The sequence below is a fragment of the Mytilus trossulus genome, chromosome 5 (genome assembly GCF_036588685.1).
Source record: "Mytilus trossulus isolate FHL-02 chromosome 5, PNRI_Mtr1.1.1.hap1, whole genome shotgun sequence".
Lineage (NCBI taxonomy): Eukaryota > Metazoa > Mollusca > Bivalvia > Mytilida > Mytilidae > Mytilus > Mytilus trossulus.
The window spans coordinates 75,169,219-75,241,307 of record NC_086377.1 but is presented as its reverse complement, the minus strand read 5'-3'; the positions used below and the strand labels follow the sequence as shown (position 1 = coordinate 75,241,307).

Sequence of the window (72,089 nt, the reverse complement as noted above, 5' to 3'; positions counted from 1 at the left end):
AGTTAAACATGTATTGAGAGGCTGACCAATGTCTTCATCTGTACACACCTTTAATCTCTAGCATCCATATCTCTAAAGTTAAACATGTATCGAGAGGCTGACAAATGTCTTCATCTGTATACACCTTATATCTCTAGCATCCATATCTCTAAAGTTAAACATGTATCGAGAGGCTGACAAATGTCTTCATCTGTATACACCTTATATCTCTAGCATCCATATCTCTAAAGTTAAACATGTATCGAGAGGCTGACAAATGTCTTCATCTGTACACACCTTTTAATCTCTAGCATCCATATCTCTAAAGTTAAACATGTATCGAGAGGCTGACACATGTCTTCATCTGTACACACCTTTTAATCTCTAGCATCCATATCTCGAAAGTTAAACATGTATCGAGAGGCTGACAAATGTCTTCATCTGTACACACCTTTTAATCTCTAGCATCCATATCTCTAAAGTTAAACATGTATCAAGAGGATGACAAATGTCTTCATCTGTATACACCTTATATCTCTAGCATCCATATCTCTAAAGTTAAACATGTATCGAGAGGCTGACAAATGTCTTCATCTGTATACACCTTACATCTCTAGCATCCCTATCTCTAAAGTTAAACATGTATCGAGAGGCTGACAAATGTCTTCATCTGTACACACCTTTTAATCTCTAGCATCAATATCTCTAAAGTTAAACATGTACCAAGAGGATGACAAATGTCTTCATCTGTATACACCTTATATCTCTAGCATCCATATCTCTAAAGTTAAACATGTATCGAGAGGCTGACAAATGTCTTCATCTGTACGTCCCCCTAAATCTCTAGCAGTCATATCTCTAAAGTTAAACAAATATCGAGAGGCTGACAAATGTCTTCATCTGCACACACCTTTTTATCTCTAGCATCCATAACTCTAAAGTTAAACATGTATCGAGAGGCTGACCAATGTCTTCATCTGTATACACCTTATATCTCTAGCATCCATATCTCGAAAGTTAAACATGTATCGAGAGGCTGACCAATGTCTTCATCTGTATACACCTTTAATCTCTAGCATCCATATCTCTAAAGTTAAACATGTATCAAAAGGCTGACAAATGTCTTCATCTGTATACACCTTATATCTCTAGCATCCATATCTCTAAAGTTAAACATGTATCGAGAGGCTGACACATGTCTTCATCTGCACACACCTTTTAATCTCTAGTATCTATATATCTAAAGTTAAACATGTATCGAGAGGCTGACACATGTCTTCATCTGTATACACCTTATATCTCTAGCATCCATATCTCTAAAGTTAAACATGTATCGAGAGGCTCACAAATGTCTTCATCTGTAAACACCTTTTAATCTTTAGCATCAATATCTTTAAAGTTAAACATGTATCGAGAGGCTGACACATGTCTTCATCTGCGCATACCTTTTAATCTCTAGCATCAATATCTCTAAAGTTAAACATGTACCAAGAGGATGGCAAATGTCTTCATCTGTACACACCTTTTAATCTCTAGCATTCATATCTCTAAAGTTAAACATGTATCAAGAGGCTGACAAATGTCTTCATCTGTACGTCCCACTAAATCTCTAGCAGTCATATCTCTAAAGTTAAACATATATCGAGAGGCTGTCAAATGTCTTCATCTGCACACACCTTTTGATCTCTAGCATCCATAACTCTAAAGTTTAACATGTATCGAGAGGCTGACAAATGTCTTCATCTGTATACACCTTATATCTCTAGCATCCATATCTCTAAAGTTAAACATGTATCAAAAGGCTGACAAATGTCTTCATCTGTATACACCTTATATCTCTAGCATCCATATCTCTAAAGTTAAACATGTATCAAAAGGCTGACAAATGTCTTCATCTGTATACACCTTATATCTCTAGCATCCATATCTCTAAAGTTAAACATGTATCGAGAGGCTGACCAATGTCTTCATCTGTACACCTTTTGATCTCTAGCATCCATATCTCTAAAGGTAAACATGTATCGAGAGGCTGACACATGTCTCCATCTGCACACACCTTTTAATCTCTAGTATCTATCTGAAGTTAAACATGCTTAGAGAGGCTGTCAAATATCTTCATCTGTACACACCTTTTAATCTCTAGCATACATATCTCTAAAAGTAAACATGTATCGAGAGGCTGAGACAAATGTCTTCATGTGAAAAAACGAGAAAGAAAATGTCATGTGGTCACAGTGTGCACCAACCTTTCACCAATCTTTTCCAACTACTAGTCCGAAGACCAATACCGTATTGATTATGAGTAAACAATTTTTTTGCAAATACGTACTAAGGGACTGGTCATTTGTAACCTGAAAAGGGAGGAGCAAAATAAGGGGGGACTTGACAATTTTTAGGCATGGAAAAAGGGAGGGTTCAAATACGGGGTAAATGTACAGGTTTTGTGCGTGAACCTCCTGAGGGGTTCACGGTTATATATTGGCGAGTTTTGGATGTGTCTATGGGCCGCTCGATATCTTTCGGCCGGAAGTCGGAATAAAATTCTCGGAACGTCTCGAAAGTTTTAAATCATTTATACAGGTAGTTATCTACGTCTTTGAAGGGTCCCTCTGTGGCTAGGCTGCCACGTGACATTACACAATCAAAGTAAATTGGAAAGTAAACCATAAGGCTAGGTTGCAGCGAATAAATCGTATACATATAAGAACCTTTTTTATTTTTCACAAAACATATGTGTTGATAATAATGTGTATGTTGATAAGCGCTTTGATGTGAAAGTTTCTAAACAAGTATTATGACAACACAATTATATTTGTTTTAAAACGAGCCCTGTACACTGTGTGTATCTAGGTCAATTATAACGTGTCAGTATTATGCATTGTCATGATAACATGTAAACTAACTATATCTGAAGATTTAACCACGTGTGTATTTTCATTATAGACTAAGGAGAAAACATTCGGCTGGTTTAAATGTGTATTATATTAGATCGGAAAACAGAAGGATAACATTATTATCAAAAGTATTCAATTTAATTAATTCATTAGAAATCAAAGAAATATTTACAAAATATATACTCTACATGTACCTATGTTTCTGTAGAAACTAAATATTAAATTGAAGTCAGAATATTTGTTGCAATTAAGAAATAATTATGTATATCACAAGATACTCTGCTTTAGTATCTTTAAATATTCATGTGTAATGTAACATGCATAATAATTAAATCTAAATAAAACCTAGCATCATACCAAACAAATGTTGATAAACAATAATATTTATGTTTCTATGTTTCTATTTTCTATCGTTTTAGTAAGGTTTGATAAGTAATTGTTATTTTTTTTTTGTATTGTAATATAGCCATAAAATGGAAAGTAAGATAAATTAATTCAATATTTAAATTTTAAACGGTCGTGAATAAAAATACTTATGTGTTTTCAATTCACAAAGATTTTAAAACAATAGTATAATAGTCCCAGTAATAATTTACAATAATCATAACAAAATTTTAAAAAAGTACTAACCCGAAAAATGTCAGTCGTTATATTCCGTCGATCTCCGTCTGATCTCTGATTGCTAATATTTTGTACTGTTTAAGTATGGATTTATAAGTCTTTGCTGATATTTTGTATAGTAATCTGTTCTTATAGGGGAATGGTAGAATTTAAAAATAGATTCATTTGAATAACAACATGTCCGTCCTTAAATACTTGACGCTTGTGTTTATTGATACTACATGTATATCTATTCAAAATTTTCGGAAAAAAATGACTGACAAGAATGTATGTTTATTATAAAATTTCAACCGTATTTTTGTTTGTTTGTTTTAAGTGCCAGTCTGCCTAAGAATCAGGCAGTGGTGAAAACATGACAAAAAAAAAAACCCCACCCAATTTGGCATTGATTTAAGTTCATAAAATGTAGTTATGCACAAAAATAACATTCATTTCCTTTTTCTGTTCTGGTAATAGAAGATACAATTTGGTTGAAATGCACTAGAAATTAACGAATAAGGGGAGATAACTCTGTGATTTGCTATCATTCTAACCAATTTTCAAACCAAGTTATTTGATATTACCAGACACACACAAACAAAAGACCAATTATTTTTAACTTAGGATGATGGTTAGTATTAAATAGCATGATTAGCTCGGTGGGTTTTTTCTGACCATGTTTTGATTTTAACCTAAATTGCCTGATTCTTACAAAGACTGACACTTAATAGTATTACCTTATAACATCTACATATATATGTGTACTATGGTACAGTTTTGAAAATTGTATTCACTGTGTTGCCCACCTATCCTTCACGTCTTGATTCATTCACGTTATAGTGCGCATTTCAAACGCACACTATCGGTTTGCGTTCTCAAAAAAACAATTATACTAATTTCACTCGTGAATGCGCATTTTCGTTTTTCTTATCTAAATTTAGGACACGGCTGTAAGAGATTGACATGTGACCTGCATGCACGGTCATAATTACTTACTTAATTTATTAGACCAAAAAAAGTCTCTTTATAAGATGTCCCAATTAATTCCATGCCGCATGTTTCACCGCACATGGAAATTGGACTTTAAATTTATCTATACCACATCTACCATGAGTACAGACAGCTTCAATAACGCGGAGTTGAGAATATGAAGGCATCAATACAGGAAACAAAATAAAAGATATGATAGATAAAATAAATGTATCCAGAATTCCAGATTATAAAGCAAACTTAGTGCATAAATTTAAATTGCGATTGGTTTGTGCAATTTGCATAAGTCAACCGGTTTGTATCATCGAAAACATTATGTACATTCCCAAGTATTGAATAAAACAGTCGAACTTTAAAATGTATATTCAAATAGTAGATGTAAATATACACTTTCAACTGGCTTCTTCTATTCAAAGTCAATTATTTCACGTTTAAGCAAACACAAATTCAGCAACAATCTGTTGGTGACCAGTCAGCGGTCTTAGGTGCATGCATTGCTTTTCTTTTTTTTTTTTAAAGAAAGCAACTTGTTATATAAAGATATAAGATTGTGTTCAGATTAGTACTGATTTGTTTAAACCACACATACGGGCCTCTGTATCCCCGGACACAATGTTGTTCCCCCAATTATTCTATATTCTATATACCCCATCCATACTGTGACCCTCCGCAGTTAAATATACTGTCTAAGGGTTGGGTGCACGCGAGGTTGGACGATCAAGTAACAAGAAAATAACTGAAAATTATCGAAGGCTTCAAGCCTTTACCGGAAGATAATTTATAAGAAACAGATGATTTGACGTATCAGAAAGTGTTAAGACTTTTGAATGCAGAAGTGAAAATTTCTGCGGCATTTCCCAAGGGAGCAGGTTAGTTATTTTTTCTTGAAATAAAGCCAACAAGAAAGTGCACATGCCTGTGTTCGCATACAAGTTGAACTTGTACAAACCAAATGAACTATTCTACAAAAAAAAAACATTGCCAATTGACTTTCTGAAATTACATGTGTCACAAAGTTGACGAAGGGAAATGTGACTCCTTTTACTGAATTACATGCATGTGTCACTGAGGTAAATCAGTTTAAAATTTGTAGATACGACACCCCTCCTCCCAATTCCAGACCCTCACTGAGGAGATAAAGGAAAAGATCCTTCTATTGGGGAAATGGTAGCATTCAGTCAATTTCATTGGCAAATTTATGTGAATCAATGGCTCCATTTGACTTATTTTTTATAGACATTCACATGATTCATGGAACACGTTCTTATCTAAAATTAGAAATTCTCATATGACACTTCACTCATTTTTGAGCGAAAAAGCTACATCTTCTGGGATGATTGATATATTTCGCGTTAAAAAGTCACTTTATAGCATTATTATTATTTGTGTGTCATTTTTTGGCAAGATTTGTGGTCTTTTTTTTGTAAATGCGAATCCAAAACTACATCATTTTATCATAAACCTTTTTCATAGGATGCTAGAATAAACTATTTCAACACCAAGGAAATAGTTGAAGCAAATAAACCTTAAAAAAAATACTCATTCTGCATTTTTGTTATACTGTCATGCCATTTTTGAAGTATGTACATAACATAGCATTCACCCATCTTTATTTCAGATGTTTCAATGAAAAGAATGCTAAATTCAGTGTCTGACTTGGATTTGTCAGGTCTGTATGCCTTCATACCAACCTGGTTTATGCTAAACTCTCATTCTGTGTATTCTAGAATTTGTCAGGTCGGTATGCTAGTATACCTGGTGTATGCTAAACTCTCACTCTATGCATATACTAGTATTTGTCAGGTCTGTATGCCATCATACCGACCAGGTGTATGCTAAACTCTCACTCTATTAATATACTAGTATTTTTCAGGTGTGTATGCCTGCATACAAACCTGGTGTATGCTAAACCCTCACTCTATGCATATACTAGTATTTGTCAGGTCTGTATGCCAGCATACCGACCTGGTGTATGCTAAACTCTCACTCTATTAAAATACTAGTATTTTTCAGGTGTGTTTGCCTGCATACCGACCTGATGTATGCTAAACTCTTAATCTATGTATACTATAAGTTGTCAGATCAGTATGTCAGCATACTGACTTGGTGTGTGCTAAACTCTCACTGTATGCGTATACTAGTACTTCATTTGAATTTGAAAGAAAGCTCTCAATTCTTAACTACAACACTCAGGGGTTTATTCCTGTATATCAATAAAATTGAGAATGGAAGTGGGGAATGTGTCAAAGAGACAACAACTCGACCATAGAGAAGACAACAGCAGAAGGTCACCAACAGGTCTTCAATGCAGCGAGAAATTCCCGCTTTTCAATAAACTCTTGTAAAAAATGGAATTCATAGGTTTGAATGTCGGCATACCGACCTATGGTCCTATTCACATTGAAACCAGGGGCGGATCCAACCATTTTAAAAAGGGTGGTTCCTAACCCAGGACATACAACACTGGTTTACAGTGAACACTTTTTGTTTTTGAACTTGGATATATACAAGATTTGATTGCCTGTATATCCACCTATGTTCTATTGAATTATAGTCTTACATACATGTTAGTATTGTCAAACCAAGCTGGTGTTCAATGAGCTAGTGTGATTGTGTTAGGTTTTTCCTCCAGTCTAAAATTTCTGCATATTTGGTGGCATTTATTGGCTATTTTGCAAGCTGAACGATTTGCATTCTAACCAGCCGTATGTTGTAATCATATTTTAAATTGTAAAACTATTATTTTTCATCATGCTCTAAGTTAGTAACTTCTAGAGGGGCGAAAGATACCAGAGGAACAGTCAAACTCATAATCGAAAATAAACTGACAGCAACCATGACATGAAAAACACGAACCCCGCCAAAAACTGGAGTGATCGCAGGTGCTCCGGAAGGGTCAGCGGATCATGCTCCTCATGTGGCACCCGTCGTGTTGCTTATGTTATTACAAATCCAGTAAATAGTCTAATTCAGTAAGTCACATTTATGAAAAGGGAAGGGGATTGTAGTTACGACGTAAGAAACATATCTGATATCATCTGTGAAGCGGTTATTCCATACAGTGGAATTTCCAATGACACAAGAACAATAGAAAAGTCACTCTTCTTATGAAAGAGATAGAAAAGGTAAAAAAAAAAGAGAGACAATTTACGCATAAAAACCGATATGCATAGGGATGAATATCTCTTAAAACACAAAACCATTATATAACTTTTGTACAACCACTATAAGTAAAGTATATGTTTAAGCTAAATTTGTTAATACATGATTTTTTAATTGCCAAACACGCTGTTAATTGAACAATCTATTGTTCAACATAGGGGTGTGTAAAAAAACTGCCAGATTTGACTGCATATTTATCTTTTTTTTTGAAAAAAAAAATATCAAACCTTAATAATGTAGCTTTCTGAGTATCCAATTTTTACCGTGTTCCGAAATGTAGTTTCGTCACAAGAAGTTTTTCAAAGTTGGGTGATTTTGTCTATATGAATGTCGGTAAATACGTTTGATCGAGCACACCGACAAGTGTATCGTTGGGACAACTCGATATAATGTAATCAATATACGTGACAAATTACCCAATGTGAAGTTTATTAAAATCATCTTAACATAATTGATCAACACATTATGTTTGAAAAACATGAGTCCTATTATAAAAGATTTTAAAGATTCATATCATTTACATTCAACGTTTTAATTGGATTTTGTTTTACTACAATGTAACCTCGAGGTTCAACGTTGATAGTAAAAAAAATCCCAGAAAAATGTTGAATGATATTGTAAATGATATGAACCTTCGAATTCTTATAATATCGGAATAGAAAAAATGTGATCCGAATTAACCATGCACGTGTGTTAAAGAAGACTTTGTACTTTTATAATGTACAGGATGTAAGATTTTTATCTAAAACTATATTATGATCCCAAATTTGATGAATTTTGTTGGCATACTTTAATAAAAACACTACATATAGGAAAGTATATGTTAAATCTCAATGTATTATTATTATGAAAAATGTTTGGCTCGGTAAAAAAAAAAAACCTTCTTCCTCCCCCCGTTTTGCATGTAATGAGGGGGCAAGAGGGGTTCCAAAAACAGCAAAACGGTAAATTGATTTAGCTTAAAACAGATAACAAGGAATTGAATAGGGACAATAACAGTTAACAGTAAATAAAATCTTAAAATCAGTCCGATACAGGACCAATACAGTAAATTTTATTATATAACTGGTTGTATGGACCTATTTATGCATTAACAGAGTAGACATATATATTCATTTTAATTATTATCCTCATCAGGTATCCTTGGTCATATGTTTTCCTTTTAGTTATTTTAATAATTGCTTTGAATTAAATATACATGTACGCATGGGGGTACAAGGAACATTATCCATAATTATATGTTAAATTCAGATTTGAACAATTCTCAAAATCACAAAAAAGAAAAACCTATGGCTAGGATGAGGATAGGCCTAGGTCCATACGTCTTTACGACCTTAACAGGAACACCTTTTATATATTTTGTGGACAAGTTTTGATTTTGTACAAATAATGATGATTTGTACCAAAAAAAATGTACAAATTATAGCTCATCATACTGCCTTCAACTATGAGCAAACCCATACAGCATAGTCAGATATAAAAGGCCTTGATATGACAAACGGAAAACAATTCAAACGAGAAACTAACGGCCTAATTTATCTACAAATTACTGAACGAAAAACTTAGCAACAAATAACAACCACTGAATTACAGGCTCCTGACTTGGGACAGGCACATACAGAGTGTGGTGGCGTTAAACATGTTAGTTGGCGCCCAACCCTCCCCTCACCTTGGACAGTGGTGTAACAGTATAACATAAGGTATATTATGTGCTCATTGAATTATAATTTAATGCGGTGTACCAATGCTTTTTTATAACAAAATCCATACGATAAGTTATTGTAAAAGTTATAAGTGAATTATAATTTGTACAAAAACTGTGTAAAAAGTCAAAATACAATAAATAGTTCGTAAGCAAAATGTGTACAAAGTCAAAATACAAACTTCAATTTGAACACATTTTTTGTACATATTATAATTTGTACAAAATTAGACATCTAAAAACATGTTCACAGACAATGGAATTTATTACAAAGAATAATAATAATGTAGACTGAAATGGTCCTAGACCCGACTGTTTTTAATATGTTTATGTGATGTAGGTTACTGGAATCCTTCTGCAAATACATGACCCCCATATCACCAGTGGAAAGACCCCAATAGATGTAAGATGTGATATGAGAGCCAAAGAGACAACTCTCCATCCAAGTCACAATGTTCAATTTTCGTCAATTTCTACTTAAAATTGGCTGTCAAAATGCTAACATTCCAATTTTCAATAACAGTTTACAGCAAATACAATCTCACAATAACAGATAACAATAAAAATAATAGTCCTATAACAGCTAACAAGGAATAAGACAATAACAGTTTACAGCAAATATATTTTCAGAATAACAGATACTAGTAACAAAGAATTTAATTACCCCATAACAGCATAACAGAACTTATTAACCCCTTGCCCCCCCTCTGTAATGGATGAAACCTAAGGGGATTCGCGCTACCTGCCTAAAAGGGGGCCCGCTCCAGTCTTGCGATAGTGATTTCGTATATAATAAACAAAATATTGTCTCACACTAAAAGGGGCAGCCGGGCAACCTGCACGGCCCAGCTTGTCTTGCAAAACAGCCAAGATTTACAAAACATTACCAACAAAAACCTTCAGTTGGGCAATCTTACTGGAATCTAATTATCTCTACTGATAAATAATGTAACACTAATAACACATTTAAGTTTTGGAATGATTTTATTCACAAAGAATGTTTCTCATTGATGTACATTTCTATGCTCTTGTCTTTTCGGAGTTTATATTGGAAATTAAAAATTGTTGCATGAAAGAGACTAGCTCCACATTCCTATGCATATGATTGTCATATGTACTTGAAAATCATTCCATAAAACATCCATTTGGTACCCTTTCAATGTCAGACACTGTCTAGTCGTTTTTCTGCCACAAATACAAGGAAAACCTGGCTAAACTTGTGCTGGATCAGACACTTGAATCTTACATCGTTATTGATGTTAAGCAATTAGTTGAAAGGACCATCCGGAACTGGTGGATTTTATGACAGTCTTCCTTCCATACAGAACATCGCTGCAAAATAATTTGAACATTCAATTAGGTGATTATAATATTATTTGGCAATCCAAAGAGAACCTGAAAATATTAGACCAACGTTTGAACAGAGATGCAAAAAAAAACCACCAAAAAAACAGCCATTTTACTTTACAATGAAATTGAAAAAGTAGTTAGTTGCATGTCTCATCATCTTTTGGTTGTCGACCCCAGATAAATATATCTAAATTTTCGTAGCAGTTTTCCTCCCCCCCCCCCTTCTCCTTTAACTGAATTTGTTCAAACTATGGTGGTTTTACCCCTTTTCAGATTTCAGAATGTCATGTCATGATATCTTTTATAAATTAGATGAATTTCTAGTAAGTTTCTACGATATTCTTTATCATTTGAGAAAATACTATGCATCTGAATTAAATTGTTGACTATTTGAAAAAGTGCGCCTTCTTTTACTTTAATTTACCTCCCTTTATTTCAGTTTCTAAAGCACTGTAAGAATCGGAACACATTTATTTGGTGTACAGGATATTTGTAGAGATCTGTATGGCATGTTATTCTGACCTTGAACTCTTTTTATGAACCATTGACAATCTTAAGCGCATTTGACACTTCTATTAAAACCCTTGATATTATAGACGTTCAACAAATATACTATCATTAGTAAAGCAGACGAGACATTAACGCATTTGCGCTCTGATATTCTATAGTCTGTAGTATATAGTTAAATTGATCCACATCTGCGTTGTATACAAAGAACTTAAGAAAGTACTGTTGCACAAAATGTTGGTTATCGTTCAATCTCAAATTACTCATGAAAGATGCTGTTTTGCTGTAATTTTTTGTTTGATGGATATCATTTTGGTTTAAACGTTGCATATCCATATTATTGGCTAAATAGTGTCGGTCTGCCTGAATTGCACTTGATCGATTCTCAGAGCTGAATCTTTCACACTTCTTTAGACACGTTTTTAGGTGTTGTTTTTTTTAACTTTCGGGGTAAAGTGTTGAATAGAAAAAAAAAAAGTTTTAATGTTCATCCTTTTCAAAATAGTTACAGGCTTCAACCAGTTGCAGGTTTATCAAATGGTAAAAGAAATACAACTTTCTGATTACTAGTATTAAGTCTGGTCACGCATTATCTTTCACGATCAAAATAATGCGTTGCCTGATCTTTCACGATCAAGTTTGATGGAAATTCAACAAATTCAAGATTTTCATATACAAATTAATGCTTTTAAGGGAAGAACATACTTTAATGTTACTGTACAATTAGATACACCAAAGATTAAATTTCAAATATATCATAATAAACTGAAATATGACATAGGTACATAAAGCGTGTTATTTGTAATTAATTTCATAGACATGCATTGCGCCTTTTGTGTTTTTTCATAAAGTACTTCATATTTTCTTTATCTTATTTCACAGTTATGATGAGAAAGTTAAACCATTTTGACAGACATAATTTTTTGTTCGGATTTGAAAATTAAGCGATTTTTTCTAAGATTCTGACCTAGAATTTACATGAAATGTCTTTCACGATCCGTTACCAGAGTTTTCACGATCGTCTCTCAATACTTGACCGCCGTTAGATATTCTTTCACGATTATTTCTCTCGTTAAACCGAATGATACCCGTGAGTTCGCCCACTGCATAACGGTCAACCTACTCGTGATGGCATTGCTGTCCGTAAAATTTACAATTGGATGATTTTACCTTCACCTTTTTGAACTCTTGGTTAGAAATTGATGGAGAAAAAAGGAAACTGTCTTAAAATCTGATATAATTCAATGGCAATATGCATACTAAATAGATAGTGATACAGCAAAGTTTTGAAGTCATTGTGTTTGCATCTCTGCCTGTCAACATGGTATATGCCAAAGTTCTTGTTTTCTTTAAATTCTTTTAGGGGGACAATTTGCTTTACAAAGATGCATGCCAAACATGCGTACAGTACTGTACATGCATCTTAATTATCGGTAATTTAAACAATTTGCAATGATCTGTCTTCACCCCGCCACATTATCATATATATATGCATGCAGGTGCCTGTCCCAAGTCAGTGGCCTGGAATTCAGTGGTTGTCGTTTGTTTATGTGTTACATATTTGTTTTTCGTTCATTCTTTATATAAATAAGGCAGTTAGTTTTCTCGTTTGATTTTTTTTTCATTGTCATTTCGGGTCCTTTTATAGCTGACTATGCGGTATGGGCTTTGTTCATTGTTGAAGGTTGTACGGTTACCTATAATTGTTAATAACTGTGTCATTTTGGTCTCTTGTGGAAAGTTGTCTCATTGGAAATCAAACCACATCTTCTTTTTTATCATATCATAAGTCGGTTTCTAACTGGACTAGCTTAGACATGAAAATTTGTGAATTTATAGCATTATACTATGGTAAAAATTGTGTATAATGACATATACACTCAATAATTGATGCTTTTTCTAGGTGTCATCCTTTTCTAGTGAAGCCATTTTTACTTTATTAGCAGGAACAGCAAAAGGTCAGGTGTTGTTCATTGGTGTCGTCTAATTTTAGATGAGAACGTGTTATGAATAAAACAACGAAATTTTGTCAAAATAATTTTAAGACAACTTGGAACAGTTTTTAAGACAATTAAATAAAAAACTGTTTGGACGTTTTCATACTAAAAATCTATATATATACCGTGAAAAATTATTAACTTATTTATTTGGCGATCAAACGGGAGGCCGCGTCTTACGTCCTCTACGCCCCCTTTTTTTCCTTAGAATCAACCACTGAGAAGCGTTCTTAAATAGGCCAAATCAGTGTTTCACATTGTTCAAAGGTGTCTTTGAAATTGTATCGTCCTTAAATGGGCCCAATCAGTATTTCAAACTGGTCAGATCTTTCAATCTAATCCGAGTTTCTTAAAAACCGGTCTGAGTTTTCCTGGTACGACTTGTCCCAATCCCGTCATTCAGTGTCTCGTTTTGACAAAGCTTCCTGTTCCTGTTATCGACAAACTACAAACAATTCTTTTTGACCAAGAAGACGTTAATTCAATGACTTTAAAGGGTAAGTTTTAAATATTTCTGTTATATCTGACTCACGTGAAGAAATGACATAGGCCCTACTCAATTTATCTCGTTTTAGAAATATTATTTACATTTTGAACACAGTAACCTGGTAGCAGGTCGATGGACACATTTCCGGGTTTCCATATCTCTTCTTCTTTGCATTTGGACGAAACTTTCTAAATGATGACTGAGAAGAAATTTTCAATTGTACATTTAAATGAGTATTTTTATTTTTTCAAGGTTAAAGTATTTATGAAACCAAATTTGAAAGTTGAAAGACAGTAAAACTTGGTGCGTTGCATTTGAACTGTTGAAGAGTTTTTAGCCACCAGGCGGCGCTGATGTTTGTCACTTTTTTTGTGACAAGTATTTTTTTTATAAAAAGCTTGTCGTGAACCTGTCATTTAGACTTTTATAAATGCATTTAAAATCAAAATTGTGCATCAATATAAACAGGTCAGGATTACCATTAATTGGTGGATTATAACTCAATTCAGGTATACATAATCTACCATTTGACATTATAATCATGATAGTGACCACATTATAGTGATGACATGTAATTGATTCTGACACTTCGTGCTGCAATTTGTTAGAGAAACCTAAAAACTAATGCAACCCTCCTTTTCCTACTGATAAATTCTGAGTTTTCATCTATTAAATCTCATTTTTGTTCTGTAGTCTCTTCCTGTCCATTTCGACTAACAAATTTTAAAGTTAGAACTGATGCAGACTTAAGGAAACCAATTGTGAATATCCGTCAATTGGTGGATTATAATCCACATTTTTTAAAACATAGCAGAGGAAGTCAGAAGCAATTACATGTCACTAATGCAGCCTTCACGATTAACTTTTAGAGTTCACAAGCCCCAAGCTCAATTTAATTTTTTTTTAGTTGGATTCTGTTGGCTTGTAGAGAAGAATTTTACAAGTCTGAAAGCAATTTCAATTACCAGCCAATGCCGTAGGACTTGTGGTTAAGCGTGAAGACTGCTAATGAGTACTCATCAAAGCTTAAGATGGTATATAATATATATACTATATATGGACCATAATTTGGTATTTGGACCGTTTCGGATAACGATAGGAAAAGTGATAAAATATTGTATTTTGGTGAGAGAAGTTGTTGCTCCACCATCAAATGCTATTATTTCTATTAAATTAAAGGTGCTTTCTACTCTCCCCCAGAGAGAATTTGAAATAAACAAATGTTTCAGATTATCCGGCCGCTTTTCTGTGTCCTTTATTAGCGTTCTTTTCGCTTCCGAAGTGCGTAACTCTGGCCATTTAAAGATAGTCGTCGCCTGCAAAATCGTAACTTTTGCTTTCAAATAATAAAGAACATCGACCAATAAGAATAGTCAGAAGAAAATGCAGAGAACTATAAGTATTTCTGTAGCAGGTGTAAAAACACTAGCGTTACTTTGGTTTCCAATTTCGTAACGCAAATTTTAGATGGTGTAATCTGCTTTGTTGTAATAGAACTATTTATAACAATATGCAAATACAAACTCTCGCGAGATGTTCAAACAAGTAAATCAGAGATGATTTACATTCTAGTTTTGTTCTTCGTAATAATTAAGTTAGAAAATGACGTTATCGTTATGCGTTACATTTCACACGAAACAGAAGTCCAGTTAATTCCTTTTTATGCCCCACCTACGATAGTAGAGGGGCATTATGTTTTCTAGTCTGTGCGTCTGTTCGTCTGTCTGTCTGTCCGTTCGTTCGTCCGTCTGTCTGTCCGTTCTTCGTCCGTCTGTTCGTCCGTCTGTCCCGCTTCAGGTTAAAGTTTTTGGTCAAGGTAGTTTTTGATGAAGTTGAAGTCCAATCAACTTGAAACTTAGTACACATGTTCCTTATGATATTATCTTTCTAATTTTAATGCCTAATTATATTTTTTATCCAATTTCACTGTCCATTGAACATGGAAAATGATAGTGCGAGTGGGGCATTCGTGTACTTTGGACACATTCTTGTTTTTTATTTAAATAGTTTTTTTCGTTCTAATCATTTCCGGTCATACGTGAAACATGTGACTAACATGTGATCACGCGCTTACGGCCGGATATATAAAATACTAGGTCTAAACATTGTTTTTGTTTCCAACAGGATGTCAGCAAGCATATTCTGTAGACTTGTTTCATATTGTTTAAAAAAGGAAAATACAATTTTCAAAGAGATCGCGCAATGGGGTCTATTATTTTTCCTATGTGCATAATATTACATACGATCTTGAGTGAAAATAAATGCCCAATGACTTGAAAAAATCGATTTCAGATTTGACGGACGTGATAACGTAACACACTTTGTTTCCGGATAACATGTAAAGGGTCCTTGGAAAATTCAATCGACATTACGTCTCTTATCATTGTGCCAATGCTAAATGAATTGATTTTGCTTCAGCAGTAAATATTACTGGATATTTTAGGTGAATACAGATAATTTAATAAAGATTACATGTTAATATATCGTTACACTTGGAATGTCATGAATGTACAAAGTTGGTATCTTTGTCACAATTTTTTTTTTTTTAATCCTGTGCTGAAAATACTTTTCAGAAATGCAATAAACTTGTCAAAGGAGAAGTAAACTTTTACCATGCATGACTTGGAAGGAAGTACTTTATTATTTTAGCCCACTCAATTAGGTTAAAATGTGGAAACCATGTAGATGGTGTACAGGTGTCTGGTCACAAATATCACATGATGCCTATTTTAAGATTTTAATTCCAAGTTAAAAGTTTTTTACTTTACTGGATTTATAGGATTTTGACATTGCCAATGATTTGGAATAAATTGTATAAAACTGGAATTTCCAAACCAATATGAATACATTTTTTTGGCTAAAACATCAAGATACAACGATTATGGTATCCTGTATCAATGAAGAAAATATTTCTGAATAAATTGTACTAATTGTTTTCAAAACAATAGTGTTGGATAATCGGTTGAAATTACCAACCGATTATCTATTACAATCGGTTGACAGCAACCAACCGACTATCGGTTATAATCGGATCATAATACCTTGCATTTTTTTTTTTAAAGAAATCATGTATTTAGTCTCATTGTACATGTCTTATGTGTACATTCAATATCATTGCAGAGTTTATATATTCATATTTGATCTTTTGTTTCCTTTTCATATTCTTGTGTACTAAATTATAATCCTGGTACCTTTGATAATTATCTAATCAGCAGTTAAAACAATGAATTGTCTTGATAAGAATCAAGATTCATATTGAACATATTTTATCTCATAATTACAACATTTATTACCAACAGTGACACCAACATTTCTAAATTTCAATGGTGTAACTCACAAAACAATTTCAATAACATAGCTGTATGAACATTTGAATGCTTCTAATTAGGAAAAGGTATATAAAGTTTTTAATTTTTAGAAATTTAAAATTAACACAAAAAAATAAAATAATGCATTTGCATTATAAGATATACAGTATACAAAGGGTATTAAGCCATTGTCTGTTAATTCGTGAAGAACGCTTTTTTTCACTCTTGTGATCATTAATTTCTGTCAATTGTGTCATTCGTACTTCTGAACTTATAATTGTAAGAATGCGGAATTATTACATAGTTGAACCGTATCCGATTCGTGATTCTTATATTTTTATAAATGGCCGACAAATTTCGGAAAATTTACAACAATAAACGATGTTTGGCAAACAATTTGGAAAGGAATATGACGTTTTTGATGCAACACATGGATAAACATTTCTAAAAGACAATTTGCAACACGTTCTAATGAAGCAACGAAATTAGTTTGTCTAAAATCAGAATGATTTGTACCGCTCTCAAGTAACAAGTACCGGTAATGAAAGAAAGTATTTCATACAAAGTTATTATTGTTAAATTATAATAAATAACCTTCCATCAATCTGCAAATGCTTTTGTCACGTTTATAAAGAAGGAAATTGGTTTATTCTTTAATTATTGGATGTTTGACATTGTTACTGTCATCGACTGGTCAACATTGTTTGACTGCGCATATAAAATGCAAACCGTAAAACAGACCGGAAGTTGACAAGCTAAAGGTCCGGAAACTTAAAACGACAATCGATTGAACAAAATCCCAATCGATTATCGACATCGCAAGGCCCAACCAACTGATTTCCGACTTATTCCGATCATCGGAACAACACTACAAAACAAGCACATACATGCAGTCAGGGGTACTATTTGTACAAGTAATTTTTATTTACTTGAAAAAGTATAAAAAAATATACATATAAGTAAATTATAATGTTTGAATAATCTCCCCTTAATTTTCTCAAAAATTTACTTATACAAGTAAAAAAAAATTACAAACCCACCAAAATTCTCAAGTTTTGAGATGAAAAATCATGCCTTTAATGATTTTTCCCAGGTTAGCTCATAATTTTTGATTAGAGTTCAATGTTTCATCTCATTAATTCAACAAAGAACCTGATTGCGCAAAGATCTTTAGTATTATAGCAAAGCCTTCAAAAATTGCTCCTTTGGGGCTTGTAAATGAGCAGTGTTCTGAAGATAACAGACAAATGGGATTTTCATTGTCCATGAAATTACACTTAAATGATTAGTAAAGACATCTGCAATGGGCAGACAAATTAAAATTCTATTAGAGCAAAGAAATCCTGAGAATTTAAGAAATGAAGATAAGATGACTTTTTTACTTCTACAAGTAAAAAAATCTGAATGTCTAAGGGACATAACTAAGTCATTTTTTTTTTTTACCTATACAACAGTCAGAGCTCAGACATAAACAAGTCAAGTTTTGTTTTTGACTTGAAGAAGTCAAAACATGTATTTATTATAAAAATTTGTTTTCAATTTTAGACTTATCTAAGTCAGAAAATGACAGACTTGTTTAGGTCTATTTATGTTGATGAAAATACTTAATTTTACTTGGTGGCCAAAGTACACCATCTATGACAGCAAAAACCTGTCTGAGAGTTCACAAGGACTTGATGAGCTATCTATATTTAATTATCTAATTGAACATCCTTACTAAACACAGATTTTTTACCTCATTAAGTGTGGTTCCAGGTGGTTGCATTGCAAGGTTAACTAACATTATCTCCGATTTTTTAGACTCACATTCATATTTTTCTTTAGAAGACAAAGCATTGTCTTTCAATGTTGTCATTATTTGATTTAGACGCATGAACTTTTTATAAATATGCGTGGGTCTTGAAGTTAACCAATTTTGATAACTTATCGACTTGTAGGAGTCGATATTTGCAACTTTTTGATTCTGGTCAATTATTTCTTGCTTAACAATATTTTACTTATTAAAGTCGTATTTTGTCTTGCATTAAAGGGAGATAAATCCTAAACTTACAAATTTAGACCTCTATGAGTCAAAAGCAGATTCAGACTTATTTATGTCTGAGCTCTGACTGTACAAGTAAATAAAATTCACTTGTATAAGTATCCTACAAATTTACTTATATAAGTTTATTTTTTTTACTTCTTCAAGTAAATAAAAAGTACTTGTACAAGTAGTACCCCTGACTGACATGACATATTTAGAAGTTTTATAATACTGTTACATTTAAGATGGATTTTAAGAAAAAGTATACTGTTCAGATTATTTTAAGCAGATTTTGCAATAAAATAAAACTAAAATAATGCTTTCGGTTTCTTATGGTTTCCTGTCGCGTTTAAAAAAAACTTTAATTTAACATTGAAAATAGATTTTAAATATAAACATGAAGTAAGTAACACCAGTAATGGTGTTCATGTATGTCTTTTGAAAGATATTGTGCAAAATAAAGAAAATAAAGTTTGGTTTCCTGATTGGTTTCCTGTCAGGTAAACGGTGAATCAAAATGTATTAATTTTTTCTCGAAAAAACCCAATTGTTCCATTATCACTATTCTAACCATTTGCTAACACCAACACAACCCACAGAATAAAAGTTAAAGTTTTAGAACTTACAAAAAAGGATACAAAAAGAACATGAAGAAACCAAAGGCCGAATACCAAATTATGGTCCATATCTGAAAAAAGATGCTTGAATATCTCTGTAAATTTTTTTTATGATAAAAACTGCATTATATCTGTATACATGTACCTCAATTGGTCTATCGCACTATATGTCAAATTGAGGTATAATCCATCAATTAATGGTTTTTCCAGACCTTATAAACATTGATAAAATCCATGGAAAATTTAAAAACAGTTACAATGTATTCACTGATTATTTATATTTATTCAAGATAAAAGACATGAATTTCATGAATTTGCCAGACACAATAAATTAAAATGACATATAGACATATATAGCACTAGACTTAAGTTTGGTTCCTTTTCCGCAGGTACAAGACAATATTAAAAAATATAAATGTATGTACATGATCAGAAGTCCTTCCTCTCATAAATTTGTAATCATATATCCAAAGAAGGTTGCAATACAATATTACATGTAACATGATTAAAGTATTTGATTAAGTATACGAAAACCAAGAATACTTACGGAAGAATGGACGGACAGACAGACGGATCTATAGAGAGATACATAACTATTTACCACTACTTCGTAGATCATGTAGATTGGAGCTATAAAACAAGGTAGTATTCTTATCACATGCTTATATTATTTTGAGTTCATATGTTCAAAAAAGACAAAGAGTAAGTTTGCATATTATATACATGATACAATTACAGCTTTGCATCAAGGGGTTTGATCATACAAATTGAGTCAATGCATAATTTGCATGCGATGTAGTACAGGTGCATATTCCGTTCACATGCAAGTTGTTCACCTATAATATATGGCCCGAGAACACAGTTATTTCGTATTGCATTTCTTTTAGACAATAAATTCAAATTAAAAAAATTGCACCTTTTTACAGTGTAGTGTACTACTATTGGGACAAATAATATGAACATTATAGAAACTTCTACCAGCTCTAACTCAAAATATTGACAATTTTGTAGAAAGGGCATCCGATACAGTTTCAAGGGAGTTTACTCTTGGCGCGACGTTACGCGTTTGAATTCCCGAAAAACATCACTTTTTGCGGGACGTAATGCGTGTAATTTTCCGTAATAAGAAAAGGTTTGTGGATTTTTCGATGCTCAAATTTCTGTTTCTCCCGCATACTAACTTCTACACCATTAATATTAGTGCATTTTATTCTACTAGAATAACAGTCTAATAAAATCATAAGAAATAAAACACATTTACTGTTTCTGTGAGATCTTCAACAAAATATCGTATAATTAGTAATCTCAAGATGACTGACCCTTTTGGTGTTACTAATATAATGCATGTCAATTATCATTTTTAATATAAGGAAGGTGCTACCTTAAATTACAGCTTTATACCAAGACTATGTCTAATATATTGATTGATTGTTGGTTTCTTAATTAACGTCCAGTGACAAACATTTCATGCATGTTCAGGATGTATGTCCTACATATGATATAGTTTTTGTCTAAAATGAAATAATAACTTTAGAAGAAAAATGTTTATGGAAAGATCTTTGCACTTCAAAAGGCTGGAGGGGTATGATATTTTTCTAGTCCAAACGTCTTGGAAGGCTATTATATTTTTTTCTTTCATGCGTCGCAGGGAGGCGGGTTGCCAAAGCGAAACATTAATATACCCTTCCTTACTGTCATAATTATTTCAATGATATAGTCCGGCTCTGATTTTCTGTTATTTTTTTACTGCACAGAAAACCAACAATGATCATTTAAAACTAATACCGAAAATTTAGGTACACAAAGAAGGAATTTTTCTAACTGAACAATTTTATTCAATTTATTTATGTTTATAGATAAATAATAGTAAAAATTTACACACTTCTTAGTTATATGAATCTGAAGATCTGTATACTTTTTTGTGATGATTCAAATTTTATTTTAGAGTTATTGAGTTTATGAAAAAAAGAGGGGGTTTTCACATGTCACGCCATATCTCAGAAACTATCGATAATTATTGCATTCGATTTCACAGACTTGTTAGTTAAATTATTCTTAAGATCTGTTTACTTTTTCGTGATGATTCTTTAATTCATTTTTGAGTTTTTGAATATTTATTGAGCTTCAATTTGGTATCATAGAAAACATGTTGTGATATACAAACTCCCAAGACATGCAAGAATAAGGAATGAGTCAGGATATGCTTCCTGTACAAGCCCCGTGTTATTTTAAAAATATGTATTATGTTTTTTTTTTCATAAGACGACGGGCGTATCATGCTGTTTAGTTTGTTCTTTAAGTTTTTACAAATATATTAGAGAAATTACGGTATGACAGCAAATAGAATGCAATTTCCAATATAATTAATATTTCCAAATGGCATATATATCTCTTTTAACATGCACTGATTTTCGAACGTGTCAATACGATATCAGTTTTAAAGAAATTTGGCAAGAATTGTACACTTAAAACATCTAATTAACCATAACATGCATAAGGACAGAAAGGACAAACAAAGGAATGAAGGTGCGATATTTTATGTACCCCGCAATGCGTTGCTCTTTGGTGAAAAGAAAAATATATATATATATATATATAGTTATTTACCAATGAATTATTACGCATAGGCTATATGTCCAGTCCTCTCGCTTTAATTTCAATCGTTTTTGCCAATGAATAATTTCAAGAGTATGGTATAGATTATCTCTCTCTGAACAAAAGCATCCATTAGCATATTGAAGATTCTACTTTATAAGATTTTGTTTTTGTTTTCTGACAACATAAAAAAGAAGATGTGGTATAATTGCAATTGCCAATGAGACAACTCTCCACAAAAGACAAACATGACACAGAAATTAACAACTATAGGTCACCGTACGGTCTTCAACAATGAGCAAAGCCCATACTGCATTGTCAACTATAAAAACTGTGTGAACATTGAAACTGTTATGGAGCCTTCCAATTTTATTCAATTGTAATCATTGACCCGAATAAAAGTTTAATTTTATGAATAAATGTGAAATTCTAAATAGTGATTTAACGTGAATAGAGGGATTTAAAGGAGTATTATAATGAAACATCAGCCAACCAAACAAAACAAAACAAAACAAAAAACAACATCTAAAGGTCAACATATAGCAATGATATAGTATAAATTAATACATAAGTTAATACACGAGTGTGTACAGTACATGAACCTGAATGTCAAGTTCTGAATTGCAGAGTCTTTAATTTTAAAAGCCGTAAAAATTATCCACAGTCCGTAATCATTTTTCTTGAGATGTTTCTCACTTAGACCACAAACAAAGAGATGTATTTATGATTCACATGATTTTATTTCCGAAAAACAATATAACCAATTTTTAGTTAGCTCTTCACAAGCAATATTTATATGTATATGAAAAATGTCGCCGGTAATTTGCAGCGATTACGTCGAAAAAGTCTGCCAGCGACGTCTTGCACTTTAGCGTTAACGTTGAGGTTACAAAGGGGGAACGCAATTATTAGGATAAATCGCGTTTATTATAGAATCCAGCACAGTGTCATATATTTTTTATTTGATATTTGGAGAAAGCATGACAAAATGCAGTTTATGCAGAAAAATTATAAAAATGACATTTTCAGAAACAGTTTATTTCTATATTTTTTGGATTACAAAAATACCACTTTAAGCATCTGGTCCGCAATTTCAAGCACAGCTTGAAAAAGTGTATAGTCATTCGTGTAGGGATTTATTTTTTTCCTTATCATTTTGCTTATTATCACTTATCACAGCTTCAAATTGAACCCTATCTTAATAATTTACGACAAAAAATATTTGCTCTAAAATTTTTATAACACTGCCTAACTTTTTTGAAAAATTGCACAAATCCCCCAATTTCAGCCTCAATTTTCTTGAAAACGAGCATGGTGACCTTTGTTTTATCTTGTGTTTTATTTTATAACTCGCCAAGGCCTACAACATGTTTCAATACTATAAAAATGACATCGAGAAACTGTATCGGATTCCCTTATTGCCTTACATCCTTAAGGGGGTCTAAAATTAAGTTTGACAGCTTCAGACATACTAATTTTTGACCTTTTTTAACTGTACCAAATCACTACTTAACATAAAGATTCAGCACCCAAATTTTGTTATCATGTAATTTCATCCCCTTACTTAATATTTCATGCATAAAATATCAAGAAATAAATCAGGAAAGGGTATGAAAAAAATTGGCAAGTTATACACTGTTCACACTTGGGACTATATTTGTGGACAACGAAAATCAAAGGACGATAACTGTGTCCTTGGACCTAATAGGATAGAAGGACTAGACCAATTTTAATTAAACTTTGCATGACCTAAGCTTACGGAATTATAAGATAGTTGGCCAAATTTCATGGCCATAGGATATATATTATAGAAACTATGGCCATTTTAATATTGAAATTTGGATGTTTAATTTTGACGTTTAAATCAAATAATTTCAACTGTCATTACTGTCAAGATTTGGGCTTAGAAAATTAAAATATTGCAAAAGTGAAAAAAATAGCTTTTTAAATGCTCCTATATATAATATATTAAGTATTTAAAACAACTTAACACTCATCTGATTTATCAGATCTATTACAATTATCTAAAAGTCAAATTTATATATGAACCTGTGCCTAAAAATAGAGATTTTCAAATTAAGGGAAGCCTTACATCATGTACATAAACATGCAATTTGTTCACCCAATTTCAAGTTTTTGAAGTTATTTTACCATAAATTATTCTTCAATATATATTAAATGTACTTTAAATGTAAAGAAAAGTTACAAAAAGCATACCACATGAGAATAAAATGGTCTTTGGCCATGTGAGATTGAAAATCATTTAGAGTCGATTTAGGCCGTAGCACATATTTACATATAAAAATGCATACAGAAGCTTTGAGAAGTGGAAATATGTTACTTTTTGTCCATTTCTATGCTTAGACGTTAGAAGTCTTATTGCAAAAAAACTCATGCATTCAACTTTTTTTGCAGACAGCATGGTCTGATGCACAGTTTTTTCACTTTACAAGGAAAACTTGCATGCAGTTTTAGCCTCAATTAGCATATATTTGAGGCACTAACTATTCTAAAGAAGACAATGTTGGTCGCATATGAAATGAATAAGGTGTACTGATCATTGTAAAGTGCTTTGTAGCTCACCTGGCCCAAAGGACCATGTGAGCTTTTCTCATCACTTTGCGTCTGGCGTCCGTCGTGGTCGGTCGTCGTTAATTTTTACAAAAATCTTCTCCTCTGAAACTGCTGGGCCAAATTAAACCAAAGTTGTCCACAATCATCATTGGGGTATCTAGTTTAAAAAAATGTGTCCGGTAACCCGACCAACCAACCAAGATGGCCACCATGGCTAAAAATATATCATAGGGGTAAAATGTAGATTTTGGCTTATACATGTATCTCTGAAACAAAGAATTTAGAGCAAATCTAACATGGGGTAAAATTGTTTATCAGGTCAAGATTTATCTGTCCTGAAATTTATCGGACAACCCGTTGTTGGGTTGCTGCCCCTGAATTGGTATTTTTAAGGAAATTTTGCCGTTTTTGGTTATTACCTTGAATATTATTATACATGTAGATAGAGATAAACTGTAAACAGCAATTATAATGTTCAGCAAAGTAAGATCTACAAAAAAGTCAACATGACCAAAATGGTCAGTTGACCCTTACAGAGTTATTTCCTTTTATACAGTCCAGAGCTCAGACATAAACAAGTCGATTTTTATACGACCGCAAAAATTTAAATTGGTATCACGTTGGCGTCGTCGTCGTTGTCGTCGTCGGCGTCGTCCGAATTATTTTTGGTTATCGCACTATAACTTTAGTTTAAGTACATAGAAATCTAAAATTTAAACACAAGGTTTATGACCATAAAAGGAAGGTTGGGATTGATTTTGTAAGTTTTGGTCCCAACAGTTTAGAAATAAGGGACCAAAAAGGGCCCAAATAAGCATTTTCTTGGTTTTCGCACTATAACTTAAGTTTAAGTAAATAGAAATCTATGAAAATTTTACACAAGGTTTATGACCACAAAAGGCAAGTTGGGATTGATTTTGGGAGTTTTGGTTCTAACTTTTTAGGAATTAGGGGCCAAAAAAGGGTCCAAATAAGCATTATTCTTGGTTTTTGCACAATAACTTTAGTATAAGTTAATAGAAATCAATGAAATTTAAACACAAGGTTTATGAACACAAAAGGAAGGTTGGGATTGATTTTGGGAGTTGAGCATCCCAATAGTTTAGGAAAAAGGGGCCCAAATAAGCATTTTTCTTGGTTTTCGCACCATAACTTTAGTATAACATGTATAAGTAAATAGAAATCTATGAAATTTAAACACAAGGTTTATGACCATAAAAGGAAGGTTGGGATTGATTTTGGGAGTTTTGGTCCCAACAGAAGGGTCCAAAACTAAACTTTGTTTGATTTCATCAAAAATTGAATAATTGGGGTTCTTTGATATGCTGAATCTAACTGTGTATGTAGATTCTTAATTTTTGGTCCTGTTTTCAAATTGGTCTACATTAAGGACCAAAGGGTCCAAAATTAAACTTAGTTTGATTTTAACAAAAATTGAATCCTTGGGGTTCTTTGATATGCTGAATCTAAAAATGTATTTAGATTTTTGATTATTAACCCATTTTTCAAGTTAATCCAAATCAGGGTCGAAAATTAAACTTTGTTTGATTTCATCAAAAATTGAATAATTGGGGTTCTTTGATATGCCAAATCTAACTGTGTATGTAGATTCCAAATTTTTGGTCCCGTTTTCAAACTGGTCTACATTAAGGTCCAAAGGGTTCAAAATTAAACTAAGTTTGATTTTAACAAAAATTAAATTCTAGGGCAGCTTTGATATGCTGAATCTAAGCATGTACTTAAATTTTTGATTATGGGCCTAGTTTTCAAGTTGGTCCAAATCAGGATTCAAAATTATTATATTAAGTATTGTGCAATAGCAAGAAATTTTCAATTGCACAGTATTCAGCATTCAGCAATAGCAAGACATCTTCAATTGTACAGTATTGTGCAATAGCAAGAAATCTTCAATTGCACAGTATTGTGCAATAGCAAGTATTTTCAATTGTCTGTGCGTCCCAAAGGTGGTATCCATTCTCTAACTTTAGTTTGCCTCAACCAAATGTTATGAAACTTATACACAATGCTTAAATTTCCACAAAGCACAGATCAAGTTTGAATTTTGGTGCTTCACTTAAACCGTTCTAGAGTTATGCCCCTTTAAAATGATAAAGCCTTTAAGGTGTTGAATATTTCGTTCCCGTTCTCTGACTTAAGTTAGCCTCAACCAAATTTTGATAGTGACCTTTACCGTTCTTCAGTTATGTCCCTTTATAACTTTATATGATATGCAAGCGGGGGCAACTTCTGTGTCCCATGGAAACATTCCCAATTTATTTGTATATGGAATCATTATAAGATGTACATGTCCAACTGGCAGCTGTCACCCGACGTTGACCTCATTTTCATGGTTCAGTCAGTCAAGGATATAACTTTATAGAGTTATTACAGAAAAAATAACATACATTTGTTATTGTGGACTAAAAAATCAAAGAACTGTGATAACATATGTATGTTACATGTTTCAAAGGAACAATATACATCATTAGTTTTGTATAAATGTATACAAGTTCTATTGATATTACTATTGTCTTTATGTATACTCAACTAAAGAAAGATATAACAGTTCATAGTTTCCAATCATGCATAGTACACCTATGTTATTACAGAAAAAGTACATGTATGTCTGTAATTACTAAAGGGTGTTATTACAGCTTCTCTTCATCACTCCAAAGCATTTGCTCAGACATATACATGCTTAATTACAATGTATTTTAATTTATTGTAAGAAATATGATCAGAGCATGTAATGAGGTTCTGCGCAAGCTTCCCAGTAATTCCCAAGATTCTCATATATAGTAAGTTACATGCCTTAAATAACTAAGCCTTGTTATAACAGCTAAGTTTATCCCTTAAAAGCCTCGTCTCATTGATTTACCATGGTTAATGAATTATAATGTATTAATTTGATTCAAAAATTCATGGCTATGCATTTAGTTTCCGCGCACAGTTTCAAGCGTTCCCTAGAGGCCACTGAAAATTAAAATAGTTATGATTTATTTTACAAATAACAAACATATTTGCCTTTACTTTGCTGAGCAGATAATGATTACCCTTTAGGGGCCAGATCAAGTGTGCCTCTGGGTGCGGACTTTTCTCGCTGTGTTGATGACCCATTGTTGGCCTTTGGCTGTCTCTGCTCTCTGGTTTGGTTGTTGTCTCTTTGACACATTCCTTGTTTCCATTCTCTATTCTGTTTAATCTGTTTACATGTTTTAAATTTTAAAACTTTTTTTCAGATTCTGATTGACTGGTGGCAGAAGGGGTATGAATATAAAGTGGCATTAAGGCCTTGCAGACAGACTTAACAATAACATGCTGAAGTTGCAATAACAGTTTGACGAAGACCCACATGTAATCCCATATTGACGGTTGTAGAACTCGTACCAACAGATTTCACTTTGGGTATTTAATTGTATTGTAATAAGTAAGGGACTTTACTTTAACACGTTTCTTTAAAATTACATAATCTTCAGTTTGCATGCTCAGATTGAAAAAGTATTGCTTACGAGCTTCACTGTTCGACTTTCTTTCTCGCCTTGTAAAAGTAGTTAAACAGTTTTTTTTCCATTGTTATGCATTGTACCTGTGCAATAATTTCACGATGTGAAACCGTGAAATTTCGTATGAAGTGATTACTGTCAAGTATAAAAATTTTGTAATCAAGTGAATGCAAGTGGTTCTCATTTCTTTTTTCTATTGACCTCTTTACATTGTTATTTCCTGATATTTATTTATATATTCATAAAGGACTAGGGGCTATAAGGGCCATTTTCGGTTTTTTTTTGTGGTTTTTTTTTTGCTTTTCTTTTTCTGAATTACATTCAGTGTGTTTTAAAGCCTATCTTAGCTATTTATTTTTTTTTTTTTTTTCTTGAGAGTTAAAATTTAATAAAATCATTTAAACATTTATTGCTTTTGAAAAGGGAGGGAAGAGAGGAGAAAGAGAAAAAAGAAATGAAACTACTATGGATTTAAAATCTTTGTTTGATTCCTTAAAATCTAAAACTAAATAATATGTCATTTATGAAGAACTGTTTATTTTTTGTTTGTTTTATAAGACATTTATATTGAACCATCTTTATATTTGTTAGCATCTAACTTACATGTATTTATACTGGTACATTATATATATATATTTGGTTAATATTACTAACAACCACTAACTCCTTTATATATAAATATCATTACTAATGTTAACGAGGCCGGGATAAGGTACCGGTAATCGATGTTTTAAACTAACAAATGTAAAGATTTCAATAAAATATATATACCTTCAAAAAAAAAAAAAAAAAAAAAAAAAAAATCTCTTTAAAAAATATATAATGTCATTCCAAAAACATTTCTGCCTCGAAAAACACAAAAACTGGCACAGAAACACTTCTATATATACTGGAGTCTGGATGTGTAAACTTTTAATCAGGATCTGAACATCATAATATTCAGTATGCTAAAAATAAGTGTTATTAAAGCTCTGACGGTAATAGCTTAACATATTTTGTATAGTTTCATCACTCGATGCATAAAATTGAGAATGGAAATTGGGAATGTGTCAAAGAGACAACAACCCGACTATAGAACAGACAACAGCAGAGTCCGTCATAGGTATTTTTATCGTTCGGCTGCTGTCCTGTGCAATATCTCCGATTATATAAATCCTCTGGATCATAGTGGGTGCAATATTACCTATTAACATGATTAAGTTAGAAATACGACGATGATGTATGAGTGCCAATGGAGACATCTTTCCATTCAATACACAATCTTGTAAAATAATCAATCATAGGTTCGTTGCTGAAAAGTCAGCTATAAAGTGACCAAAAATTATTTGTGTAAAATAACATAAAAAAAAACGGCCTTATTTTATATACAAATTAAAATAGAAATTTTTATATCCAATGCATAAAAGAAATATAGTAGGTTTAGGTGTAACGGTGCAATTTTCACAAAACATATAAAATTTCCCACGTTGTCGAACATAAACATGGATAACATCATTAATGATTTCATTAAGATTGACAAATGTTCGAGTCCGAGTCCGTTAGAAATAAAAAAAAATCTTAATATCTCCATTTGCATTTGAAAAAAAATCTTAGCAAAGACAAAAACTATATGAAACAACAGTTGTTTTCCACTGCCGTCAGAGCAAAGGGAAAATTTGAAAGTGCCAAATACTGAAATATGTCAAAAATCAATACTTTTTTGTAAACACTGTCATGTATGTAAATACTTTATAATGGAAACCCGAACTTCTGAGGGATGTTTATATACAAAGATAAGGAGATGGGGTATGATTGCCAAATGAGACAACTATTCACTTAAGCACAAATAAAGTGGATATAAGTAATGATAGGCAACTGTAACGCCTTCAACAATGAGAAAACCCCATACCGTATAGTCGGCTATTAATGGCCACGATTGATGATTATACGCTATAGCCTCTTAAAGACAAATATATAAACACATTTTGTCCTCGATTTAAATTACTTTTAAAACATAAAAGTAGGTGCAATATATATATTTTTAACTCAAAAAGTTTAGTGACCCCATCAGCGTGATCAGATACTTGACAAACTCTTAGTCTTCGTCTTTTGTATGAACACAAAATTCATGGATCACACATTTCTCTTTAACTATGTATACGAAAGTTTCTGCACTCATGAATATTAGCATCGGCTGTAATCGACGGCTAACTTTACACTTGTATGTTTGTCTGATGTGTAATTGTGTTTTTCACTGTTGTTTCGTTGCTGTCTGGTGGACAAATACATGAATTTTGCATGTCATCATCAAATACGTGAATAGCTATATATCTGGTAAATCAAACACTTTTTCTTTGCATAGAAAGAACTCTTCATTAATCTGAGCATGGAACGAATACTTTATATCACGAACTATAAATGTGGATACAAAAAATGAAAAACTAAGCGAAATTGTTAATCCCACATTGCACGACAAAATGTGTTGTATTTAAGTAAGTAGCACGTGTTCTTGGTTGATTGGAAACACGTACATTGTAGTAGTCCATAATGCATTGTTGCTCATTTAGTGGATTGGTAAAAAAAACAGGTAACAATAAATTGCGTCACACGTAAATAAACAATTACATGTGCGAGAACATAAGTATGATAATTCATGCATTTCCATATAAGGTAGTGTTCCTGACCTGAGTAATGATAACATCAAAATTTCTTTTTGACTTTTTTTAAAGTCATGTGTGTTATGAAGGTAGATGTCACAGTTGTTATGTGGTAATTCATTTTTGCTGTGTGTGTGAATGTTTATTTTTTTACATGATCCTGTTTGTGTTTCAGATTTGTAAATATCATTTTCATTATTAATTAAAAATGTACTTTCAATAAATTTTACGGAGGAAACTTGATGGTTCGTTGCATTCCCTCTTAATTAAAAAATAATCTATTATAAATATTCAATCAGAATCCAAATTCAGAGCTGTTTTAAGCTTAAATGTTGTGTCCATACTTGTTCAACTGTTCAGGGTTCGACCTATGCAGGAAAATCCAGTTTGCTGTCACTTGACAGCCTCTTGTTCTTATTGTTGAAGGCCGTACCATTGCCTATAATTGCTTACATCCACTTCATTTGAACTTAAGTGGATAGTTGTCTCATTGGTAATCATATCTCCTTATTTTTATAAATATACAATGATTTCATTTTCTTTTACAGGATATAATGGCAAGTTGGGATAAGGTAAGTTTTTCTTCTTAAGAGTCATTGTCATGTGACCTATGTCATGTGTCCCATGTTGTCTATAAACTGTACATAAAGATACAGGTGTGTAGTATTCTCAGAGTCAGTCAGTGTCATGTGACCTACAAAATGTATGTCATGTGATCTATGTTGTCTACAAACTGTACATAAAGATACAGGCGTGCAGTATTCTCAGTCAGTCAGTGTCATGTGACTTATGTTGTCTATAAAATGGACATAAAGATACGATACAGGCGTGCAGTATTCTCAGAGTCAGTCAGTGTCATGTGACCTATGTCATGTGACTTATGTTGTCTATAAAATGTACATTAAGATACAGGTGTGTAATATTCTCAGAGTCAGTCAGTGTCATGCGACCTATGTCATGTGAACTATGTTATAAAGATACAGGCGTGCAGTATTCTCAGATTCAGTCAGTGTCATGTGACCTATGTCATGTGACCTATGTTGTCTATAAACTGTACATGAAGATACAGGCGTGCAGTATTCTCAGGGGGAGAACAGGAGAAATCCAAATGACTACAGTGAACAGAATATCAATATACAAAATTCCAGGAGACAAAAAAAAAAGGAACGTAAGATATTGTAGGACATTCACAACTCTTTAAGTCGAAGAGAATCTGACAACGCCATAGAAAAAAATGAAAAACAATCAAAATTCAACAGTCTACATTAGTCATTTCAGGGCCATTTATAGCTGACTATGCCATATGGGCTTTGATCATTGTTGAAGGCTGTACAGTGACCTATAGTTGTTATTTTCTGTGTCATTTGGTATATTTTGTAAAATTGTCCCTTTGGCAATCATACCACATCTTCTTTTTATATTCAAAACATTACATAGAAAACTAAGGACAGAGCAACACAAACCTCAACAAAAACTTAGGCTGATCTCAAAACTGATGCATAATACAATTGTCTACAGACTTTTCTAAAAAAAAAACTCTGAAATTATAGACAACAATTTCACTCCTTCTTGGTAATCACTGTTTTTGGTATAAACTGTTGAAACTGTAAAAATGTAGCTTGTAAAATTCAATTATTACATTTATAATACATTTGTATGTTCTAGAGGAAAATGTAAAAGCTTTGTTTTGCTTACAGAAACTTCTTACAGCTGCAGAGAAGGGGAATTTAAAAGAGGTAGAATTATGTGTAAAGAACAGAGCTAACTTGGAATCTAGAGATTATGTAAGTAAAGTAAAATGTTTAACACATTTACAGATATTTATTATATATAGTACACATAATGTGGATCAGTTAAACACTGCCCTTGTTAGTGTTCAATGATTCAGTGTACATTCTATTTATCATGTTTATTGCAAATACTCTTGTCTTCAAAATATTAAGAAACATAGTATTATGATATATTGTGATTAACTTTATTACACTGATGAATACCACTCCAGTTTGTGTGTCAAAGAGTTGCTGTCTGATACTGCGTAACTGGTAATATTGTGATTTACTTTATTACACGTAACATAGTATTCTACACAAAAAACATTACTTTGGTTCCAAAAAAATCTTGCATGACCATGACTTGAGACATGACACCTGATCATACAACTGTCATTGACCACTCCTGTTCTAAACATGACATGTGACACCACATCATACAACATTCATTTACCACTCCTTTACTGAACATGACATGTAACACCTGATCATACAACTTTCATTTACCACTCCTGTACTGAACATGACATGTGACACCTGATCATACAACATGCATTTACCAATCTTGTACTGAACATGACATGTGACACCTGATCATACAACATTCATTTACCAATCTTGTACTGAACATGACATGTGACACCTGATCATACAACATGCATATGCCACTCCTGTACTGAACATGACATGTGACACCTGATTATACAACATTCATTTACCACTCCTGTACTGAACATGACATGTGACACCTGATTATACAACATTCATTTACCACTCCAGTACTGAACATGACATGTGACACCTGATCATACAACATGCATTTACCACTCCAGTACTGAACATGACATGATACATCTGATCATACACCATTCATTTACCACTATTGTACTGAACATGACATGTGACACCTGATCATACAACATGCATTTACCACTATTGTACTGAACATGACATGTAACACCTGATTATACAACATTCATTTACCACTCCTGTACTGAACATGACATGTGACACCTGATCATACAACATGCATTTATCACTCCAAAACTGAACATGACATGTGACACCTGATCATACAACATTCATTAACCACTCCTGTTCTGAACATGATATGCAACACCTGATTATACAACATTCATTTACCAATCTTGTACTGAACATGACATGTGACACCTGATCATACAACATGCATATGCCACTCCTGTACTGAACATGACATGTGACACCTGATTATACAACATTCATGTACCACTCCTGTACTGAACATGACATGTGACACCTGATCATACAACTTTCATTTATCACGCAAGAACTGAACATGACATGTGACACCTGATCATACAACTTTCATTTATCACGCAAGAACTGAACATGACATGTGACACCTGATTATACAACATTCATTTACCACTCCAGTACTGAACATGACATGTGACACCTGATCATACAACATGCATTTACCACTCCAGTTCTGAACATGACATGATACATCTGATCATACAACATTCATTTACCACTATTGTACTGAACATGACATGTGACACCTGATCATACAACATGCATTTACCACTATTGTACTGAACATGACATGTAACACCTGATTATACAACATTCATTTACCACTCCTGTACTGAACATGACATGTGACACCTGATCATACAACATGCATTTACCACTTTTGTACTGAACATGACATGTAACACCTGATTATACAACATCCATTTACCACTCCTGTACTGAACATGACATGTGACACCTGATCATACAACATGCATTTACCACTCCAGAACTGAACATGACATGTGACACCTGATCATACAACATTCATTTACCACTCTTGTACTGAACATGATAGTCAACACTAACATGTGACATCGCAATGACATTATATATAACACCAACATGTGACATAGCAATGACACTCTTATACTCAACACCAACATGTGACATAACAATGACATTCTTATATTTAACACCAACATGTGACATAGCAATGACACTCATATGCTCAACACCAACATGTGACATAGCAATGACACTATACCTCAACATCAACATGTCACTTAGCAATGACACTCTTATACTCAACACCAACATGTGACATATCAATGACATTCTTATACTCAATACCAACATGTGACATAGCAATGAGACTCTTTACCTCAACACCAACATATGGCATAGCAATGACATTCTTATAGTCAACACCAACATGTGACATAGCAATGAGACTCTTTACCTCAACACCAACATGTGACATAGCAATGACACTCTTTACCTCAACACCAACATGTGACATGTCAATGACACTCATATGCTCAACACACATATGTATGTGACGTATCAATGACAGTCTTATACTCAATTCCAACATGTGACGTTGCATTGACACTCCTATACTCAACAGCCACATGTGACATAGCAATGACATTAATACAACACTCATCACAAACAAGAGACAGATCACACTTATAGGCAATGCAAACTTGAAAAAAATAAACTTGGCTTATTGCAGTTTTTTACTTATACTCGCCACAAACATACACCATTGCTATATTACCCTTATACTCACCACAAACATACACCATTACTATATCACCCTTATACTCACCACAAACATACACCATTGCTATATTACCCTTATACTCACCACAAACATTCACCATTGCTATATTACCCTTATACTCACCACACACATACACCATTGCTATATTACCCTTATACTCACCACAAACATACACCATTGCTATATTACCCTTATACTCACCACAAACATACACCATTACTTTATCACCCTTATACTCACCACAAACATACACCATTGCTATATCACCCTTATACTCACCACAAACATTCACCATTGCTATATTACCCTTATACTCACCACAAACATACACCATTGCTATATTACCCTTATACTCACCACAAACATTCACCATTGCTATATTACCCTTATACTCACCACAAACATACACCATTGCTATATCACCCTTATACTCACCACAAACATACACCATTGCTATATCACCCTTATACTCACCACAAACATACACCATTGCTATATTACGCTTATACCCACCACAAACATACACCATTGCTATACTACCCTTATACACACCACAAACATACACCATTGCTATATTACCCATATATTCACCACAATCATACACCATTGCTATATTACCTCTATACTCACCACAAACATTCACCATTGCTATATTACCCTTATACTCACAACAACACATACACCATTGCTATATCACCATTACACTCACCACAAACATACACCATTGCTATATTACCCTTATACTCACCACAAACATACACCATTGCTATATTACCCTTATACTCACCACAAACATACACCATTGCTATATTACCCTTAAACTCACCACAAACATACACCATTGCTATATCACCATTACACTCACCACAAACATACACCATTGCTATATTACCCTTATACTCACCACAAACATACACCATTGCTATATTACCCCATATACTCACCACAAACATACACCATTGCTATATTACCCTTATACTCACCACAAACATACACCATTGCTATATTACCCTTAAACTCACCACAAACATACACCATTGCTATATCACCATTACACTCACCACAAACATACACCATTGCTATATTACCCTTATACTCACCACAAACATACACCATTGCTATATTACCCTTATACTCACCAAAAACATACACCATTGCTATATTACCCCATATACTCACCACAAACATACACCATTGCTATATTACCCTTATACTCACTACAAACATTCACCATTGCTATATTACCCTTATACTCACAACAAACATACACCATTGCTATATTACCCTTATACTCACCACAAACATACACCATTGCTATATTACCCTTATACTCACCACAATCATACTCCATTGCTATATTACCCCATATACTCACCACAAACATACACCATTGCTATATTACCCTTATACTCACCACAAACATTCACCATTGCTATATTACCCTTATACACAACAACTCATATGATATGAAGCAGCTGGTAGACACCCAATATTTTACACGGAAATACCACTAAATATTTTCTGAGCTTTGATCATTATTTTGAATAGACACACAATACTGTTAATCAGACAGGTTTAATGGACAACACATATTTGTTAGAATTATATAAAGTGGGGTCTTATTTTTCTTGTCTCTTCACACTGAATCAGAAAATATTACTCGTTTTAATGTTTCTTGAAAATTTGTTTTTTTTTAACCTGACAGTTCTGATGGAAGTTCTGACATCTCACAATAAAACATGTTGTTCATTTGTTGTTTATGTAGAATATAAATACAAGTGTGACTGGTCATTTTATTCAGTTTTGACCACTGATTCATGTGATATATATTTTGTTTATATTTATTACACAACATTGTCCAGTTTATGACACAAGTTTTGATGTCTGTTATATGTTGATATTACAGGATGGAGAGACACCATTAATTTTGGCCGCTGAGGAAGGACACCTGGAGGTAGTGACCTACCTCGTCACTCACGGCAGTCAATTAGACGCTACATCCTCGGTAAAGATAGATATAATAACCTTACTCTGACCAAACATCACTTTATACAGAATCTACACAAAATCATGTTGTTAATCAGACAGGTTTAATGGACAACAAATATTTGTTAGAATTATATAAAGTGGGGTCTCATTTTATTCGTAACACAGAACTGAATCAGATAGTTAAGGTTTTATTTTGTTTCCTGACAAAAAATTATTTTGTAAACATCTGATTTTAATGAGAAGTTAAAGAGAACAAGTTGTGTTAACTTCTTCAGTCAGATAATGTTAATTCTACAGATTTAATGTAAAACATCTTTTATAAATAACAAATACTTGACAGAATTATATAAAGTGGGGTCTTATTTTTCTTGTCTCTTCGCACTGAATCAGAAAATATTACTCGTTTTAATGTTTCTTGAAAAAATTTTTTTTTTCACTTTTGTCATTCTTCATAATCATTGTTAATCAGACAGATTTAATGGACAACAAATATTTATTAGAATTATATAAAGTGGGGTCTCATTTTAATTGTCTTGTCCAGCTGAGTCCATTGATATAAATATTGTTTATGTTTCTAGAAAAAAGTTTTTTTTTAACCTGACAGTTCTGATGGAAGTTCTGACATCTCACAATAAAACATGTTGTTTATTTGTTGTTTATGTAGAATATAAATACAAGTGTGACTGGTCATTTTATTCAGTTTTGACCACTGATTGATGTGATATATTTTTTGTTTATATTTATTACACAACATTGTCCAGTTTATGACACAAGTTTTGATGTCTGTTATATGTTGATATTACAGTGGGGAAGGACACCATTAATGTTGGCGGCTGAGGAAGGACAACTGGAGGTGGTGACGTACCTTGGCAGTAACGGCAGTCAGTTAGAGACTACAGACAACGTAATGATAGATATAATCACCTTACTCTGACCAAACATCACTTTATACAGAATCTACACCAAATCATGTTATTAATCAGACAGATTTAATGGACAACAAATATTTGTTAGAATTATATAAAGTGGGGTCTCATTTTATTCGTTACACAGAACTGAATCAGATAGTTGAGGTTTTATTTTGTTTCTTGACAAAAATTATTTTGTAAACATCTGATTTTAATGAGAAGTTGATGAGAACAAGTTGTGTTAACATCTTTAGTCAGATAATATTAATTCTACAGATCTTATGTAAAACATCTGTTAAAAATAACAATTTTTTGACAGAATTATATAAAGTGGGGTCTTATTTTTCTGGTCTCTTCGTACTGAATCAGAAAATATAACTCGTTTTAATGTTTCTTGAAAAAAGTTTTTTTTTCTCACTTTTGTCATTCTTCTTAATCATTGTTCATCAGACAGATTTAATGGACAACAAATATTTGTTAGAATTTTATAAAGTGGGGTCTCATTTTATTCGGAACTGAATCAGATAGTAAATGTTTTATTTTGTTTCTTGAATAAAAGATATTTTGTTAACATCTGATTTTAATGAGAAGTTAAAGAGAAAAAGTTGTGTTAACTTCTTTAGTCAGATAATATTAATTCTACAGATTTAATGTAAAATCTCTTTTAAAAATAACAAATATTTGACAGAATTATATAAAGTGGGGTCTTATTTTTCTTGTCTCATTGTGCTGAATCAGAAAATATTACTCGTTTTAATGTTTCTTGAAAAAAGTTTTTTTTTAAAACTTTGATCATTCTACTGAATCAACATAAAATCATGTTGTTTGACTTATATAAAGTGAGGGTTGCTATTATTTGACTTGTTACACTTATATAATTAATAGACTACTAGTTTTTTACCTGTTTTGTTTCAATGAATCAGAAAATATGCATTGAATTTATATATCTTAATCTACCATTTAATAGTTTATACACTAATATAATTGGATATTTTCTTACCCGATGTTATATTTCTTACATTTGGTAAATTGTTTGACTCCTCTCTTGATTTTGTTATCACACACCATTAACATGTTTATATTTTTATATTGATATAGTATGGACAAACAGCTTTACATTATGCTGCTGAGAATGGACAGATTGATGTAATAAAATGTTTAATAGATCAAGGATGCAGTCCTTGGGTGAAATCAAAACAGGTAACATTCAGTTTTATTCTTATTAGATAGATAGTTATTTTATTCTCTAAAAACTAAATACAAGTCAACAGAGAAAGTACAATTACAATATAAATACAAATACAATAGTCATATAGTTGAGGGTAAACAGCTGCAGATAAAATATAATAAAGTACAACTTCTAAGTTTATGATGAAATACCTTTATAATAAACAGGTTAAACTAAATATGAAGAAATCAGCCTGTGCGTAACTTTAACATGGAGGGACACACCTTTTTATTAATACACTTAATGGATGAACACAGTTTTTTTAAGGAGGCTCACGGGTATAAGATTTTCAGAAAAAAAATTTAACAATAATTTTTCATTACAAATTTCATTTATTACCTTAAGTAGTTATTACTTTATCATTATGGTACAAGAATCATTCCAAAAAATCAATTCTTGTTGGCCTCAGTTGACTTTTAAAATGTAGATATTATTGATAAAGCTCCAAATTATCTCCCTTTGGTGCAAAAATGCCATTTTTAACCGGATTTTTGTGACAAAAATGTCGGTTATTGATTTGGGGATGTACGGCGGGCGGGTGGTTGGGTAGTCCGGTGGGCGGGCGGGCGGCAATCAAATGTTGTCCCTGCATTAACTCATGAACCGTTCAACCAAAGCTTTTAAAATTTTAATATGTTGTTACTGACAACTAAATGAAGGTCAAGTTCAATAATGGCGATTTTGACTTTTACCGTTCAGGAGTTATGTTTCTTGAAAGATTGAAAAATGGAGTTTCCAGTCATGTCCGTGCATTTACGCATGAACTGTTCTTCCAAAGCTTCCCAAATTTTAATATGTTGTTACTGATGACAAAATGGAGGTCAAGTTCAATAATGACGATTTTGACTTTTACCGTTCAGGAGTTATGGTTCTTGAAAGATTGAAAAATGGAGTTTCCAGTCATGTCCGTGCATTTACGCATGAACTGTTCTTCCAAAGCTTCCCAAATTTTAATATGTTGTTACTGATGACAAAATGGAGGTCAAGTTCAATTATGACGATATTGACTTTTACCGTTCAGGAGTTATGGTTCTTGAAAGATTGAAAAATGGTGTTTCCAGTCGTGTCCGTGCATTTTCTCATGAACCATTCAACGAAAGCTTTTGAAATTTTTATATGTTGTTACTGATGACAAAATATAGGTCAAGTTCAATAATGAACGATTTTGACTTTTACCGTTCAGGAGTAATGGTTCTTGTGATATTTCCAGGACACAAATAAATGTTAATAAATCCGGTTTGCTGTCGTTGTGACAGCCTCTTGTTTGGCATTAAAATAGAAATATGTTAAATTTACTCATTGGTGACCTATATTTTTTATTGTTGTTTTTGAAAAAGCTGTACATAAACTAAATAACTGTAAAATTTAAGCGATTTCTGTAATTTAGTTCTTTTTTTATTTCGATATTACAACTATTTCCCCTATTAGGTCAACAGAAAAAAGGACATTAACAAAAATGTATACATCTTTCGACAGCAGATTGTGAGCGTAAATGAACGGTGACCCCAATTTTTTTAAATTAAAAAAATGATTTAGACCCGCGAGGCCCCTTAAAACTGTTTATTTTTTGTCGAGCCTGCGACTTTAATCTCAGAAAGCTCGGCATAGGGATACTGATCAAGCACTTCTTAAAAGCTTTATATTTTAGAAGGAGGAAGACCTTGATGCTTCATACTTTGTATATGAATGCCTCATGTTACGAAGTTTCCGCGAGTCACATGTCCAATGTCCTTGACCTCATTTTCATGGTTCAGTGACTACTTGAAAAAAAAAATGTTTGTAATGTTAAATTATCTTTTATAATATCTATATTTGGTATGTGCGTACCTTGCAAGGTCCTCATGCCCGTCAGACAGTTTTCACTTGACCTCAACCTACCAACACACCTAACACCAATCCTACATTACTGACACAACTACCATCTCATCATACTCTACCAACACACCCTATACCAATCCTACACTACTGATACAACAACCATCTCATCATACATCACCAGCACACTTAACACCAATCATACATTACTGACACAACTACCATCTCATCATACTCCACCAAAACACCTAACACCAATCCTACACTACTGATACAACTACCATCTCATCATACTCCACCAACACACCTAACACCAATCCCACAATACTGACACAACAACCATCTCATGATACTCTACCAACACACCCTACATCAATCATATACTATTAATAAAACTACCATCTTATCATACTCCATCAACACACCTAACACCAATCCTACATTACTGACACCACTACCATCTCATCATACTCCACCAACACAACTAACACCAATCCTACACTACTGACCCAACAACCATCTCATGATACTCTACCAACACACCCTACATCAATCATATACTACTGACACTACTATCATCTCATCATACTCCACCAACACACCTAACACCAATCTTACACTACTGACACAACTACCATATCATCATACATCACCAACGCACCTAACACCAATCCTACATTACTGACACTACAACCATCTCATCATACTCTACCAACACACCCTACACCAATCCTACACTACTGACACAACTACCATCTCATCAGACTCCACCAACACACCTAACACCAATCCTACACTACTGACATAACTACCATCTCATCATACTCCACCAACACACCTAACACCAATCCTACACTACTGACATAACTACCATCTCATCATACTCCACCAACACACATAACACCAATCCTACACTACTGACATAACTACCATCTCACCATACGCCACCAACACACCTAACACCAGTCCTACATTACTGACACAACTACCATCTCATCATACTCTGCCAACACACCTTACACTAATCCTACATTATTGACACAAGTACCATCTCATCATACTCTACCAACACATCTAACACCAATCCTACATTACTGACACTTCAACCACTCATCATACTCTAACAACACACCCTACACCAATCCTACACTACTGACACAACTACCATCTCAGCATACTCCACCAACACACCTAACACCAATCTTACACTACTGACACACCTACCATCTCATCATACTCCACCAACACACCTAACACCAATCCTACACTACTGACAAAACTACCATCTCATCATACATCACCAACGCACCTAACACTAATCCTACATTACTGACACTACAACCATCTCATCATACTCTACCAACACACACTACACCAATCATACACTACTGACAAAACTACCATCTCATCATACATCACCAACACACTTAACACCAATCCTACATCACTGACATTACAACCATCTCATCATACTCCACCAACACACCTAACACCAATCCTACACTACTGACACAACTACCAACTCATCAAATATCACCAACACACTTAACACCAATCCTACATTACTGACGCTTCAACCAACTCATCATACTCTACCAACACACCCTACACCAATCCTACACAACTGACACAACTACCATCTCATCATACTCTATCAACACACCCTACACCAATCCTACACTACTGACAACACAACCATCTCATCATACTCCACCAACACACCTAACACCAATCCTACACTACTGACACAGCTAACATCTCATCATACTCCACCAACACACCTAACACCAATCCTACATTACTGATACAACTACCATCTCATCATACATCACCAACACACCTAACACCAATCCTACATTACTGAACCTACAACCATCTCTTCATACTTAACCAACACACCTAACACCAATCCTACATTACTGACACAACTACCATCTCATCATACGCCACCAACACACCTAACACCAATCCTGCATTACTGACACAACTACCATCTCATCATACTCCACCAACACATCTAACACCAATCCTACATTACTGACACAACTACCATCTCATTATACTCCACCAACACACCTAACACCAATCCTACACTACTGACACAACAACCATCTCATGATATTCTACCAACACACCCTACATCAATCATATACTACTGACACAACTATCATCTCATCATACTCCACCAACACACCTAACACAAATCCTACATTACTGACACAACTACCATCTCATCAAACTCTACCAACACACCTAACACCAATCCTACACTACTGACACAACAACCATCTCATGATATTCTACCAACACACCCTACATCAATCATATACTACTGACACAACTATCATCTCATCATACTCCACCAACACACCTAACACAAATCCTACATTACTGACACAACTACCATCTCATCAAACTCTACCAACACACCCTACACCAATCCTACATTACTGACACAACTACCATCTCATCATACTCCACCAACACACCTTACACCAATCCTACACTACTGACACAACTACCATCTCATCATACGCCACCAACACATCTAACACCAATCCTACATTACTGACACAACTACCATCTTATCATACTCTACCAACACACCCTACACCAATCCTACATTACTGACACAACTACCATCTCATCATACTCCAACAACACACCCTACACAAATCCTACACTACTGACACAACTACCATCTCATCATACTCCCATGTACACACCTAAAACCAATCCTACATTACTGACACAACTACCATCTCATCATACTCCACCAACACACCTTACACCAATCCTACATTACTGACACAACTACCATCTCATCATACTCCATGTACACACCTAAAACCAATCTTACACTACTGACACAACTACCATCTCATCATACTCCACCAACACACCTTACACCAATCCTACATTACTGACACAACTACCATCTCATCATACTCCACCAACACACCTAACACTAATCTTACACTACTGACAACATAACCATCTCATCATACTCCACCAACACACCTAGCACCAATCCTACACTACTGACACAACTACCATCTCATCATACTTTATCAACACACCCTACACCAATCCTACACTACTGACACATCTACCATCTCATCATACTCCACCAACACACTTAACATCAATCCTACACTACTGACACAACTACCATCTCATCAAATACCACCAACACACCTAACACCAATCCTACATTACTGACACAACTACCATCTCATCATACTCCACCAACACACCTAACACCAATCCTACATTTCTGACACAACTACCATCTCATCATACTCCACCAACACACCTAACACCAATCCTACATTACTGGCACAACTACCATCTCATCATACTTCACCAACACACCTAACACCAATCCTACATTACTGACACAACTACCATCTCATCATACTCCACCAACACACCTAACACCAATCCTACATTACTGACACAACTACCATCTCATCATACTCCACCAACACACCTAACACCAATCCTACACTACTGACACAACTACCATCTCATCATACTCCACCAACACACCTAACACCAATCCTACATTACTGGCACAACTACCATATCATCATACTTCACCAACACACCTAACACCAATCCTACATTACTGACACAACTACCATCTCATCATACTCCACCAACACACCTAACACCAATCATACACTACTGACATAACTACCATCTCATCATTCTCCACCAACTCACCTAACACCAATCCTACATTACTGACACAACTACCATCTCATCATACTCCACCAACACACCTAACACCAATGCTACATTACTTACAAAACTACCATCTAATCTCATACTCCAGCAACACATCTTACTTCCATCTAATCACATTCCACTAATGCACCTCACACTAATCATACACTATTTAACAAAACTACCATCTAATCATACTCCAACAACACACTTTACTACCATCTTATCACATTTCACCAACAGATCTTACACCAATCATACACTGTTTACAAAACTACCATCTAATCACATTCTACCAATACACCTTACACCAATTATACACTATAAACAAAACTACCATTCAATCACATTCCACCAACACACCCTACACCAATCATACACTTTTATCAAAACTACCATCTAAGCATACTCCGGCAACACATTTTACACCAATCATACACTACTAACAAAACTACCATTTAATTATACTCCAGCAACACATCTTACACCAATCATACACTATTAACAAAACTACCATTTGATTATACTCCAGCAACACATATAACTATCATCTTCAGGGATGATTCCAGGTGTTTTCAAATCGGTCCCTTGAATATCAAATTGGGAATTGTTATCCCAATTGGGATTTTTTTATGCCTATAAAATCTTAGACAAAATAATATCATTTTCCTGTAAAAAGGGAAAATGTATTATTTAGTTTCACCTGTACATGTCTACACTGATTGAAGAAGTTATTGGATTGAGACCAGGGAAGTTGTTATACATGAGTATCATTGCACATGATGCACTATCATCTTAACAGTTTGGTAAACGAGGCCTATTACAAAAACAAATATACGAGCAAACATAAACCTATGGCCAGCCGTTTAGCTATTTATTCGAATTTCAAATTATCTCATAATATATAAGATATCTTATATAATATATAAGATTTATATAAGATATCCTATATAATATATAAGAGATCTCATTATATAGTTAATTGGATATCATATTTAGAAAATTATATAAGATATCTTATAAATTATATGAAATATCTTATAAATATACTTTATATAAGATATCTTATATAGTTTATAAGATATATCATCATGATCATATAGTTTATAAGATATCTTATATAATTTTTAAGATATCTGATAAAGAAAATTATTTGAAATATCTTAGGCCACGGTTTTTTAATTTGTTGGGTTTATGGATTTTCCCATGAAAAAGTCGGGTCGGTCGGTCGGGAAAAAAAAGAAAAAAAATATCTTTCAAGACAGAAAAAATAATGCAAAATAAATATACATTTCACCTTTCTAACAAAATGTTTTTTATGCTATTTTGTCATCATTTCAAATTTAAGTTCGATGAAATATTCTTGCTGAGCTCAGCTGTCATAAATATCGCATGACATTGTCTAATGATTTGCAGTAAAAAAGGGGGGTGTTCACAGACAAAGACGAAATTAAATCGTCTTTTTACAAACAAGAAAAACAAATTCTCGTAGCTCTTAATCAATTCCAGAAAACTTGGTGAGTAATGTTCTTCAAAAACGAAAACTGATAAAGAAAAAAATGTAAAAATCGTCATACGAAAATAAGTTTCAACACAAGTGTCAAAAACGTAATAGACGTGTCCACGGAAAAAACGAGAATATCGGGTTAATCTAGTGTCATGCATTCCCGTTTTTTAATCCAAATGGACGATACTTTTTTTTTTATCCATGAAAAAAGAAAATTCTAAATGACTTGTTGATATTCAGAACTTTTACTGCCAAGGTGCTTTCCACCTGTCCACATTTGGACAAGTCTATTTCTATGAGATAATGCATCTAAAAAACTAATGACAATTAAGGGAAACGAACTTATTGTGTAATGGGTTTTAAACACAGATTTCGTTCCGCAAAATTATTTGCGTAAACAACATTTCACGGTCAGTTATAATTGATTTGTCTATTTTTAGAAACGTAAACTGGAAGTTTTATTTTTTCACAACAGAGAGTGTTATCAATTTTGTTAGTGATTCATGCATTTCATTTCATAAAAAAAGAAGAATTTAATTATTTTTCAGGGATATTGTATTTGTTTGGGTCGGCGGGAATAAAAAAGCATGAAAAGTCAATTTTATTTTTATTCTAAGAATCGGCAAAATGGGGTCGGCGGATCTGTAAACCAACAAATTAAAAAATCCTGGCCTTATAAACTATTTAAGATATCTCATACATTATATAAGATATCTCATGAACTATATAAGATATCTTACAAACTATATAAGATAACTTATGAACTATTATATACGATATCTTATAAAGTTTATGATATATCTTGAGGTTAGATTATATAGCAAAACTGCTGCCATATTAACCGCTGAAAAACATCCTCCATTTAGTATTTTTTTCAACAGATCATCTGTATAAATTTACCTTGATTTTAAATGGATACAGATTGAACTGGCCAATTGTCGAATTAAAGGGAAATTCCGCGATTTATTACTTATCATCTAATTATGTTCATCTTAACATAAAAAAAACATTTGCAAAGTTTTAAATTGATATTCCTTCTAATAACGGAGAAAATCAAGTATTTGTAACTTTTTTGGTTGAATTCACGAGTGGGTCGTGACGTATTAGCCCGATTTATTGAATTCTGGGAAAAAATAAAATCTGTTTAACTCTTATAGCTTATCGACAATATAAGTAATTAAAAGCACACAGCCGATGAATGGTCGTAGTTATTAACCACAATATAAGAATGAACGAAAATGAATATGCATATACCGTTTTGTATTGATTGAATTAAACTCCTATAAAATTATCTCTAGTAAATGTTTTTGAATAAATTTAATTAATTATTGTTGAGATCTTATTCATAAAATATTTATTGAACATTTTTACTGATATTGAACTGAAAATATTTCAGTTCTATTTACCGTTATTGTTTTGATAATCATTTCAATGCAACTAATGTGTGAGCAGAGTGTGTATATTATTTTGTAAAGGTCACTGTATATTTCTCAGCTTGAGGTCAATTCGTTTACCTTGTAGCTAGTTAGCCACAGGTGTGAGTTCAAGCGTACACAGGTACAAATGTTGTTATTTGGAAAGGATAAACAGAAAGGATAAGAAAGAGTATGATGTCACGATGTTAATACACTAAGATTTAATACACGATGAGAATAAAGATTCAATAATTAAATTGTGTAAATTAATTGAAAATAAAATTCAGATTCGTAATTCCGAAAATGTATAAAAATAAAAGGAAACAATTTTTGACTACTTTCTTAGCGGCAATTGGCGTAAAGATTCAAATATTAAGTAAAAAATAGTAGTTTTAATCTTTAATAAAAACTAAATGCAATATTACCCAATTTGATATACCATGATTGTACATCTGTTTGATATCATTGACTTTACCGGAATTTCTTAACTTGTATTCAAATCTGGCTGTGTTTAAATGCTAATAAGACTATTGCAATTTTTTATTTGACAAAAAAATAAAACATACATGGTTTTTTTTTTGTTTCTTTTTAACATTTTATTCTTACATAGTTAAATCATTTGACAATCATTTACACAAACCTTTTGTGAAAAAATACCAATTATCTAAGGTAAGGCATTATTTTTTTTAAGGATTTTTGAGGATTTTTTTTTAATTCTATGATAATATTTGTGCAATGTTGAACGTGATAGCCGTCATTAATCCAAATAAGTAATACAGTAGTTGTAATAAAAGTTATATTTTAGTCCTGCATAACTGATATTGACGAATTTAGAATAGTTCGTCCATACATCGTTGTTCTTGAAACAATCATTATTAGTATACATGTAAGTTTCCTGACGTATAAGAGCCATTGAGGCTGAGCTCCAGAGAAAGCAGACTAGTAGCGTTTCGTTCTTTTGTTTGTTGGGAAAGGAGAGGAAATGCAACCGCTTGTACAGATAAACGACAGAATTACCATACAAGCATTTATAGTCAACACAATTAGAAACAGTTCGGGGAATATGAAGGCTTTCAAGAATGAACAAGTGACATGTCTAACTCGAACAGTTAGAAAACGGACTATCGACATCGACCGCTTGTTCTTGATATTTGAAATTGTATGCATATATAAGTATACGTTTATGATAGTGATGAATTTTTGTGTCTGACAAAAACTAAATTCCTTTATGGTTATATCTTGCCATACGTTTATATTGGTTTGTAAGGTGATTACTCAAAATCGTTATTTGAAAATCCTGTTTGTGAGATGTATATTCATTTCAATACAGAAATTTCGTCTATATATTTCACAAGTGTATAACACAGAGAAGCTCTGAAGGTCCATTACCCATTTTGTTTGGGTGTGAACCATCGATGTTGACAGCAATATCAAAGAATAAGATGATGATGGTAGAAAGAACTATGGGCGTCATGTGGCAAATATTACATGCATATCGGACAATGAGTTGTCAGTCTGTATGAAAAGATTTCCAATACAACCATATTATTGTGAAGGAATGTTTACATGCTATATTCTCGTACTAGTATTACAGGGTTCTTGTGGCGTTCACCTTAGACACACATCTTTTTAACGATGTTTAAAAAAAAAGACAGAACCAATTTAATGTCATATTTCCCTATTTTTTAAATATAACTAAAAGTCTTTCATCTGACAAGAATACCCCTATTTAGCGGACAAGTAATTTTTTCTTTTTTCTGTTATTGAATACCAAGAAAAAAAAATAATCCCGAAATTAATTTGAAAATTTGATACTCAAAAGTTTCCCAGCAAAATATTCACATCCCTTTGGGATAATTAGTGTTCGTCCCATTCACGAACCCATTCAGATGTGTCTGAGGAAAGTATTGACAACATTGACATTATGAGCATTCACTCAGACCTAAAAGATATAAAAAAATCCCTTCAGGACACAGTGATCAAATCTGATTTAGAGTTGTTAGTCAAACAAAGCGACTTAAAAGAACTTGTTACAAGTATTGTTAGTCAATTACTGAATACACTAAAAGATTCTATCACTGCAGAATTCAATAGTAAGTTAAGAGAAAAAACAGGACAGTTGCAAGACAATGTTGATTCTCTAAACCTGGAAAATCACCTTTTGAAGGAGAAACTAAGGGAGAAAGAAATTAAGATCAAGGAGTTGGATGAAAAAGTGGAGGATTGTAATTTAAGAAGTATGGATGCTTTGAAATCTGCAAATTACAATGAGCAATATTCAAGAAAGCACAACATTCGCATTGTGAACTATCCAGAAAAAAACAATGAACATCTACATGCTGAATTTATTAACCTTATTAAAAAAGACTTGAAGATTAATTTGAAGCCTACTGATTTGATTGCCATACATCACATTCCTGGAAAAGATGGGGCAATATTGTAATGCCGACATTCCCCCCTTTTTATAGTAAACAAATGTTTGTATAGTTTCTTGAAATTATTGAGGATAAACGATAGATGTTAGTGGGAAGTTTAATGTTACAAGTAGTGTAAGACTTGTCATTGTTATTTTAGCTGTTGTTTTCATGATACGACAGATTTGTGTATGTTAGTTTGTTAAGAAGTTTTAGTTAACGTACTGATTCCGTATTTTCGCGGTAGTTACCTTATTATACAATAAACTCAAATAAAACTGTTCTAATGATCTACGAATAAATTTAAAGTCGAAACCCATCTTTATTGATGAAGATCAATCGTTGTTTACAAACAGTATCAACATTACGGGAGTTTCCCTAATATGATCCATGGTTGCCGATTGGTAAACAATATGTAACAAGCTCTGTCATTGGTCAGTCGAAAGTATAAATACAAAAACAACAACAGAAACGAGGGAGTGTTGGATTGACAAAGAATGGGTAGTGACAAACTTAAATAAAAGCTGGAATGTGTCTGAGAAATACAGACAAGCATTGAACGTTACCTTTGTTTTAATTTAATGTTGACGGTGCGGGTGCTAAGGGTGCCTGTGATGGTGCAAACTTTAGGTGCCAAATCGGGAGCAAATCCTTGGTGCAAATATTTATTGGTGCAAACTTTAGGTGCCAAATGGGAGCAAATCCTTGGTGCAAATATTTATTGGTGCAATTGATGGTTTAGGTGTAATTCCTGGGTGTAAATATATTGCTTGGAGCAAATAAGGTTTTAGGTGAAAATCCTTGGTGTAAATATTGCTTGGTGCAAATAAATATATAGTTTTGTGCAACTTGTTTTGTTAGGTGAAATTCCTAGGTTACAAACTTTAAGAAAGTCAAGTATTTAATATTTATTACGGAAGCTTTATGGTAGGAACGATTTTGTGATTACCTATAAAGAATTGTTGATTGTTGATTGTATTTATTATGTCTTAAGGAATTGAGACTTATTATAAACTGTGGGTTAGTGAATCTGGTTGATTTACTTTCATGTGATCGAGTTTAGCGCTACACATTGGTAGTTTAATAATATTTAGATAGTGACAGAGTAAAGTCTCTGTTTAGGTTAGTTATAGATAAGACCAACCATTCTAGGAACCGGACTAGGCCAGGAACAGAGCTGTACCACTACCAGTCCAGCATTTTTATAAATAATAATAAAGCATCTAAACTGTTCTATTTCATGTATTTTATTTCACGAATATTTAGTAAATATACAGTAATAACTAAACAAATATAAAATCAATATCGGTAGAGTGTTTTGGTCGACGGTAAACCAACTAGACGTCGACCCTAATATTTTATCCTAATATACATACACACAATAAAAAGATCCCTTTACTTTATGTTCATTGTGTTCTCTGGTGTCCGACTCTAGCACCCGAGAGGCAGTGTTACAATATGACCAATCATTGCCAAAGTAAGAAACACAGATTTGAAAATTAAGATCATGAGGAGCAAAAAAGGATTGAAAAAAGACATAAAATTCCATGATGATATCACCCAAAAGAACTTAGGACTGATGTCAAGACTTAACCTAACTGGGAAACTAGAGAATGTTTGGTTTTATAACTGTAGTGTTTATGGGAAGCTCCAGAACAGTAAAACCGGTAACCAGAGAATAAAGTTTGACTTGTTTGACAATATAGAAGAGAAAATTAGAAAGAAAACAGCTTCATGAGTTGTTTTGAAATACTGATCTTAATAAGGGAGATAACCCTAACTCTTTTTTAAATTATAAAAATGTTGGTCTCATCTGTTTATGTTATATCTCCATTCCATTGTATATGAGCATAGTTGAAAGTGTTGATGATAAGGGAGATAATTCAATATATTTTTCAAGATAACAAACAGGTGTTTCCCCCTTCAATTCAAGTTACTTTTACCAGGCTACTGTGACTTCAATAAAGAAATAAAGAAATAACGAAGCAATCAATTCATTCTTTGCTTTAAATCACTATTAGACTACAACATTATTATTTATTTTTTTAACTTTGAGTAAGATAATCTTCAGGCCTATGTTGATACATTTTTTTTTATTGTGTTCTTTTTTTTTATTAATTTTTAAAAACCGTTCATAATTTATGCCAATACTGTGAAACCAATCTGATGTGTTTTGTACATTATCACCAGTGTCATTTTATTGTATGTGTGTTGTGTGTATGTGATTACAATATGTACTTTATTACTGTTTTACAATTAACTTATTTGCTCTCGGGTTTATGTTCTATCTGTTATACATACATAACCTATGGGAATAGATAATAATATTAATATACTATCTATGAATGTAAGGGGTTTATTTTCTAATAAAAAGAAAAGATTGGATGTCTTTGATTGGGCAAAGGGCAAACATGCTTCAATTATATGTTTTCAAGAAACACATAGCAGTAAAGATGTTGAAAAAATATGGGAAGAAGAATGGGGCAATACTTGCATTTTTTGTCAGCATAACAATAGAAGCGCTGGAGTTAGTATAATGTTTAAAAAGGGTTTAGATTTTACTATTCATGACACTAAATTTGACCAGAATGGTCGTTATATTGTTATTGATATCACTTTATTTGAACAGAGATTGACTTTAGTATGTTTATATGGATATAATACAGATGAACCATTATTGTTTGATGATATTTTATATAAAATAGCATTGTATGCTAATACTAGTATTTTATTATGTGGTGATTGGAATGTTGTCCAGGACTGCAATCTAGATACATATAACATTTTACATAAAAGAAATCCCAAATCTCGTGAAAAGATTGAAGAAATTATTGAAAAATTAGAATTATTAGATCCTTGGCGAACATGTCACCCTACTGACAGAAAATTTACTTGGCGTCAACCGTCTCCTATTAAACAAAGTCGACTAGACTATTTCTTAGTCACTGAGGACATATATTCTCTTATGAAGAACACGAAGATTATACCCGGTTATAAGACAGGTCATTCTGCCATTGTCTTTACTTTTTCTGCCAGTCTTGCTAAGCGGGGAAAGGGGTATTGGAAATTTAATTCACAACTTGTAAGAGATGTTGAGTATGTGAAAAAAATTAAGACATGTATAAAAGACACTATTTCTGAGTATTATCTTTCAGGTGACATTCAAAATTGTCTCGATGTTAAACTTACATGTAATGATCAATTATTTTTTGAAATCCTGAAGATGAAGATCAGGACTTTGTCCATTTCTTATAGTATTGGAAAAAATAGAGAGGATAGAGAACATACATCTAAGCTTGAAAAAGAGGTTGAACAATTAGAAAATATTATGAATATGTCACCAAATGTTAATGTTCAAGCTACTTTACATGGGAAGAAACTAGAACTAGAAAATAAAAGGGAACAAAAGATTGAAGGTTTACTCCTCAGATCAAGAGCAAACTGGCACGAAAATGGAGAAAAATGCTCCGAATACTTTTGCAAATTAGAGAAGAGTAATTTCATTAAAAAGACAATGACTGAATTGATTGATGACCAAGGTAAACATATTTCTGAACAGTCAAGCATTCTTTTTGAACAACAGAAATTTTATAAAACTCTGTATTCAAGCAGAAGATCTGACAGGGAAGACAACTCTTTTTATAACCATAATGTTAAACTCACACAGGAACAAAGTGAACTGTGTGAGGGTAACTTGACATTTGATGAATGTGCTTTGGCACTGAAACATATGACAAATGGTAAGAGTCCAGGTTCTGATGGATTTACAGTTGATTTTTATAAATTCTTTTGGAGAGATCTCGGTCCATTTGTATATCGATCTTTATATTTTGGGTATGAGCATAGAAATTTTTCTAGTTTTCAATATCAGAGTGTCATTACTTGCCTTCCAAAAGATGGAAAAGATAGGAGATATATGAGTAATTGGCGACCGATCAGTTTACTGAATACTGACATTAAAATAGCTTCAGCAGCTATAGCTAACAGACTCAAACCAGTATTGCCATTTATTATAAGTGACACTCAGAATGGGTTTATTAAAGATAGGTTCATTGGGGAAATCATTCGCTTATTATATGATCTTATGCACTATCTTGAAGAGCATAATATGACTGGTTTACTGTTACTTGTCGATTTTGAGAAAGCATTTGATTCTGTTGAGTGGGATTTTATAGTAAAAGCTCTAAAAAGCTTTAATTTCGGACCATCTATATGCAAATGGTTTGAGACTCTCTATTCAGAAGCTAAAAGCTGTGTAATAAATAATGGTAATTTGTCAAGTTTCTTCAATCTTGAGCGAGGCTGTAGACAAGGTGACCCCCTATCCCCATATTTATTTATTATAGGTGTTGAATTATTAGCGCTAAAACTAAAATCTACATCTGACATCCATGGTATTCCTATTCACAACAAAGAATTATTGTTGAGCCAGTATGCTGATGACACATTTCTTGTTTTAGATGGAAAAGAAAAATCTTTAGAGGAGACTTTAAAATGTTTTGATTCTTTTCACAGGGTTTCTGGGCTAAAAATGAATGCATCCAAGACCAAAGCTGTTTGGATTGGAACCAAAAAATATTCAGACCATATACTTTGTCCTGATTATAATCTTCAATGGACAAAGTCAAATTTCAAACTTTTAGGAATATATTTTTCATTAGATTTACAAGCTATGTTAGATATAAATTTCACAAAGAAAATCAAGGAAATGTCATCAATACTTAAGGCTTGGGAACACAGAAAACTTACATTACTTGGTAAAATTACTGTTGTAAAGACTCTGGCATTACCAAAGATAGTTCATTTGCTAACAGCTTTACCAAATCTATCCCAGATTAAAATTAAAGAGTTTAATACTCTCTTTTATAACTTTATTTGGAATGGGAAATTAGAACGTATAAAACGCAATACACTAATTGGGGATTTTATGCAGGGAGGTTTGAACATGGTGCATTTGTCATCTTTTAGTACATATCTAAAAATAAGCTGGGTTAGAAGACTTCTTTTGAATTTAGAGGGGTCATGGCAGACTTTATTATTGTCTGAATTAACCAAATTTGGTGGTGACAGAGTCTTTTCTTTACAAAAAGAAAAACTACTAGAAGTTCATGGCTATGTTAAGAATCCTTTTTGGAAAGATGTTTTATTTTGCTTACATACTGCAAAGCCTGATACTAAGGCTTGTACAAATGATATATTATCGCTAGATATTTTTAATTTTGTGCCACTTTCAGATTACACTATTTATATGCAATGGAAGGACTTTGGTGTACAGTATATAAAAGACCTTGTAAATTGTCAAAACAAAGAATTCTTTACATTTGAAAAGATTAGACATAAGATTCTTACAAATAATTTTCTGAAATATTACAGTCTAATCTCCAATATTCCAAAATTTATTAAAGATCACATAAAAGAATATTGTGGTTCTCAACAGATTGAAAATGTCAAAATATCTGATGCTTTTTGTACTCAGATTATTAATAATAAGAAACCAAAATTTGTGTATAAGAGTCTTATCGATCATATATTTCAACCTCCCCTTGAAAAATTTCAAAAATGGGAGCAGTTGTTAGACTCAGAAATTGAAAATTGGCAAACATACTTTATGCTACTAAGGAAGTCTTGCAAAGATACCTACTTAAAAAGCTTCCAATACAAAATACTGCACCAAATAATTCCTACAAACTCTTTTTTGTACAAGATAAAGAAGAAATATTCTAGTTCATGTACTTTTTGTAAACTTGATGACGAAACTATTGTACATTTTTTCTATGATTGTCCAATAACATATCAATTTTGGTCATCATTATTACAGCAAATAAGATTGTATAGCAGGGATTTTGCCATCAGTAAAAAGCAGATATTCCTTGGTTTCTATTCAGAAAGCTTATTCATGAATCTTTTATTTATAGTAGCAAAACATTATATTTATAAATGTAAGTTTAAGGAACTTACTCCTAATATTTTTGGTTTTAAAAATAGAATAAAACAGTATCAGTCATATGAATATTATATTGCAAAAAAATATAATAATGTTGATGTATATGAAAAATTTTGGACCCCATTACAATATATATTTCCACCATAGAGTATGATATTAATCTGTGAGCAAATTTTTTGATTAGATTTTGGTTATTCTTTGATGTAATTGTGACCAATAATTATGTACATACTTAAGTAATGTATGTGTGTATGTAAGTAAGAAGTGTATGTGTGTATGAGAGACTGAGAGAAAGTGAAAGTGAATGCAAGTGGTTCTCATTTCTTTTTTCTATTGACCTCTTTACATTGTTATTTCCTGATATTTATTTGTATATTCATAAAGGACTAGGGGCTATAAGGGCCATTTTCGTTTTTTTTTGTGGTTTTTGTTTGCTTTTCTTTTGCTTAATTACTTTCAGTGTGTTTTAAAGCTTATCTTAGCTATTTATTTTTTTTATTTTTTTATTTATATTTTTTTATTTTTTTTCTTGTGAGGGAGGAGTTAAAATTTAATAAAATCATTTAAACATTTATTGCTTTAGAAAAGGGAGGGAAGAGAGGAGAAAGAGAAAAAAGAAATGAAACTACTATGGATTTTAAATCTTTGTTTGATTCCTTAAAATCTAAAACTAAATAATATGTCATTTATGAAGAACTGTTTTTTTTTGTTTGTTTTATAAGACATTTATATTGAACCATCTTTATATTTGTTAGCATCTAACTTACATGTATTTATACTGGTACATTATATATATATATTTGGTGAATATTACTAACAACCACTAACTCCTTTATATATAAATATCATTACTAATGTTAACGAGGCCGGGATAAGGTACCGGTAATCGATGTTTTAAACTAACAAATGTAAAGATTTCAATAAAATATATATACCTTCAAAAAAAAAAAAAAAAAAAAAAAAAAAAAAAAAAAAGTGTTCGTCCAGTGGCATATATAACAATTGTGATGACAAATTCCTTCCTTTGTTCGAGAACAATCTTATTGAAATATAAATCTGTGATTTTACTATATCCACAACTTCAATGAACCAAAGCAAAAGTTATACATCGACCTGTATTTAAATCAAATTGGTTCTCTTCTTCTTCTGGTATACAATAGTCTATCGACATTTGATGATTACATACTGTTGGCATACGTGGACCAGTCTATTTACAACACTTTTACCCGTATTTATTCAAAATATATGTTTTTTCTTATGTTCAATGTATACATGTATATATTTTAAATTGCGCTATAGTTCCGTAACTTTCTATCCAGTCGTATAAACGAATCGTCGGCAAGTGCGTACATTTTTTTAAATCAATGTTTCTGGTATGTTTCAATCTGTCCTTCACTTTTGACAATGAGTATATATTACATTTTCCCAAATTCACCCTTGGAAAAAATATGTAAATAGATTTTAATTTCATCAAATCTTATTTTTTGGGTATTATTTATATTTTTATGAATAATATTCTTTACACCAGAAATGTTATTTATAAACAAGCGTATGAGTTTGGTAATGACAAGTAAGACAGAGTTGTATATTATACATCTGATAGTTCAAAATGGGAAGTTAAAAGTTATCAGCCGTGTACATGCACTGATCAATACCTGCAGAAGTGAAACGATGCCTGAACTTGCAAGCCAGACAGGAAATCGCTTGAATACCGGGACGTGTCACCTGACACCCCTCACAATACCTGTGGAAGTAATACCTTTAGCCATGCTGGTGATCAGAAGAGGGAAGATCAAAATTTATTTGAAAACAGTTTATTACTTTAAAGAATTATGAACAAATTAGATTTTCGAAAACAATTTTCACGGTACACTTATTTATGATTTCAACTTTGACTTTTCACCTAATTCCAATATCAAGTTTAAAAACAACAGACCATGGTAATTTAAAGAATATTTTCCGTATCAAGTTAGTTAGTCGGATAAAACAACCGTACGATTGACAAGATTACGACTACATCGGTTACTGTAGTTTTGTTTCTTTGTGGTTTATAGACATATCATTTCATTAATCGGGGGAATGAAGACAAAATGGCGGATAGCAGAGAATTGATTTCATGAATGGTCTATCATCAACATTTTTTCCAACAAAAACATAACGGGCGATCTGCTTTTACGAGATCGGCGCCCATTAAAATTTATTCATCAATGCTATACAAAAATTTGAATCTTTGTCGATGTCTGCTTTGACACCTGTTTGTCAAAAAGCATGTTTTTGATCAACCTGCTGAGCGATCTACTTATACGAGATCTAATACTGCCATAATATTTTAATCAATTGAAACCAGCTGCTGCATTTATTTACCTCATGTTGACATAATTAAATCGTTGGTAATAAAATGCGATTGTAGTCAACATTCTTATGTTATCCGGATTTTACTACGTTTTGACAACAAACTATGAAAATTATAGTTGCCGTAATCAGTGACGGAAATTTTTCCGGCAATACCAATTTTTATTTTATTTTCCTGAATTGGGAATTTATATTCACATAAATTTTTCGGGGGCCGCTGACCAATTTAAGGGCCACTAAGCGGCCCTAAACTATATAGTGGAATCATCCCTGATCTTATCACATTTCACCAACACACCCTACACCAATCATTCAATAATTTCTTTAACAGCAAAATCTCAAATATTATTCATTGATCTCTTTATAATGACACTTCATAATTGTTGTTGGTTTAGGTTCACTGGTTTTTATTTCAAGTATATATAAATAAGACAACATTCTGCATTGCATAGGTGAAATTAATGCTACAGTAACCTATTATATAATGTTATACAGTTTTTGAAATAAAAGATATATATGGGTATAATTAATGAAAGATTATTTGATTGTATTTCAGGGTAAGACTCCTTATGATCTGGTAAAAATATACAGCTTTGATGATGAAGAGAAAAAAAGGAAAAAGGAAGAAGTGATGGACTTCCTTAAGGTAAATAGTCTTGTCTTACTAACTTGAAAAGATATTCACAGATTATAAGAGACAAAACAGACTTGGTACAATTAAAGTACAATAAAACGGTTGCCTGTAGTTTTCAATGTCATTGTAGTATTTGTTGTCAGTTAACAATGTAAGTTGATAATTCCAAGCTTGTTGCCTAATATACATGTTGGCATATTTATATATGTGAAAGACAAATGTTTGAAATCTGTGTTCTCATCTGTTGGATGTCTCTATTTTTTGTGTCATCAGCTTGGTATCTCTTAGGTATATACATCACATCATCTCATTTTTTGTGGCATCGGCGTGGTATCTCTTAGGTATATACATCACATCATCTCCTGGTATATGTCATCAGCTTGCTATCTCCTAGGTATATACATCACATCATCTCCTTGTGTGTGACATCAGCTTGGTATCTCCTAGGTATATACATCACATCATCTCCTTGTATGTGTCATCAGCTTGGTATCTCCTAGGTATATACATCACATCATCTCCATGTGTGTGTCATCAGCTTGGTATCTCCTAGGTATATACATCACATCATGTCCTTTTATGTGTCATCAACTTGCTGTCTCCTAGGTATATACATCACATCGTCTCCTTTTTGGTGTCATCGGCTTGGTATCTCCTAGGTATATACATCACATCAACTCATTTTTTGTGGCATGGGTGTGGTATCTCCTAGGTATATACATCACATCATCTCCTGGTATATGTCATCAGCGTGGTATCTCCTAGGTATATACATCACATCATCTCCTTTTATGTGTCATCAGCTTGCTGTCTCCTAGGTATATACATCACATCATCTCCTTGTATGTGTCATCAGCTTGCTATCTCCTAGGTAAATACATCACATCATCTCCTTGTATGTGTCATCAGCTTGCTATCTCCTAGGTATATACATCACATCATCTCCTGGTATATGTCATCAGCTTGGTATCTCCTAGGTATATACATCACATCATCTCCTTTTATGTATCATCAGCTTGCTGTCTCCTAGGTATATACATCACATCATCTCCTTGTATGTGTCATCAGCTTGCTATCTCCTAGGTATATACATCACATCATCTCCTTGTATGTGTCATCAGCTTGCTATCTCCTAGGTATATACATCACATCATCTCCTGGTATATGTCATCAGCTTGGTATCTCCTAGGTATATACATCACATCATCTCCTTTTATGTATCATCAGCTTTCTGTCTCCTAGGTATATACATCACATCATCTCCTTGTATGTGTCATCAGCTTGCTATCTCCTAGGTAAATACATCACATCATCTCCTTGTATGTGTCAACAGCTTGCTGTCTCCTAGGTATATACATCACATCATCTCCTTGTATGTGTCATCAACTTGCTATATCCTAGGTATATACATCACATCATCTCCTTTTATGTGTCATCAGCTTGCTGTCTCCTAGGTATATACATCACATCATCTCCTTGTATGTGTCATCAGCTTGGTATCTCCTAGGTATATACATCACATCATCTCCTTGTATGTGTCATCAGCTTGCTATCTCCTAGGTATATACATCACATCATCTCCTTGTATGTGTCATCAGCTTGGTATCTCCTAGGTATATACATCACATCATCTCCTTTTATGTATCATCAGCTTGCTGTCTCCTAGGTATATACATCACATCATGTCCTTGTATGTGTCATCAGCTTGCTGTCTCCTAGGTATATACATCACATCATGTCCTTTTATGTATCATCAGCTTGCTGTCTCCTAGGTATATACATCACATCATCTCCTTTTATGTATCATCAGCTTGCTGTCTCCTAGGTATATACATCACATCATCTCCTTATATGTGTCATCAGCTTGGTATCTCCTAGGTATATACATCACATCATGTCCTTGTATGTGTCATCGGCTTGGTATCTTCTAGGTATATACATCACATCATGTCCTTGTATGTGTCATCAACTTGACTTCTTTAAAGCTTTATATTTTAGAAGGTTGAAGACCTGGATGCTTCATACTTTGTATATGGATGCCTCATGTTACGAAGTTTCAGTCAGTCACATGTCCAATGTCCTTGACCTCATTTTCATGGTTCAGTGACTACTTGAAAAAAAGTTAAGACTTGTTGTAATGTTAATTTCTCTCTTATTGTAAGTAATAGGATAACTATATATGGTATGTGCGTACCTTGCAAGGTTCTCATGCCCGTCAGACAGTTTTCACTTGACCTCAACCTCATTTCATGGATCAGTGAACAAGGTTAAGTTTTGTTGGTCAAGTCCATATCTAAGATACTATAAGCAATAGGTCTAATATATTCGGTGTATGGAAGGACTGTAAGGTGAACATGTCCAACTGGCAGGTGCCATCTGACCTTGACCTCATTTTCATGGTTCAGTGGTTATAGTTAAGTTTTTGTGTTTTTTGTCTGTTTTTCTTATACTGTATGCAATAGGTCTACTTTATTTGGTGTATGGAATGATTGTAAGGTGTACATGTCTAGCTGGCAGGTGTCATCTGACCTTGACCTCATTTTCATGGTTTTGAGTTTTTGTCTTTTTTTCTAATACTGTATGCAATAGGTCAACTATATTTGGTGTATGGAAATGTTTTATGATCTTTATGTCAGTAGCACAGGTTTTATTTGACAGTGACCTAATTTCACGTTTCATTGCTCAGTGTTAAGTTTTTGTGTTTTGGTCTGTTTTTCATAAACTAAAGCAATATGCGAATTATATTTGTTGTATGAAAGAATTGATAGCTGTACATGCCTGCCTGGCATGGTTCATCTGACCTTGACCTCATTTTCGTGGTTCATTGGTCGATGTTTAGTTTTCTAGGTTAATGTTAAGTTTATGTGACAGTTGTAATAAAGCTTTATATTTAGAACTATCAACATAATATAAATGATTAGTAAAGAAGGCGAGACATTTCAGCGTGTACACTCTTGTTAGACATAATTTCCCTGCTCATGAGTTCGCATTGAAAATTTAGGATTAATGCGCTCCATACTATATAAGTGAAAACATTAAACATGGATTAAAAATTGGCAGATAGAAAGGTGATACATGTACATGTTTTAAACAAGGGAAATAACAATGAACATTCTGAAACTGATTATACTAATAAGGGAGACAACTACATATGACGAAGACTCAGGTAAATGTCATCGGTTCCTGGTCACACCTAAACTAAACCTTTTTAAATTACATACAAAACAAATAAATCACATCATCATTAAATAAGCAGTGTGCAGTAAATTTTACTCTAGTGAGATATGGCATGGTGGTAAAGATGTCAGACCACCAATTAACTCACTCCAATTTAGAATGTAAAGTTCTATATTAAAATAGTCCTTCCCTAAAAAATATATAGTGCTTTTGATGTCATTGTTTACTTAAACTAACCAAAACATTTGCAGAAATGAAAGTTTTAGTGAAAGAGAAATATATTTAAACCATTTTTATACGCCCGTCTTGTAGACGGGACGTATTATGGTATATGTTGTCCGTCTGTCCGTCCGTCGTCCACACTTCGGACAATAACTCAAAACACTTTCACCAATTTCCATGAAACATAAGTGAATTGTTTATATCTATTGATATGTAAGCTCCCTTTGTTTTTTTTTAATTTCAAATTTTAAGTTTTGGATTTATGGGGCTTTATTCATAAAAAAGGGGGGATTTTCAACACTTCGGACAATAACTCAAAAAGGCTTTCACCAATGTCCATGAAACTTTGGTGAATTGTTTATATCTATTGATATGTAAGCTCCCTTTCAATTTTTATAAATTTCAGATTTTAATATAATAAGTTTTGGATTTATGGGGCTTTATTCATAAAAAAAAGGGGGATTTTCAACACTTCGGACAATAACTCAAAAAGATTTTCACCAATGTCCATGAAACTGGTGAATTGTTTATATCTATTGATGTAAGCTCCCTTTCAATTTTTATAAATTTCAGATTTTACATTTCTGTGTTATGAATTTTTATGCTTAAAAAAGGGGGAGGTTTTCCAATTTTGGGACAATAACTAACACTTTCACCAAATTTTATGCAACTTTGATAAATTGTTTATATCTATTGACATAAGCTCCCTTTCCATTTTTATAAATCTTAGATTTTACGTTTTCTTAAGTAATGAATTTGTATACTTAAAAAAGGGGGATTTTATGAAACTTTGGTGAATATATTAATGTAACATCCCTTTTGATTTGTATATATATATTTCTAGTTGATCATATAAATTCATTTAAAGCATAAAAGACAAGTTAAAAGAGCAACAGGCGTATCATGCGCTAAAGCGCAGCCCTTTATCAGACATAATTTACTAGCTCATGAGTTTGCATTAAAAATTTAGGATTAATGCGCTCCATACTATATTTATTTAAGATTTCCTGAAAAATCAGGGACTATGTTTAGTGGTTACCTTCGGACTGTTGGTATTTTACTACAAGTGAAAACATTAAACCTGGATTAAAAATTGGCAGATAAAAAGGTGATACATGTACATTTTAGGATATACCTGCTTTTTATGAAATTATGCTTAGGTAAAAAATTAAGAAAGCTGGGACAATTGAAAAAAAATTGTTGGAAAAGGTAGGAATTTTGAATTGGTGGTCTGACACCTTTAAAGCAAGAAACTGTGAATCACAAAAATCAGAAAACTATTGATTTTTTAGCTCACCTGGTCTAAAAAGCCAAGTGAGTTTTCTCATCACTTGGCATCCGTCCTCTGTCGTCGTCCGACATCGTTAACTTTTACAAAAATCTTCTACTCTGAAACTACTGGACCAAATTTAACCAAAATTGGCCACAATCATCATTAGGGTATCTAGTTTAAAAAATGTGTCCGATGACCCCACCTACCAACCAAATTGGCCGACATGGCTTAAAAATAGAACATAGGGGTAAAATGCAAGTTTTGTCTATTATTTTTTGAAATATTATAAATAGAGAAAATCTTAAAGAAAAAAAAAATGTTCGGAATGATGAGCTCTACCAATTGTCCATATACATCAAAACTGTTAAACATATTCTTATAGGATCGAGGTATTGCCCATAAATGACAAATTTTACCATTTTTTTTATTTTTGCCTATTATTATCATGAAAACTATGATATTTAGAGAGAACCTTTTTTTATTCGTTATGCCTTATATGATTTAAATTATAATAGATAAATAAACACTTTAAATCACAAAAATGATCAGCAAGGCAAGATCTATTAAAAAGTCAAAGTTTGCCGATATAGTTAGTAGACTGTCACTCTGCATAGGAGTGATTGCACTTAAATGATGTTTTTTTTACCTTCTTTTGTGTTTTGAGCAAAAACTAAAGAAGATAGAGTGAAACTAAACAGACTATCAGTAATTCAAGATCAACAAAAATAGAGATCTTTGTAATGAAGTCTAGTCTCGTCTACAATGTTGGAGAGTGTCGTTTGTTTGATATGCACATAGACCAAGGTGAGCGACACAGGCTCTTTAGAGCCTCTAGTTTCCTTAACTGATCATTTCAAATAAAGGTAGCCCCATTACATGCATTACAACACATATTGCCAGATTGGAGCCTGGTATGGTTGATAACACTACTTTTTTCGTTTCGTTTTCGAACTGCTATGGGAAAAAAAATATAAAATATAAATCAATTGTTTTAAAAAACAATTGTTAACGGTCTTTCCCCTCTGAAACATGATTGATTGATTTTTGGGATACGATTGCTTTCAAGCAATCTGTAGACTTATACCGGTGGCTCAAAGCATTGCCCTCACGTCAATCGTTTTTTTCTAAACATGAAGGAACATCTCAGATTCTTATGATTGTCTTGCTTTAAAAGGTAAAAACAAACAAAAAGATTGAACTTAAACAACTTTACTATAATGTTCTTTTCATAATCTTCATGTCTGACATTTCTCTTGACTTATATGCATGTTTTTAACAACACGGAAAGTCAGAATTAAGCAGTATTTATATTTAGTGTTTTTATAAATTTAGAAACACGTCAGAGGGAATTCCCGTTGTTACCTGTTACCTTCTGTAAATCCCTCCTCTATCAGGAGAACCTGGAGTTCATCCAGTAAAAATGCAAGAGTTCTCTGAATTCCGATAAATCTATTTCTGTCATATAAGAACTGAAGTGGAGTTTTTCTTATTTGTTACCGTTATGAAACTGATATTTGAGATTGTACTCCTATAAATAAAAAGAGAACCATCCAGGTCGTTTAATAAACATTTTTAATATACGTTCTTGTTCCAGGGTTTGTTTTGGTAATTATGCACATGCGTGTAGTTTTCTTGACTTCAAGGGGTATTAGATCGAATGGTTGCTCTGGATTCCCCACTCAATTTATTAATCTATAACTCATGGGATCTTTTCTATGTATGTCTGCTATTGAGGGTTATTGTTGTTGCATAATTTTAAATCATTTGCATCATTTAAATTAAAATAAATGTATTCCTCATCGTCAAGTTGTAACGAGAACACCCCTTCAGGCGAAATGGAGTCTTCCATATTATCGTTTCGAGTTGTCTCCCTTGCGGAAACGAATTTTGAATCAAAACATCACGCCGAGTATTAGCTTGTTCTGTCGATAAACGTAGTATTATATTGAAAATGAGGAATGTGTACGGAAAGGAGTCATGATCACTGACCCAAAGGAAATTAAATGTTTAAAGAGTTAGGAATGGGGTTCCTCCTAGAATTAACGTAGGAAAATAGGTGATAAGATACAAAGTGAAATACCTTCTCTCACTCTGAGTCTCAGTGACTGCTGTGGAAAGTAAACTTGGAATTGATAGTACAAAAATAAAACACAATAGGCCTAAGTACATTGTTCGTACACTTTTATCCGGGATTGACCATTTTGTAACTATTCAGATTTCTATATTTTACATGTACAGTTGACTTGGTTTTGAAAATAATATGATCCAGCTACGTATACATGTGTCAATGAAACAATGACAATCGTATCCCTCAGAGCAATCTGCTCTTTGATTATTGATTTATGAATTGATTGTTTAATTGGTGGGTGGGTCGGTTGGTTGGTTGGTTAATTAGTTGATTGATTGATTGATAGCCGGAAAGATAGAGACCAAGCTTCTAGGAACACGTGAAAACGGCATTGAGAGCCATATGTCCGTGTTTAAACACTTGAGACCTAGCCTCTAGGAACACGTAAAATAGGCATTGAGAGCCTAGTGTCTGTGTTTATACACTTGAGACCTAGCCTCTAGGAACACGTAAAATAGGCATTGAGAGCAGTGTCCGTGTTTAAACACTTGAGACCTAGCCTCTATGAACACATGAAAACGGCATTGAGAGCCAAGTGTCCGTGTTTAAACACTTGAGACCTAGCCTCTATGAACACATGAAAACGGCATTGAGAGCCAAGTGTCCGTGTTTAAACACTTGTGACCTAGCCTCTAGGAACACATGAGAACGGCATTGCGAGCCAAGTGTCTGTGTTTAAACACTTGAGACCTAGCCTCAAGGAACACGTAAAATAGGCATTGAGAGACAAGTGTCCGTGTTTAAACACTTGAGACCTAGCCTATAGGAACACATGAAAACGGCATTGAGAGCCAAGTGTCCGTGTTTTTAAACACTTGAGACCTAGCCTCTAGGAACACGTGAAAACGGCATTGAGAGCCAAGTGTCCGTGTTTAAACACTTGAGACCTAGCCTCTAGGAACACGTAAAGTAGGCATTGAGAGCCAAGTGTCCGTGTTTAAACACTTGAGACCTAGCCTCTAGGAACATGTGAAAACGGCATTGAGAGCCAAGTGTCCGTGTTTAAACACTTGAGACCTAGCCTCTAGGAACATGTGAAAACGGCATTGAGAGCCAAGTGTCCGTGTTTAAACACTTGAGACCTATCCTCTAGGAACATGTAAAATAGGCATTGAGAGCCAAGTGTCCGTGTTTAAACACTTGAGACCTAGCCTCTAGGAACATGTGAAAACAGCATTGAGAGCCCAGTGTCCGTGTTTAAACACTTGAGACCTAGCCTCTAGGAACACGTGAAAACGGCATTGAGAGCCAAGTGTCCGTGTTTAAACACTTGAGACCTAGCCTCTAGGAACACGTAAAATAGGCATTGAGAGCCAAGTGTCCGTGTTTAAACACTTGAGACCTAGCCTCTAGGAATATGTGAAAGCGGCATTGAGAGCCAAGTGTCCGTGTTTAAACACTTGAGACCTAGCCTCTAGGAACACGTAAAATAGGCATTGAGAGCCTAGTGTCTGTGTTTATACACTTGAGACCTAGCCTCTAGGAACACGTAAAATAGGCATTGAGAGCAGTGTCCGTGTTTAAACACTTGAGACCTAGCCTCTATGAACACATGAAAACGGCATTGAGAGCCAAGTGTCCGTGTTTAAACACTTGTGACCTAGCCTCTAGGAACACATGAGAACGGCATTGAGAGCCAAGTGTCCGTGTTTAAACACTTGAGACCTAGCCTCAAGGAACACGTAAAATATGCATTGAGAGACAAGTGTCCGTGTTTAAACACTTGAGACCTAGCCTATAGGAACACATGAAAACGGCATTGAGAGCCAAGTGTCCGTGTTTAAACACTTGAGACCTAGCCTCTAGGAATACGTGAAAACGGCATTGAGAGCCATATGTCCGTGTTTAAACACTTGAGACCTAGCCTCTAGGAACACGTAAAATAGGCATTGAGAGCCTAGTGTCTGTGTTTATACACTTGAGACCTAGCCTCTAGGAACACGTAAAATAGGCATTGAGAGCAGTGTCCGTGTTTAAACACTTGAGACCTAGCCTCTATGAACACATGAAAACGGCATTGAGAGCCAAGTGTCCGTGTTTAAACACTTGAGACCTAGCCTCTACGAACACATGAGAACGGCATTGAGAGCCAAGTGTCCGTGTTTAAACACTTGAGACCTAGCCTCAAGGAACACGTAAAATATGCATTGAGAGACAAGTGTCCGTGTTTAAACACTTGAGACCTAGCCTATAGGAACACATGAAAACGGCATTGAGAGCCAAGTGTCCGTGTTTAAACACTTGAGACCTAGCCTCTAGGAACACGTGAAAACGGCATTGAGAGCCAAGTGTCCGTGTTTAAACACTTGAGACCTAGCCTCTAGGAACATGTGAAAACGGCATTGAGAACCAAGTGTCCGTGTTTAAACACTTGAGACCTAGCCTCTAGGAACATGTGAAAACGGCATTGAGAGCCAAGTGTCCGTGTTTAAACACTTGAGACCTAGCCTCTAGGAACACGTAAAATAGGCATTGAGAGCCAAGTGTCCGTGTTTAAACACTTGAGACCTAGCCTCTAGGAACATGTGAATACAGCATTGAGAGCCAAGTGTCCGTGTTTAAACACTTGAGACCTATCCTCTAGGAACACGTAAAATAGGCATTGAGAGCCAAGTGTCCGTGTTTAAACACTTGAGACCTAGCCTCTAGGAACATGTAAAAACAGCATTGAGAGCCCAGTGTCCGTGTTTAAACACTTGAGACCTAGCCTCTAGGAACATGTGAAAACGGCATTGAGAGCCAAGTGTCCGTGTTTAAACACTTGAGACCTAGCCTCTAGGAACACGTAAAATAGGCATTGAGAGCCAAGTGTCCGTGTTTAAACACTTTAGACCTAGCCTCTAGGAACATGTGAATACAGCATTGAGAGCCAAGTGTCCATGGTTAAACACTTGAGACCTAGCCTCTAGGAACACGTAAAATAGGCATTGAGAGCCAATAGTCCGTGTTTAAACACTTGAGACCTAGCCTCTAGGAACACGTAAAATAGGCATTGAGAGCCAAGTGTTCGTGTTTAAACACTTGAGACCTAGCCTCTAGGAACACGTAAAATAGGCATTGAGAGCCAAGTGTCCGTGTTTAAACACTTGAGACCTAGCCTCTAGGAACACGTAAAATAGGCATTGAGAGCATAGTGATTTATTAATTGATTGTTTGATTGGTGGGTTGGTTGTTTGGTTTGTTGGTTAATTAGTTGATTGATTGATTGATTGATAGCTGGAAAGATGAATGTATACCCTCACGGAACACGTTGTAAAGGAATTGATAGCGTACTTCCCGTGTTTAAACACTTGAGACCTAGCCTCTAGGAACACATGAAAACGGCATTGAGAGCCAAGTGTCCGTGTTTAAACACTTGAGACCTAGCCTCTAGGAAGACATAAAAAAGGCATTGAGAGCCAAGTGTCCGTGTTTAAACACTTGAGACCTAGTGTCTAGGAACACATAAAAGAGGCATTGAGAGCATAGTGCCCATGTTTAAACACTTGAGACCTAGCCTCTAGGAACATGTGAAAACGGCATTGAGAGCCAAGTGTCCGTGTTTAAACACTTGAGACCTAGTCTCTAGGAACACGTAAAATAGGCATTGAGAGCATAGTGCCCATGTTTAAACACTTGAGACCAAGCATATAGGAACACGTGAAAACGGCATTGAGAACCAAGTGTCCGTGTTTGAACACTTGAGACCTAGCCTCTAGGAACAAGTAAAATAGGCATTGAGAGCATAGTGCCCGTGTTTACACACTTGAGACCCAGCCTAGCTCTAGAAACACGCGAAAACAGGTCTGTGAAACATTTTAGTTCTATTAAAATTATGACATTTGTAGGAACATGCAAAAATATATACACACCTACAAAAAAAAATCATTGCATCTTCCTTTATAAAATTTTTTTTTTTAATAGGGCTTTCCAGAATGTGTGTCTGATTTACTTATTGATCTTATTGTGTGTTCGTTGTATTCAATTTTGTATTTAAAGGAAATCGAACCTGACTTGCATGGTTTAAATGTACGTGCATATTTTTATTTTTTTCGAAAAGGGGAAAACCCCTTTTTCCTTTTAGGTAGTACCGGATGCAGTGATTGTGACGTCACAAAGCTGATATAGTCAAAAAAGTTTATTATAAATTAATCCTTTGCAGAGAGAGACGTCGTCCTGAGCACACCTATAAAGAATGTGCAAACGAATTTAATTTTCTTTCATTTACAGGTCATTGATGTCGGATTATGCATGCTTTTTTCACACACGTATCTACGGGAACACAGATTTGTTTTTTAATACATGTTTAGAAGTTTGTTTCTAGGATTTTACTACTATTTACGAACCATCTTACGGTGTTTATATATCTCAACTTGTACGATTCGCTCGTGCTTGTAACAATGTTTTAGACTTTAACGAGAGAAATTTGTGTATTACTGAAAAATTATCACACCAGGGTTTTCGATATCACAAACTAGTCAAAACATTTTCTAAATTTTATCATCGGTATAAGGACATCATTCGTAAACATGGTAAATATAGCTCAACATGCAGACTTCTTATACGTTCAGGTATTTCACATCCATTTTTTTATGGAAATATTCTTTATAAAGCACAAAGGTGTCAGTATTCACCTCAGAAACTAACAAAACCTTTGAATAGACTTATTAAGAAGGGATATAGTTACGATACTGTTGTCAGGTCATTAAAGAATGCATATTTTGGCGTTAATATTGATTCACTTATAGGGTCTTTGCATCGGAACTAAACACATTTATTAAAAAAACAGTTGTTGGCATGACACGGGTTATGTTCTTCTCATCTATGTTATGATGGTATGATACTAAACCCCTAACGGGAAGGATTGTGCCTGATGTACATATGATGAAATCATAATCTTTCAGTCAGTTTAATTGAAGTCTGGAGCTGGCATGTCAGTTAACTGGTAGTAGTCTGTTGTTATTTATGTATTATTGTCATTAGGGCCCCGCCTTTAGGCGGGTCGCCCTATAGTGATCAGTCTGTCCGTCTGTCCGTTCGTCCCTCTGTCCGTCCGTCCGTCCGTCCGTAACACTTTAACTGTGTGTCCGCTCCATATCTAGAGAACCATTATGATTTCATACTTTATACTTTACATGTTTATTAACCACCACCAGAGGGCGTGTCATGATGTATGTACAACTTCCTAGGTCAAAGGTCAAGGTAAAAAAACGTTGGTTACAGTTGACAACCCTGTGTCCTGTGGTGAATATCGTGTCCACTCTATATCTTGAGAACCGTTATGATTTCAAAGTTTATACTAGACATCCATTTTAACCAACAACAGAGGGTGTGTCATGATATATGTTCAACTTCCTAGGTCAAAGGTCAAGGTCAAACACTTTGGTTTCAGTTGACAACCCCGTGTCCTGTGGTGAAGATCGTGTCCGCTCCATATCTAGATAACCGTTATGATTGTATACTTAATACTTAACATGTTTATTAACCAACACCAGAGGATGTGTCATGATGTATGTACAACTTCCTAGGTCAAAAGTCAAGTTTAAAAACTTTGGTTTCAGTTGACGACCCCGTGTCCTGTGGTGAAGATCGTGTCCGCTCCATATCTAGATAATCGTTATGATTTCAAAGTTTATACTTGACATCCATTTTAACCACCACCAGAGGGCGTGTCATGATGTATGTACAACTTCCTAGGTCAAAGGTCAAGGTAAAAAAAAACTTTGGTTTCAGTTAACAACCCCGTGTCCTGTGGTGAAGATCGTGTCCACTCTATATCTTGAGAACCGTTATGATTTTAAATATTATACTTGACATCCATTTTAACCAACACCAGAGGTTATGTCATGATGTATGTACAACTGCCTAGGTCAAAATTCTGTCTGTCTGTTGGTCTGTCCATCGCTAACAAATTTGATCCACACTATATTTTGAGAGGACAGCTGTTATTATTTCATACTTAATACCTGACAAACATTTTCAACTTAACATATATGTTAACCAACACCAGGGAATGTGTCATAATGTATGCATCCTAGGTCAAAGGTCAGTCCGTCGGTCTGTCCATCCGTTCGTTGTTCTTGACAAATTGTGTCCGCTCTACCTCTTGAGAA

The 72,089-nt window shown here is 33.5% G+C and overlaps 1 protein-coding gene and 1 long non-coding RNA gene across 2 annotated transcripts; both read left to right on the top strand.

Moving 5' to 3' along the window:
• The first annotated feature begins 13,574 nt into the window (after positions 1 to 13,574).
• Positions 13,575 to 32,685, top strand: LOC134719167 (uncharacterized). Its single transcript, XR_010107527.1, has 4 exons — positions 13,575 to 13,678; positions 28,025 to 28,190; positions 31,473 to 31,496; positions 32,622 to 32,685. It is a non-coding gene; the product is annotated as an uncharacterized LOC134719167 (long non-coding RNA).
• A 4,465-nt stretch (positions 32,686 to 37,150) lies between these two features.
• On the top strand, positions 37,151 to 50,296 carry LOC134718306 (putative ankyrin repeat protein RF_0381). The gene is made up of 4 exons (XM_063580801.1): positions 37,151 to 37,264; positions 38,054 to 38,152; positions 39,255 to 39,356; positions 49,823 to 50,296. Exons 1-4 carry the CDS (start codon positions 37,151 to 37,153, stop codon positions 50,294 to 50,296), a joined length of 789 nt encoding a protein of 262 aa, XP_063436871.1.
• The last annotated feature ends 21,793 nt before the right edge of the window (positions 50,297 to 72,089 follow it).

Bases quoted from the DNA above. Each gene is read 5' to 3' on its own strand.
- LOC134718306 (XM_063580801.1), top strand. From the start codon at position 37,151: ATGTTGATATTACAGGATGGAGAGACACCATTAATTTTGGCCGCTGAG. The intron at 37,265-38,053 runs GTAAAGATAGAT...TTGATATTACAG, and splicing joins AATTAGACGCTACATCCTCG to TGGGGAAGGACACCATTAAT. The intron at 38,153-39,254 runs GTAATGATAGAT...ATATTGATATAG, and splicing joins AGTTAGAGACTACAGACAAC to TATGGACAAACAGCTTTACA.